This window comes from Watersipora subatra, chromosome 11 (assembly GCF_963576615.1).
Source record: "Watersipora subatra chromosome 11, tzWatSuba1.1, whole genome shotgun sequence".
Taxonomy (NCBI): Eukaryota; Metazoa; Bryozoa; class Gymnolaemata; order Cheilostomatida; family Watersiporidae; genus Watersipora; species Watersipora subatra.
This window is the reverse complement of record NC_088718.1, coordinates 3,839,830-3,911,918: the sequence shown is the minus strand read 5'-3', so window position 1 is coordinate 3,911,918 and position 72,089 is coordinate 3,839,830. Positions and strand designations below refer to the sequence as shown.

General features: G+C 35.4%; 1 protein-coding gene across 1 annotated transcript; it reads right to left on the bottom strand.

The window, feature by feature from the left end:
- Positions 1 to 25,892: 25,892 nt before the first annotated feature.
- On the bottom strand, positions 25,893 to 46,384 carry LOC137408720 (pentraxin fusion protein-like). The gene is made up of 6 exons (XM_068095300.1): positions 46,303 to 46,384; positions 38,075 to 38,245; positions 30,274 to 30,431; positions 29,487 to 29,604; positions 28,175 to 28,360; positions 25,893 to 26,194 (listed from the first exon to the last, which is right to left on the bottom strand). Exons 1-6 carry the CDS (start codon positions 46,382 to 46,384, stop codon positions 25,893 to 25,895), a joined length of 1,017 nt encoding a protein of 338 aa, XP_067951401.1.
- Between the last annotated feature and the right edge of the window lie 25,705 nt (positions 46,385 to 72,089).

Here is a 72,089-nt window from a genome sequence, read left to right as displayed (position 1 = left end):
TCAAAGTTTCTGGTATAAAGCATGTGGCATGTAAGCCTTTGCTTGTACTTTGTAAGTGTATGAGTTAGATGACTCCAACATTCATTTAAATGAATTGGACAAGTACTGAACATTCATACCAATCTAAACATGAAAACATGAGTGTATGTTTGTCTGTCTGTCATTCGTATGTCCAGTTTATACCATACTACAGCAAACATGTATTGGCTAATATACATCTGCTTGGACTACTTGAAACAAACTACTAAGAAAAAAATTAAATTACCAGAAGCAAAATGACATGCCATGAAAGATCATTACGCGTAGTATTATAAGCATATAAAAACTAAAACTATCCTACTTTGTGGCAAGGGTTTAGTATTAGTGTGCATGGCTTAACAATGATGAAACTGATTTTATGGTTTCAATACCCATGAGAGACAGTTTTTCCCTTAACACTAAAATAGAAGGATGGACAAGCCTCTTATTATAGGAAAGACTTAGGCTACCTCAATTTTTTAAAGTCATTGGGTAAAAAAAATTAGCTGATGGCAACTGCATATTCTTTTCCACTGTTAGTAAACTGTTTTAAATCTTAAACAGTGTGTAGCACAAGAAGTAAGAATTTTTTTATTGCTTTGTTTTAGCTATGCCATGGGCTTACAAATATTTGAACTGCGCATTAGTCAGATAACACTGAAATAAAAAACACTTTTATTTAAAAGTTAGAATAATAAATGTTGTATATACTGATTAAAAATAAATTTCTGTGCAGAATCTTTTTACTACCTGTGCAAGGCCAGACAATTATTAGTAGTAAATATATAAGAATAACAAAAACATTAAAATAGCAGACTAGCAGAAGTCTGCAGGAATTTCTATGCAAATGTGGTGTTTTTATTAGCAGAAGTCTGCAAGAGCAGCTATACACACACGGTGTTTTTTTCTAGCAAAAGCCTGCAGAAGCAACTGCGCACATCAGGTGATTATACTAACATACGTTGGCAGGCGCCGTTATACATACAGTATGTGATGCGCCTGCCAAAACTGTATTTGACATATTTAAGCTGCAAAAAAACTTTCAATGAATTACAATCTTACACTAACTTACAATTGAAGGCCATAGTAGGTTACATTCCATAACCGGTTATAAGAATATTACTTTTGTGGTACTGCGTGTTTAAGATAGATCAGAGTGTACTCGTTTGAAAAGGGTACATATATATACTGACACTAGACATAGTTTCATAGTGTAAATACATTTTTAGATTAAGTAACTTTCTTACACGTTTTCTTAACTTAGAAATAATATAGCTTTTAGTTGAGTGACCCGATTGCAAAAGAGAATGACCCTGAATCCCTACACTTGTGTAACAAGCATTTTACAACGTGACCTCACGCTGCTCAAATAATTGCATGATGTAAAGTTTATTTGAAGTTGTTTACACTTGTTTATGTTATGTATTCATAGTTTTTACGCAATAAGCAAGTTTTCCTAGTTTGCAAAACTAATTGAAATTTATCTAAAATACACACTTTGTTACATCTTTCTCCTTTTACATTATGTTACTTAAATATATTCAGCAAGCAAACATATTTTACATTTATCGGATACCTGTTGGTCTCATGAGGCAGGAGAAGCAACTAAGAGTATATATATGTGAATATGTGAGGCTTCATGCTTACCAGTTCTCTCTTGTTTTATTTATTCTGAGCTCTATACAGGTACTGAGTATCTAAGTGCTTGCCTATGTTAAAATCGAGTTACAGCCAGCAGAGGATATTTATAATTTATAGCCTTTAATCATTTTATTGATTACACCTCATTTTCAAACTGCATTCACTGCTATGTTTGGTTTACCACTTGTTAGCTCCTTTTTAGAATCTAGAAATTCAAACAAATAAGTACGCTTTTGCTAGCAATAATTTATCATAGCTTGGTAGAAATGCTGTAGGAGTGTGAGCCATAGATTTCTTCATATTCAACTGAAGTCAGACATTTCAGTCATTAAAACACACCAAGCAAATTCACTCCTGACCATTTTTAAATTGTCTTCCCAGCGCCTTTCAGAATAGACATTTATGGTGAGTGCTGTCCTGCAAAAGCTGTGACTTCGGTGATAGCGTCAGATTGCTCACACAAGCAAATGTTTACATGTCCACTACAAAGATGGTGTATACGGCATGTATATGTTCCATTTAAAGCAAAATTGTAGCTAATAGACACAGAATCATAAGTTTGTTCAAAAGAAAAATCAATTGCTTTCAGCCTCAGAAAATGCATACTTTTTATCATCTTAGCCATGAAGACCAACCGCAAGCCCAGCATCAGCAAATATTGAGATGAAATGATTGTTAATTTTATTATCATTTGTTTGTCAGTGGTTTGCTCCTACCAACGTGAATGCTATAAAGCCTGATTTCATGTGTCAAGTATTTTTGGAGCGGGAACACAGCAACTGAATTGGTATTCTTCCTATTTGAGAATCTACTGATAGAGGCATATTTTTAAGAGGTTTTTAAAATGCTTGTTTTTGCTATTTTATCTCAATGATACTAGCGCTCTCTGAGTCGTTGACACAAGCATTTACACAGACAACCTAAAATATATTGACATCAAGATCATAAATAATATATGGCGTAATTATTTAGGAACAATTTCAAATGTTTTTTTCATAGCCTTTACAAATATGATTTATCTATGTTTAATGAATTACAGATGTAGCAAAAACTGTAGATTGCAAACTGCTAAAAACTGGATAAGAGTCTGTATGTGAAGAGCAGTTACAACAAGCAGTTGGAAAATACAATTGTAGTGGCAGAAGTTCTGCTTTCAGAAATTAATGGTTCAATTTAAATAGAACTTAAAAAACTTAGAGAACTTAAAACTTTAAAATATGTTACTTGAAGCTTTTTGATTAAAAGTTGAAACTAAACTCTATATTAGAATCAATTATTGAATTCCATTGCCCAATTTTTTACTCAACACATTATATAAATCTGCTCGAATTTACAAACTCCACTTCCCCATCACCACTACTGTTGTAGAAATATAAATAGCACTAAAGTCTAATAACTATTTAGTCCAAGGCGTTGATTTGTAACATAAGAGTGCAAATTGAGTATTGAAACAATAGTAAATATAATTTCAGACATAAGTTGAACAAGAGAAACCCTTTGCACAGAACCCATGCTATTGGTCAGTTGAATATCCTAAGTTCCTATCTCACACTTTGTGGTTATTGGTAACATTAGCCGGCTTCATCTTTTTGCATAGATGCTGGGTCCCTCAAGCTTCCTGTCTACACTCAGGGGTCCACAATTGAAGAGTTTCTGTATCAGCAAAACCTGCCAGATATGTCTCAGAACACTTTCTGTTTTCGGATAAATCTCGACGCTAACAATGATGGATTGATTGAGGATCACCTTTTTAGTATCAGCACAGCGAGTAAGTGATATTATGTACATGCTTTCAATGACTATTGAACTTATTTTTAAAGGTTTTACATTTTTGCAGTTTATTAAAAATACTCATAGTCGCGATATAATCTATAAAACAAACAGGAGCTTACAGATTGTAAAAATAAGGCTAAGGCAGTGTGCACCTCTATCGGAGGTGTCACACAAGATCTCAAACTTAATACAGTAAACTCGCGAGTTACGATGTCTTTCTTATGCAGGTTTTAGCCTTACAATGTAGAACACGATGTTTTTTTGTTCCACAATATGGTATTTTTTATTCATATGAAATATGACATTTTGTTTTTATGGTGACTATTAAGCTAACTTTGACAAGACATTAAAATGAAGCCAAAATAATAAACTACTAGTAGATAGTTTTACATCTAGATAAATGAATAGTTGGTTACATAGCTACAATCACATAATCCATGTTTGGTATTCAATTTGCTTTTTAATGGGCCACAGGCTAACAATTACGGACTTATAAAAAACCCTTTATCTGTAACAGTTTAAAAAATCTGTGCAGACTTTCCGATGTCATTCCTTTTTTAATAGACTCTGGCATGTGAGTAGGCAATTCTATTATAAATGCTGGCTATTAAGCTAACTTTGACAAGACATTAAAAAAGCCAAAATAGTAGATTACTCATAGAATGTTTTACATCTAAATAAATGAATAATTGGTTACATAGCTACAATCACATAATCCATGTTTGGTATTCAATTTGCTTTTTAATGGGCCACAGGCTAACAATTACGGACTTATAAAAAACCCTTTATCTGTAACAGTTTAAAAAATCTGTGCAGACTTTCCGATGTCATTCCTTTTTTAATAGACTCTGGCATGTGAGTAGGCAATTCTATTATAAATGCTGGCTATTAAGTTAACTTTGACAAGACATTAAAAATGACGCCAAAATAGTAGATTACTCATAGAATGTTTTACATCTAAATAAATGAATAATTGGTTACATAGCTACAATCACATAATCTATGTTTGGTATTCAATTGGCTTTTTAATGGGCCACAGGCTAACAATTACGGACTTATAAAAAACCCTTTATCTGTAACAGTTTAAAAAATCTGTGCAGACTTTCCGATGTCATTCCTTTTTAATAGACTCTGGCATGTAAGTAGGCAATTCTATTATAAATGCTGGCTATTAAGTTAACTTTGACAAGACATTAAAAATGACGCCAAAATAGTAGATTACTCATAGAATGTTTTACATCTAGATAAATGAATAGCTGGTTACATAACTACAATGACATAATCCATGTTTGTTATTAAATTTGGTTCTTTATGGGACACAGGCTAACAATTATGAACTCATAAATAAATCACTTTATCTGTAACAATTTTAAAAAACTTTGTAGACTTTTCTACGTAATTGATCTTTTAATAGACTCAGTTATGTAACTAGGCAATTCTATTAGATGCCTTGCGTGTTTCAGTTAACTTGTTATAAGTGCTTAGCTGTTCTAACATTGATAAAACCTCCTGCCTTGTGTTACGTAAGTCATTGACTTGTACTGACCTGCTGCTGCATGTCATGATTACTGTAAAACCTCTATTCAAGCACCATGGTGTTCTATTTTTTAACCTGTGTTCCATAATGGCACTGTATTAGAGGTGACGTTGAAACATAAGGTAGCATTGTATTTTTTTAATAGCTTGTCAGTATTCTGGGAAGCTTAATCTAACCATTTTAAAGGCGAAGCCAAGGTTGCTTATGTTTTGAATTATCCTTTGAGCAGAGAGACATTAAAGATGTGATTGCGTCAAATTTTAGTTGATTTTACAAGAAAGTATGTTTCTTTTGTCTATCAGCTGAGATGCTGTTGGTTGTGTTAGGCGACCTCATAGTCAAAATATTTGAAGACTAAAATTGACAACAATTGATTGCTGTAAAAATGCTCAGGAAAAGAAGACATGCCCAGACTTGCCCAAAATGATGTAACACGTGATACAACCTGTCTCTATCTCTTGTATTCACATAGGCTTATGCGATAAAAGTCTAGTCCTGCTCGGCTCTATTGGCATATATTTTATTTTTTGTTTGCTCATGTTGGCTAGAATAGAATTTTAAATCCAGCTACAGACACATTATTATAAATGAAACAAACGCCTCAAAAAAAGGAAATTAAAAACTTGTCATATTAGCGTCTTCTAAATGCTGTGTAAACATCTGAGTACCAACTACCCATTCTACCAGTCTATGGTAACTATGTCAAGCAAACTAAGTAGAATAAGGTCTTTATATCGGCGCAGTTCTGTCGCTACCCACATCGGAAACTAGTTACTAAGTAAAATAAGCAAACTGCGTCTTTGATAAGAACATGTTTGAATATATGACAAAACCAACTGTATTCCTAAAAAGTTATGTATAATCAGCGTTATCGAGTCATTATTGGTATCATTTTGTAGAAAAAAAACTCACTGGTCACATTTGATTAGTTGATTCAGGTACTAAAAAAATGGTTGAGCTATGCAAAAGTGCCTGTCAATACAACTCTGATTGATGAATACACCTCTGATGATACAGCTCTGGGAAATATTATAATCTGAATGTAAACACAACAGTATATCTATAGGAGACTCCAAATAAAAGATGAATTTACCCTCATTTTCTTATCTTCCTCTGCAGCATAACACTGTTGAAACCTGTCAGCTCTAACTATAAGCTTTCTGCACCAAACTCTAACCACTTGTTGCTCAGAAATCAGAACACTCAAAAACTGATACTCACACCGGATTACAAAAATTTTTATCCCTTTAAATTTAACTTTCAATCTTCATAAAACACTGTTTTAGCAACCAGTTTATAAAAAACTATCAGAATTATTTTAGTTTTAGCAATTGAAATTGTAATAATTGTGTTTGAAAACCATATGTATCTGTTTTTTCCAGAAAACTTGGCTGTTGTATTATTCACACTGAAATCCAACCTGTTGTAGCCAGGTCAAGCACTACTGCCAATCAGATCATATTTGTTCATTACACGTGTATGCTACTAAGCCACGTATCATAACTTAAACTAAATATTTAAAATAATGTTCTCTTGATATTATAGCCAAAGACAATGCCTATATAATGGGGTTTAACCAAGGCGTTTACATTGACTATGGAAACACTAGACATATTGCTGCCTCTAATCTGGCAGATGTTATCCATCTTTTCATTGGTTGGCACAGGCATTGCCTTACCTGGATAAGTGGTGATTCTCTGAAGGTATGTGTCAACAACTTTTACTACTTGATTTTAGCCTCAAACTTCTACTTGATCTGAGTATTAAATATTTACAACAATGAACCATGAATAAAATATTCATTACGTAATTAATTGTTCTACGACCAAACACAAGCGAAGCTATTGGTTGGGAGATTTATGATAAATGCATTTGTGCACACAACTCTCAAAAAATTATCCGTTAACGGCGTTACCAAACCTTTGTACCGCAATTTGTTCAACAAATTTAACCATTTTTGTGTAGAGTCTTTCAAGTATAATAATGATACAAAACACACATAAACCTATTAAAATATGTTACCAAGTCTTTGAAAGGTTACCGCAAAATCCTAAAACTAACCCATCTGATCCGATGATACATAAATAGACAGATTAATTCGGCCTAAAATCAAAATAGGAACTTGATAAGCTTTTTTTAATCAAAATTAGGATCGGCCAACAAAACGCCAATAAAGTCGTGCAACAGATAGTATAACTATTAGGTCATCCAAATTTCACAAGAAAAACGTGCACATTTCACCAGTCTATAGAATTGTTCAATTGCCGAAGGTTTCTGTAACTAACTTAGAAGTACTGAAAAGTGATTGTTTCTTTTTTGCAGATTTTATTATTTAAATTAATTATTTGATTTTATAAAAAAATTATTATAATATTCAATTATAAGAATAATCATTAGAATTTACAACATTGAAGTATATAATGATTGCACTGTCTAATTGCCGAAGGTTTCTTTAATTAACGTAGACTGTTTGAAGTGTAGACCGATTTACAGGTACGAAAATGTGGTACACAGTGTATCAGCCTATGTTTGTTGTCCAATTACTGAAGGTTTCATTAATTTATCTAGAACATTAGCCATATTTCTTTACATCTTATCTACAAGCTAGGGCCAATCTGCAATGCCCTTTTGTGACAAGAATATTTCTTTATTTTACTCCGGTTTGCAGAAAATGTACAAACTCGTTAATGCTAATGCTTGCTTTCTGTTACATACTGCTGTCAAAACCATTCTACATTCAACACAACCAACTTTCAACTTTCCAACGCAACTTTCAAACTGTGTATATTACACGGCAGCTTGCCATTTTACTTTTAATATTGCATTTCAGAGATATAATAAACATATTTCATTATTGATGTTGTTACTCAAATTACGTACAGTAGGTTAAGCCTAGAGCTTAAATTAATATTTATTTTATTGTTGTAAAACATAGGTTTGAGATAGTAGTAGTTCAGGTCTGAATTTTATACAACCTTTTGTTTTGCATAATCGACCTTTTGAATTTTATATCAAAACAACTTGACAACTACCATGGACATACAACCTCCCAGAACACCACGTCGTCGCACTGGCCAACCACGTGTCTCCCAATTATTACAGAGGAGAAATAAAAGGTCCTCACAGCAACCATCAACATCAAATGTTAATGTTCAACAACACGCTACCCAAAATAAAAACAACAACTTATCTGATTCAGAGAACTCTTTAGTAGATGTTGTAGGCTTCGCTTACAACAGCTGACTAAATAATTCTACTTTTGTAGAATTCTGACCTTTTGTAACTACATTTTCAACAAAAAGCAGTACCCTTTTTTCCATTATCACTTTGGTTGTGGGCTGTATGACAGGGGAATTTCTAGTTTATAAACTATTCTGATGACAAATTAGTTGATATTTCTGTTTACGTTATGTAAGGATTTAGAGCCCTTTTTAACTCTTGCACTAGTAGAACCGTTTGCTCCTCTACATGTCATGCTAGGCTTCTAGAATTCAAATGGTGAGCAGCATGTGCACCTGTACTAAAGTTTATCTATAACAGCAATTAAATATGCTACAGTTGCAACTGATTATTATATTTATGTAAAACAGATTAATTATATAGCTGAAAGAATATTTGACACTAGTGCAAAATATTTTTCATCAAAACCTTTTCTTGTTTCTTTCTATGTCAAGAATAATAATGTAGCTTTTGCATGTATTAAGTTTGACTTTAGGCATGATAGAAAAACGCTTTTATCAAAAATTGGAAGATAATTATCATCATTCAGCTAGTAATAATGCAAAGCGAACTTATTAGTACCTCTTCACTATTAAAATGAATTGTTACAAACTCAGGTATATAAACTAACAATGGATGATAACTCTAATATATTTTAGTGGTATGCAGAAATAAACACGCCTGGTGACTTTGAAGTGCTAGCGACTATCAACATTTCTTCATACATTCTACCTTCAGGAGGGGCTTTGATACTCATGCAGGAACAAGATGGACTCTGTAAGGATATGTTTTGCTGCCATTTGACATATCAATCAGACACTTTGTCTCTCCGTTCTAGAATGTTCCATGAGTTATGGAGACATTTAAGATGAGAATAACAATGAAATAGACCTAGTAGACATATTTTACCGTTACATCTACATCTAGTTGTAATACTACTGCTATGGTACCTTTGGTAGGAATGTAGTATATCAATAAGACTTTTTGGCTCTCCATTCTAGAATGTTCCATGAGTTATGGAGACATTTAAGATGAGAATAACAATGAAATAGATCTAGTAGACATATTGTACTGTTATATCTACATAAATTTACTAATAATGACATGTAGTTGTAATATTACTGCTATGGTACTACTAGTAAGAACGTGATAAATCAATCAGACACTTTGAAGCTCTATTCAATGTTGGGTCAAGCTATTTTTTGGGGCTTCAAAACTTTCATATGCTGTCCATTATATGTTTTTGGTATCTAAGAATTCCCTTAAAACATAATCATATAAAATTTAATTCCTTTCTCTGCTGCAACTCCTTTCTTGTTACATATATCGACATTCTCGACTAACGGCTTTAAAATACATTTTTGTGCAGTCGGCTATCTGGGAATGGACCAATTTGCAGTAGGAAAAATTGCTTGGGTCAACATGTGGGAATATGCCATGAGTCATGAGGAGATCAAGATGTTGAGATGTAGAGATCAAGGAAATGTTGTCAACTGGAACACTTTGTCGCAACAAGGTGCCTCTCACATCCATTATGAGACCTTCGAGTGCCAAGGTAAAGTGTGAAAAGTGTAAAGTTTGTAAAATATGTCGAGGTCAAAACAGTTTTAATTGGGTATGAATGCAACGTAATGTTCTTAAAAAGAAGATATTTTAAAGCGAATTGGCTACAGCGCCAAAGTGAATAAAAGCCAATATACATTTAACATAATCAACGGCTAAAACTTGTTATGACGAATAGCTGCTGATTTGCACAAGTAGAACTCATAGAAATGTGAATTGAACTCACTCAAAAAAGTAGACTGTAAATCAAGGTCTATTACTGTTATAGTAAACATGTACTAGATTTTGTGTATTAACTTTTTGGTTAAATAATTTATGAGCGATTCAAGTCTCTAAATTTTTGATTGGATCATTTAAAGGAGAGATGGCATCTTGAAATTAAACCTTGTCACTAACATTAGACAGGAAATGACTCTGTGTAAGATCTCAGGAGCATCACTGAATGTAGCCATGAATATCAACTCGGAGACAGTAAACACTCCTACTAGATGTGTCCTCCTTTTGTACCAAATCTGACAGTGTTTTTCTGCCATTTTGCTTTTTAATAATTAAAGTATCTAGAGTTTTGATTGGATAATTTACAGGAGAGATGGAGATCTTGAAGACTAAGTATGTTACTACCAACAAACAGGAAATGACTCTGTGTAAGATCTCAGGAGCATCACTGAATGGAGCCATGAACATCAACTCTGAGACCGTAGACACTCCTACTAGATGTGTTCTTCTTTGTACCAGATCTGATAGTTGTTTGTCTGCTAACTACCAACTCTCTTCTGGCATGTGTATACTGAATGATGATATAGATCAGGGTAATGAAGGGGACTTTGTTACCAACCTTGGTTCTGATTATGTGCATTTCACAGCAAGGGAATGTGTAGATGCTTGAAGCCTTTGAACAAGAAAGCACATTTGGTATTTTGTTGGTTGTCATGATAAAGATTGTGCAAACATCATGTAGTTACATATAAACACTTGGTGTAGTTTTTTGATGCTTTACATGCAAAGTGTGATGAGACTTTTGTGATTTTATGGTTTTATGTAAGCTTTCCCTAAGCTACTTGCAGCTAAATTTTACGCCTGTAGTTTGTTCTGTTATATTTACTGAATACTTGTTTCTTCTTGATTGCGTCTTTAAATAAACGTGTAGCTAACTATAAACTCAACCTAGCCTGAGACCTAAATATAAACGCTAAGGGGGAGCGCAAAAAAGTGATAATAAACTAGACAAAAAGTAACAGTAAACATTAAGTAGAAATGCACAGGTTACATGCCTAAAACTAGGCTTCAAAACCCAAACACTAAACATGTAGATACAAATAAAACATACAAACAAGTCGAAATTGGATGTTAAAATGTATAAAGCTATGAAGGTCGTGAAGTGATAAATAGGTATGATAGCTCTATTTGCTCTGACTTTAAGATGTTGTAAAGGTGTGATATCGTGTCCAGTGTATCAATGTGCATCAATATGTCCAATACATATCAAAGTTACCTATTTTGTTTGTTGTTGGGACAGTTCAGGACTTCATGATCATTATAACCATCATAAGACTCTGAAAGTTGGCCATAAGTATATTAATACAACCTGAAAGTGCTGGTGTACTGTATATAAAATAGAGCAGAATTATCTAGTATAACGAGTAGTTGTCAAATAGTTAAAATCAGTTGTCAGCACATGCATATCTTAGCTTATCTACTCTGAAGGATTACTCGCTTTCAATATAAAGGTTTCATTGCAAATCAAAATCAAAATACTTGCAAACTTTAACTCCTTTAGATGTTGTTTTAATAGTTTGCTCTTTTGCGTGATAAAATTTATTAATGGTTTATAACTGATTAACAGTCAATTAACTTTGCTATCCCTCTGACAGAGGAGTTACCTTACTTTTCAATTTGTCTGAAAAACTTTTCTTTGACTCACAAGCCAATAAACTCTTTCTACCTCTCTGAAAGACTAGCCAATTAACTCTTCTACCTCTCTGATAGACACACCCTTTTATCCTCCTGAAAGACCAGCCGTTTAACTCTTCTATACTTCTTATGAACCAGCCACCTAACTATTCTAACACTCTGACAGACTGACCAACTATCTCTTTTATCTTTCTGAAGACGAGTCAATTAACTGTCTTTATTTCGCTGACAGCACAACCAATTAACTTTTTATAATCCTCTGACAAATCCTTTCTGACAGACCATTTAAAAAACTAATTTATTCCCTTCTTACATCAAAGCCAAATAACGTTTCATCTCTCTAATATACTAATCAATTAAATTTTCAATTCTGTTGATTGATTAACTCATTAACTCTATGGATTTCTCTGACAGACTCTCTCTGACAGACAAGCTCACTATCTTTTTTTACCCTTCTGACCTACCATTTAACTATCCTATTTATCTGACAGATTAATTTAATTTATCCTATTTAATGACAGATTTAATTTTAATTTAAGCCAATTTAATAATTTATTTAAAAACTTAAAGTACATTTTTACTGACCTGAAAGTTGTTGTGCAGTAGAAGTCTCAGAAAGGCTTTACATACCTTGTTTTTTTTAAAATAAAATTTTGAGCCAGAACTGTGTTAAAATGTAGGTTCTGTTGGCTTATCATCGTTTATTTTCATATCTTACAGTTTTTGCATCCAGGCCTTCAGCTATGTTAAAGGTTGACTTGCAACAAAATTCACATTACAGTTATTTGGTATCAAAAGATTCACCATGTCTTACTCTGTTGTGTTGTAGGTGCCAAGTATGTGCAAATGTGACTACAAGCTCTTAAAAGCTCAAAAACAAAAAGCCGCCGTAGATTGGAATCTGTTTATTTATCCGACTTAGTCATTACAGTTTGGTTATTGTTTTGTCACGTGATGTTCTCACGTGAATTGAAAGGCCAATAAAAAGCTCAATATAAACTTATCGTAGCAATAGTTTATGACAAACACTTCGGGTTATACTGAATACCCTGTATCAAATATAGATGCTCGCTACTTTACAGTTTTGTTTCGGCTTGATCAAATCGTCAAGTCGTAATCTGATCATGTGACCCAATACTTCACAAATATTTGTGCAGCACTTTTCGATTATCACAGGTGACCAACAGGTTTTTCATGATTATCAGACAATGATATGTACTCCTTCGAAGTAAGGTTAAAAAATTAAATGAATTTTTACTGTATATTATAAGATATCACTGCTAAAAGTGACAGCATTACAATGACGATAAAATAGGCGCGTAAGAACAATATACATGGTTTTATTAAATGTGTGAAGTATATTTATGAAAATATTTCGACGAATAATGTTGCATGAAAGTGCAAACAGAAACCATCTACCACAGCTTTGTCACATTTAAGCCGTTTTGGAAAGAGAATCCAAACTACGACGGTCGCGTGTGGCTGCGATTAACTGTTCGTTTTTTAGCTTTTAAAAGCTTGTAATCACATTCCCACATTTTTTGCACCTACAACACAACAGAGTAAGACATGGTGAATCTTTTGATATTAAATAACTGTAATGTGAATTTTGTTGCAAGTCAACCTTTAAGTTTTTATTCCATGACACATTTATTTACGATCACAATCAAGAAAGAGCAAGTTTTCAAAAAATAACCAAATCTATAGCAAGAGTAAAACCTGAGTACAATTAGTTTTAAAAAACCTACATAAATTCGTAAAAGTACAAAATTCCATAACACCTGTCATCATAAAAGTACACATTTTGTGTTTTATACAAAACCTAATTCTGTTTGCACAAATTTTACCAGAACAACCAGCAATCTATCAAGCTTGCCTTTATGTTCAAAAAACTCATATATATATATATATATATATATATATATATATATAATCCGAGGCAAAGTTAGTAACAAAGTTCTTTTCAATACCTTGGTCTATATCATCATTCAGTGTACACACGCCAGAGGAATGTTGGTAGGTATAGCTGACAAACAATAAGATCTGGTACAAAGTAAGACACATTCATTAGGAGTGTCTATTGCCTCAAAGATGATGTTCATGGTTCCATTGAGGCGATACAGAGAGGCATTTTCTGTTTGTTGTTAGTGACATACTTAGTCTTTATGATCTCCATCTCTTCCAAGACACCTTTGTGGAGGTCATGTTAAGGATGCTTGGAAGAATAGACTGTACAGTTTATTAATTTATATAGTTTCATATAGCTCAGCTAGTTATAAATTCTCTTAAAAAGATTTTATAAAAATATGAGATCTCAGCATGTTTTAAATTGTAACCTTCAATCTTACTGCTACTTGTGAGAAGAAATCAGAAAAGTAGTACAACCCTAAAGCCAATTTGTAAAATAATATGCCGATGCCAGTTATGCACCAACTTTATTTATCATAATAGAAAACAACTTGTTCAGCATAACCAGCATGAGAGGGCACCTGTGCACAGTCATTTAATTTAGTAATTAAGTAATTTAGTGCATATTTTAATATGCATCACTTTTATGAAGGAGAAACTTATTCAATGCTTCAGTATTTTTGGTATGTCTATTATTAATGTGCTTTTCCTGTACCTAATCTATGAATAAACCTAATGCAGTGCTTATTCATGGTTTTTGCGTTTTTTCAATGCGCAGTCATGTGCAAAATTATTGAGTCACCTACAATAATTTAAGATTTCTGAAATATAACCTATTTCAATTTGTTTTATAAAAAGACAAAAGTACCTTTGGGTATAAAAAAGTTCTTTGAGTATAAAAATGTGTCGCTACAGCAGCTTTTAAATTCTTTAAACAGCTTGGAAAGCTGAGTATTCAAATTATCAATGCTGGTGAAATCAAGCTAAAATCTGTTTAGATTTTTAAGTTCAGTGGAAGTTTTTAAATATAAATACAGAAATCTAGATAAAAATCACAACTTTTGGTGTTCATGGCTCCATTCAGTGATGTTCCTGAGATCTTACACAGAGTGATTTCCTGTTTGTTGTTAGTAACATACTCAGTGTTTAAGATATCCATCACTCCTGTAAAACATCCAACCAAAACTCAAGTTACTTTAATTATTGATATATGTTTCAATCAAAATGTTAAGACACAGTTCCTAGTGCATATTTACTATAACAGTCATAGGCAATGATTTAAAGTCTGTATGTTGGTTTGAGTTCGAGTTACATTTCGATTATTTGTAGTTGTGCAGACCTGCCTTTAATTCTCATAACAAGTGTTAACCATTTATTATGGTATATTTTATGAACTAAATTTCGATTGTCTTTTATTCATTTTGACAGCATTGCTCATTCACACTAAAATATCTTCTTGCTTAAGAACATTGTGTTGCAATCATTCCTAAAGAAAGATTAATTAGACCTTGTCATAATTTATAAAGTTAATACTTTTCACAGTTTACCTTGGCACTCAAATGTCTCATAATGAATGTGAGATGCACCTTGTGTCGACAAAGTGTTCGAATTGACAACATTTCCTTGATCTCTACATCTCAACATCTTGATCTCCTCGTCACTCATAGCATAGTCCCACATGTTGATCCAAGCAATCTTTCCTACCACAAGTTGGTTTATGTCCAGAGAGCTGACTGCTCCTAAATATATTGTAAGGCTGTTAGTAGAGAATGTCCATTTATGTAACAAAAAGGAAATTGCAGCACAGAAAAAAATTAAATTTTATATGAAAATGTTTCAACGAAACTAGTAAAAAGTGAAAAACTTGTAACATATAATGCATAGCACATGAGAGTCTTGAAGCCCAAAAAATGACCCCAACATAACTTTGATGGGCAGTGTTCCAATTATTTTTGTTAATGACTTTACAGTCTTGCCCTAAAGCAGTAACTAAAAGGTTACTACTGTGGTTTAGCTCTAGCAATTTAAAAGCTGGTAAACAACATCAGTTCCAGCTGTTTATGAGTAAAACTATTTAAATTCAGCAGAAAAATCAAAAAGTTTGAACATGGCAGAAATATTACAATTAGATGTAACAGTAAAATATGTCTATCAGACCTATTTTATTGTAATTCTCATCTTAAATGTTTTCATAACTCATGGAACATTCTACAATGGAGAGCTAAAGTGTCTTATTGGTATGTCAAATGGCAACAAAACATATCCTTACAGTGTCTACCTTGTTCCTGCAAGAGTATTAAAGCCCCTCCTGAAGGTAGAATGTATGAAGAAATGTTGATAGTAGCTAGCACTTCAAAGTCACCAGGCGTGTTTATTTCTGCATACCACTAAAATATATTGTAGTTATCACCCATTGCTAGTTTATATACGTGCATTTATAACAATGCACTTTGATAGTGAAGAATGACCTACATCTGCTCATCATCTTAGATTAAAGTTAACAGCACTTAACTGTTTAATTCCTAGCCTCCAGTAAAACAGCTCTTACGGTGCCGATTACTGCGCATATGCTCTGTGAAAATAACTTATTGATTTTTTCAAAAATGTGGTCTATACTCGTGTCTCACTACATATTTTCTTTATATGTATTGGTGATTGTTTCCTATATGCTTAAACTATAGCGTTTGATATACTATCTGTGTTGGCAAGCTATCAATGTCTGGTGCTCTTATGACTGTTTACCACCTCAAGGCTTTTATGGTTTTACACAATTATAATTTCCTTATGCTTTCAGTATGAGTATTATTTCTATGAGTTGTCACTATCACCAACTTTGAAAATAAGGTGTATGTCAACATGTCCAGCTAATCTGAATAACCTAGTAAAGAAATAACCTAGCCAAGAGTTATACCAACTAACCTCTCAAGGTCCTCATGATTTTACAAACTTAGAACACTCTTGTGCTTCTAGCACATTTATCCCTCCCATCTCTGACTATGAAAATATGGCATGTGTCAACAGGTGCAGCAAAATTGAAAAGACTAAACTAGCCAAGAGGTTCACCAAATAATTTGTTCTGAATAAAACCTAAATTGATTTGACTAAGTGTAAAATCACACCAAATAAGAAATGGAGAGGATAGTGCATTTCTATTAAAACTTGTAAACGAGAATGGCAGAAACCAAAATAGTAACATTAAGAAAGTGGGAAGAGCTTTCCTACTAATGAGATGCCTTTGGAGTCTTTAGGTAAGTGTCAAACACATTTGTTAAGGAACAGGATGACGACCTATATAGTTTGCTTTTTAATGTTCTTGAGTTTCTTGTCAAATTAATCCCACCACCAAACACGAGCGAAGCGATTGTTTGGGAGCTTTATGATAAATGCATATGCGCACACAACTCCTTAAAAATTATCTGGCATCGGCTGTTACCAAACCCTTGTATCGAAATCTCATCAAAAAATTTAACCATTTTTGTGTAGAGTCGTTTAAGTATAATAATGATACAAAACACATATAAACATATTTAAATATGTTACCAAGTCTTTGAAAAGTTGATGCCGTATTCTAAAACTAACCCATCTGATTGCATTATACATAAATAGACACATTAATTTAACCTAAAATCGCAATAAAAACTTGACAAGCCTTTTATCCAAAATAAAGATCGGCCAACAAAACGCCGATATGGCCGTGCGACAGAGAGTAGAACCATTAAGTCATGCGCATTTCACGAGCGAAACAGGTACATTTCACCAGTCTATGGCATTGTCCAATTGCCAAAGGTTTCTGTAATTAAGAAGTACTGAAAAGTAATTATTTCTTTTTTGCGGAGCCGATTCTACAAGACTCTGAAATTTTGGACACTTATTACTAAAAATTTCCTTGTTATGCAGCACACGACCAAAGTGATAATGGAAAAAGAAAAGGTACTGCTGGTTGAGAAATGCAATATTAGCAGTCAAATGGCACTGCAATGCAATAGGAGAACTGCAATGGTAACTGCAATGGTAGCTGTAATGTACTTGGTGTTATTATGTACAACAAACAACAATAATGAAAGGAAAATAATATATGTTTATATCTCTCTCTGCAATAGGAGAAATGCAATATCAGAAGTTAAAAGGCAAGCTGCTGTTTAATATACATAAACACACATTTATATATATATATATATATTATATATATATATATATCTATATATATATAAATATATAAATACAAAGATGGAAAAAAATTTAGCAATAGTTTTATATATACAGCAAAAATACAGGTAACTCTTCATTTTGGTGTTCTTAGTGTATTCTTGGTTCAGTGTTTGTGTCATGCAAATTTTTATATGATGAATGGTGTAAATTTATTATTCTTTTGCATCATGAAACTTTAAGTAATAACCTTTTCCAAAAAAGTTTCCATCTTTGTATTTATACAGGCTCGGTGAACAACTTTAAGCACTATATCAGTGAAGTCTCAACTATTATCTTTATATATATATATATATATATATATATATATATATATATATATATATATATATATATATATATATATATATATATATACATATATAGATATATATACATATATATATGTATATATATATATATTAACTTATATAATATATAAATATATTATATTTATATATATATAAACTTGTTTCCTCATCCCGAATACACCGTATGGGTGGTAAATTCTGCTCTAACTCGGGTCTCCTACCAGAGACCTGGGAGTTTGAGCACTCGCCTCAAGATCTTAGCTCTTCCCGATAGCGCACTTTTCTGCAACTCACCTGAGTTGATTGCTGTTGGTATTTGGGCAAGCCACATTTTATGCGCTGGTGTTATTGCGCCCAGTGCCCCAATGACTACTGGGATTACAGTTGTTCTTACATTCCAGCATTTTTAAATTTCTTCTCCAAGAGAGAGATATTTCTCTACCTTTTCTTTTTCTTTGCTGGCTATATTGTAGTCATTGGGTACTGCTATATCTATTATAGAAGCCCTCTTGTTTTCCTTGTCTACCACCACTATATCTGGTTGGTTTGCTAGGACATGCTTGTCAGTTCGGATGTAGAAGTCCCAGAGGATCTTAGCGCGGTCATTTTCATTGACCTTACCAGGAGCTTCCCACCAGTGTAGTGGTTTATTAAGGCCATACTCATCACATAGACTTCTATACACAACACCTGCGACATGATTATGCCGCTCAGTGTATGCGTTTCCTGCTAGCTGTTTGCATCCACTGATGATGTGTTGGATGGTCTCAGGTGCATCTTTGCACAGTCGGCATCTAGAATCGTCTCTAGTGTGATAGATTTTTGTTTGGAGTTGCCTTGTTGGGAGCACTTGCTCCTGGGCTGCCATGATTAGCGACTCTGTATTGGCCATTAGGTTTCCTTTGTTCAGCCACATATATGTCTGGTGAAGATCGCCAACCTTAGATATTTGTTGGTGGTAAGCACCATGAAGAGGTTTCGTGCGCCAGTCAATTTCCTCATCATCAGGGCGTAGGTCCGTTGTAAGAGCAGCCGATTGAAATTCAGCTAGCAACTTATTTGAAGTGGCCATGGAGTCTGCATATGCTTTGATGCTTTGCTCCTCCTCTTTCACTGTCTGCTGCACACTTTTGAGTCCCCTACCACCATCTTTCCTATCGAGATACAATTTAGTAGTATCAGATTTTGGGTGGCGTGCTCCATGCATGGTCAGCAGTTTACGAGTTGCTATATCTGTCTCTTTCATGGCTTCCTCAGTCCACTTTATTATGCCTGCTGGATATCTTATTACTGGCAGTGCGTAGGTATTTATTGCCATGACTTGGTTCCTGGCATTGAGCTGGCTCCGTAAGACCTGCCGAAGGCGTTTCCTGTATTCAGTAATGGCTTTGTGATGTACCTCGGCTTCGTGGTTGATGTTGCTTTGCGTAATCCCCAAGTACTTGTACCCTTCTTCTATATCTTTGATGGTACCATTTGGCATTCTTAGGCCATCTGTGAGCATAGAATGGCCTTTCTTAAGAATTAGCCTTCCACATTTCTCAATACCGAAGGTAATTCCGATGTCCTTGCTGTATACCTGAGTGAGGTGTATTAGCGAATCACTGTCCCTGTCTTTGTTAGCGTACAGCTTGATGTCATCCATGTAGAAGAGGTGGTTTATCTTGGTGCCACTCCTAAACTGGTACCCATATTGAGTCTCCTCTAGCATGTTGCTTAGAGGGTTTAGGCATATGCAGAAGAGCAGCGGTGATAAGGAGTCACCTTGATAGATGCCTCGCTTGATTTCTACACTCGCCAGCTTTTTGCCATTAGCCTCCAGTTCCGTCTTCCATTTGGTCATTGACATTTTGATGAATGCCACAAGAGCAGGGTGAACATTGTACATACTGAGGCACTCAAGTATCCAACTATGGGGAATTGAGTCATAGGCCTTTTTGTAGTCAATCCAAGCCATGGCAAGATTGGTTTGCCTTCTCCTGCTGTCTTGACAGACCGTCCGATCCACCAGTAACTGATGTTTGGCTTCTCGGGTGTTGCGCCCAATTCCTTTCTGAGCACTGGTCATATAGTGACTCATGTGCTCTTCCAGTTTGTCTGCGACTATTCCTGAGAGCAGTTTCTAGGTGGTGGGCAAGCACGTTATTGGTCGATAGTTATTGGGAATCGGCCCCTGCTTTCGATCTTTTATCAGAAGTACAGTTTGTCCTTTGGTCAGCCATTCCGGATGGTCACCTTGTTCTATTAGGCATTCCATCTGCTTAGCCGTTCTAGTGTGAAGTGATGTCAATTTCTTTAACCAGAAGGTTTGAATCATGTCATGGCCAGGTGCTGCCCAGTTCTTCATACGCTGCACTCTGCACTTGATGTCTTCTTCGCTGATGGTGAGTCCTTGCTGAGCCACAGTGTGTTGATGGCTCTCTTTAAGCCTCTTCAGCCAATTTGCAGTGGTGTTATGAGTAGTCTCTTTCTTATATATATATATATATATATATATATATATATATATATATATATATATATATATATATATATATATATATACTCATGCTACAGACAGTACTGTTTCGGCTATTGAAGCCTCATCAGTGCAGCTCAGAGCTTTGGCAAGGAACACAAATCCCATTACCACTGAGAGTTGACTTCCTGCCATGAAGCAACTAGGTTGCTTCACAGACTTTAAGAAAGTCAATTTGCTGGCACCAGAGTGCTCAAATCACAAAAGTGATTTGAGATGGTATATATTGATTGGTGGTATATATATATATTTTATATATATATAAATATATATATATATATATATATATATATATATATATATATATATATTGAAATGTATCCTACTTGGAACTAAAATCAGTGTGTTTAGCATAGGATGGAGCAGTATAAATTGGAAAATTAAATAGTTTACTTATCTTTCAGCTACTGTCAGTTTCCTGCTGGCGCATTCTTCAGGCTGTAAGCTTCAACTGTGGCAAGATGGTGACTTTTCAAACATCCCTTTCTTTTACGTGATTAGTGGGTTTTGTCGCGCTCTGATTAACTTATTACTAAAATTGCAGAGAAGATAACTCTTAGAATGAAGGCAGGATGAGACAATTTCTTTTCTTTTATTAAGTGTTGACATGTCAGGTTTTTTAATAACGTAATACTTTTCAGAAATACATAAATTGCACCTTTTCCTTATGTTGCTGTAAGATTTGGCGTGTTTTAGTATAGTCCACTCAAGTTTGAAATTAATGTCTTTGGTCTTTTAGTGCCCATATGTGTTTGCTCAGTTCTGTAGCATTTCTTTTTGCGCTATTATTTATACTGCTTTTATGGTTGCTGTACCTAGTCTTAAAGTTCATTTCACAAAGTCCGACGTAGGTCTCAGCAGTGTTGCTGTCTAGTCTTGTCACTTGTGCTTGGTAGACTATGCTCTTCTGAAGGCAGTTTTGGTTAAGCGGACAGTCTGATTTTGTTCTACAGTTGCATTTTTTGGTTTCGGTAGTTGGCGGATTTGAAAGGAGCCTGTTGTTATGGTGTTCTATTTTGTTTTTGATGTTAGGCATAGTTGAGTAGCTCAATTTCAAGGTATTTTTGTTAAATATTTTGTGTAGAGGGTTTGTCTTTCGGAAGCATTTGTTGATCAAAGTCAGGAATCTTTTTCCTATGTTAGTTTTTACACTTGAATTAAATGGTGGGTTATACCAGGTTATGGTTCGTTGTCTAGTTTGTCTTTTTCTTTTGTTAGTGAAGTTTGTATTTTCATAAGTAAGTATATGGTTGTATCCACTGTTTGTCTGAGCTGTCTGGTATGGTTGTATCGCCTTGTCAAAAATATGTTTGCTAGAGGAAAGTCTGTTCAGTCTTTTATTAATGTTAAGTGGTAAGTTTTTAATTATGCAAGGGGGGTGGTTGCTCAATCTACGTATGTACATATAAAATGGTGTTGTTAGGTTTGGTGTATGGGACGTATGAGCTTTTGGTTAAGTCAAGGGTTACATCTAAAAAGTTGATGGTTTTCATGTTAGCTTCGATTGTTATTTTCAAATTGTTTGCTTTAAATATATTGCAAATCGCCTTTTTCATGCTTTTGGCATATTTAGGTGTGTCGTTGCATATTGCCAGTCCGTCATCACGGTAGAGTCCAGTATTACTTTTTAGTTTATCTGGTAGTAGAGATAATCTGTAAGTTCCCACGAGTTCACAAGTCTCGGCTCCGTCAAAACTACCCATCGTCACATCGAACATGTTGGCAGAGTCATTTTTAATCCAAGTGGCATCGTTATGGCTGAGATAAGAATTTTTTGTGTGCATTATTATATGTCGTTCATCATCGCTGATTTTGGCGTATTTTGAGGCAAAAGTTAGTGCTTTTTTTCAGAGTTCTGGTGTTATAGATGGGTAGAAGTCACAAACGTCAAAAGTAATGAAAGAGTGCTTGTGTTTATTTTTAATGTCTTTAAACCAGCTGGTAACTTCTGTCGTGTTTCGCCATAAAATTGCTTTTGTTTTAGATCGCACAGAAAGGGTTATATTAGCTAGTATTTGTTTACTTATTTTCCCAATTTCTGTCTTCGTTGGGTTTATGAGTCTGTAAGTGGAGTTGTTGGGAAAATTGGGTTTGTGGTTTTTCAATGTTATAAAAGCCTCTTTTGTTGCAGTCTGTTCAATTCTGTCATCAAGGTGTAGTTTGCATGCAATTTGTTGGTCAGTCAGTCCTATTGAATCAATTTTGTCAGTTGTAGTTTTTTTGTAATTTTTGGTAACGTTATTTAGTACAGTTTTTTTGTAAAAGTCAGGTGTTAGTTTGAAGTAATTAGTGGTTTTGTCAGCTTTGACAAGTATGTTGTTGTATATTTTTATTGCTTTTACATCATTCTTCAGTTTCTCCTGAAAGTTATTTGTAGTGCTTTGAAATTCGATATTTTATATAACTTTAATAAGTTCTAACTCAAACTGTGTCAATTCTTTCACGGTTGGTGGCGTCTTACGTGATTTAAATCCGAAACTTCCACAAGAGTTTGGTTTTATATTGGAATTTAAGAAAAAGTATGCTCTCCACTTCATTCTTTTTATTAACTTCTCAGTCATTTCAATCAGTCTAGTCAAATATTCGATGTTATTGGCAATTGGAATGTTTTTAGTTGAATAAAGTAAGTTGAAACTATCCATGACTCAGTCCAGCAAAAAGTGCTCAACATGCAAGTGAAATTAAATAAATAAAATTACTTATATGGAGCAATAAGTATTGAAATGTATCCTACTTAAAACTAAAATCAGAGTGCTCAACATAGGATGGAGCAGTATAAATAAATATATATACAGTATATATATATATATATACAGTATATATATATATATATATATGTATATATATACATATATATACTGTATATATATATTTATACTGCCCCATCCTATGTTGAGCACTCTGATTTCAAATTCAGCATAATCTTTTAGATATAAATACAGAAATCTAGATAAATATCACATTTTCTTGATATTGGTTGCTATGACCAAAGATATACAGCCTCCTTCAGCTATATATATATATATATATATATATATATATATATATATATATATATATATATATATATATATATATATATAGCTGAAGGGGCTGTATATCTTTGGTCATAGCAACCAATATCAAGAAAATGTGATATTTATCTAGATTTCTGTATTTATATCTAAAAGATTATGCTGAATTTAAAAATCTAAACAGATTTTAGCTGGTTGTCATAACAATAGATGTATAGCTATTAGAAAATGTAGGCGTATTACTTAATTCTGCATATATTAAAATGGCTGGGCATTACCGCGATATTGGGCACAGCCGTAGTACCATCAACAAAATCTTTAGAAAAATAATAACCGTAACATATTGCACACCATCGGTCACTATATACTTCGATCTTGTAAATTCGAATGATTATTCTTTTAACTAAAGCTTATAAAAGTGAATAATTATTTTTACAATTAAATATTGTAATAATCTTATAAGAATTATTAGAAAAATATCATCATCATTTCCTTTACTTTCACTGCTTTGGACATCAGTTGGAATACCAAAGTACTCATTATAAGTGTCCAAAGTGTCAAAGTCCGGTAGAATCAGTAAAAAAAAACGATTACTTTACAGTACTTCTACGTTAATTATATATTGTAATAATCTTATAAGAATCATTAGAAAAATATCATCGTCATTTCCTTTACTTTCACTGCTTTGCACATCAGTTAGAATACCAAAATACTCATTATCAGTGTCCAAAATGTCAGAGTCTGGTAGAATCGGCAAAAAAGAAACGATTACTTTCCGGTACTTCTATGTTAATTACAGAAACCTTCGGCGATTGTACAATGCCATAGACTGGTAAAATGCGCATGTTTTTTCTCGTGAAATGCGCACGACTTAAGGGTTCTACTCTCTGTCACACGGCCTTATCGGGGTTTTGTTGGCCGGTTTTAATTCTGATTGAAAGAGGTTTGTCAAGTTTTAATAGCGATTTTAGGCAAAATTAATCTGTTTATTTATGTATACTCTGATCAGATGGGTAAGGTTTAGGATATGTTCGACAAATTTCTAAGACTTGGTAACATATTTAAAGAGGTTTATATGTGTTTTGTATCGCTATTATACTTAAACGACTCCATTGAGAGATAATTAAGTTTTTTGATGAGATTTCGGTACAAGGGTTTGCGACGGTGTTGATGAATAATTGTCGTGAGTTGTGCGCACATATGCATATATCATAAAGCTCCCAAACAATCGCTTCGCTCGTGTTTGGTTGTGGGATGAGTACTTTGGTATTCTAACTGATGTCCATATAAGCAAAAGTAAAGGAAATGATGATGATATTTTTTTAATGATTCTTATAAGATTATTACAAGATATAATTGTAAGAATAATTACTCGATTTGATAAGATTTAGTTATAAGAATAATCATTTGAATTTACAAGATCGAAGTATATAGTGACCGATAGTATGCAATATGTTACTGTTATTATTTTTCTAAAGACTTTGTTGATGATACTGCGACTGTGCCCAATATCGCGGTACTGCGAAGCCGTTTTTAATATCTGCAAAATTAAGTAATAAGTCTACATTTTCTTATAGATATACATCTATTTCTATGACAACCAGCTAAAACCTGTTTAGACTTTTAAGTTCAGTGTAAGTTTTTAGATATAAATACAGAAATCTAGATAAATATCACAACTTCTTGATATTGGCTGCTATGACTAATGATATGCAGCCCCCAGCCTGTGTATATTACACAGCAGCTTGCCATTTTACTTCTAGTATTGCATTTATCCTATTTCAGGGGAGAGATATAAACATATAATATTTTCCTTTCATTATTGCTTTTTGTTGTACATAATAACACTCAGTACATTACTGCTACCATTGCAGTTTTCCTACTGCACTGCAATGCTATTTAACTGCTAATATTGCAATGCTCAACCGGAAGTACCCTTTCTTTTTCTATTATCACTTTCATCAGGGACTGTATGACAGAGGAATTACCAGTATAAAATATTACTGTTATAAAAATTCTGACAGGCTTTCCTATATATTTATTTGTTTATTCAACTATATAAATAGATACAGCCAATATATCACACATAGATTCACAAAACTTGAAACAAACCAAACAAGCAATGTTATACAACACTTACATAAAACAAATTACTTGGAATAAACAGCGTTATTAGTTGTTCTCAAATGTAAGATTTCTCAATCACAAAAAAACCTTTATTCAAAAAATCAACTTGTTTACGCAACACGTCTAGACATTATTAAAATAGGTTCAGAAATATGTATATTGTAGTCTCAAGCATCTACACATTCCCTGGAAGTGAAATGAACATAATCAGGGCCAAGGTTAGTAACAAAGTCCCCTTCATTACCCTGATCAATATCATCGTTCAGTGTACACATGCCAGAAGAATATTGGTAGTTAGCTGACAAACAACTATCAGATCTGGTACAAAGAAGGACACATCTATTAGGAGTGTCTGCTGTCTCCGAGTTGACGTTCATTGCTCCATTCAGAGATGCTCCTGAGATCTTACACAGAGTCATTTCCTGTTTGTTGTTAGTAACATACTTTGTCTTCAAGATATCCATCTCTCCTGTAAATTATCCAATCAAAACTTTATATGCTGGAATTATTGGTAGTTATAGCTTTTGTCGGAGTATTTTACTACCTTTTAATACGCAGTTTTCATAAACTACATGAAAAAGAGCAATATGTTTTTTGTAACAACTTAGTAATCAAGCTTCTTTGGGAACACCATTAAATGTGTTATAAAGGTCGAAAGCACATAACCTTCAATTTTATTCAAAAAAACTAGAATAGCCTGTGTCCTAAAAAACACTCAAATTTCATCAGCTCAGAAATAACCTGAAAAGTAATTCTAATACTTTAAAATTCTCAACAACCTTTAGAAGCTGCTATGGATTACTTTAACAACTCTCTAATCGTTTTCAAAAGGTTTTATGACAAAAGTAAACTACCATTATTTTATAAACAAAGATAATACAGACACACCTCAACATACGTGTGCCCCAACATACAAGAATTTAGAGATACCAGCAATATTTTGACCAAGTTTTTGCTTTCAGATTTGAGACAAATTTGAAATACGAGGATACAAGACAGTTCTTGATGCGACTGCGAGGTGGCCAGTGGTTCTAAGGGCTGCTTTTAAAAACAGCATCACTCAGTCTTCATTTTCAAATCAGTTTTAAAAAGACAAACTAAAATACTGTAGATAGTGAAAGCAAAACAAAAAGCATCAAGTCAAGCCATCAAGTCTCCCACAAACAGTCATTAGCCACTACAACTGTCTCGATGGTAGAGCTGCACGATAAACCTATATCATTCGATGTGACGATATATTTCAGTGGATGATTTTATATTTTGTCAGTTTTCAAGTTGATATGAATATCGAAGCCGATATTTTATCAAAATACCGGCATAGTCTATTTTGCAAAACTGGAGTTGTCTAATCTCCTTATTGTAAAGAGGAGACAATTCCTGTTTTTAACCGGGTATTGACCAATATCCTTTCATATCGTTCATGTTAAAGCCTAACGCTATATATCGATAGAAAACAACTCCAATGTTTGATATTTTTCGATATTCGATATATCTAGAGACCAAATAATCAAATGTACATGCAAAGATATCGTGCAGCACTACTCGAAGGTGAGAACTCCATATAGTAATGCACATAGTAATGTTAAACTGTTTTGCGGATCACAACCACTAGATAAGTATTTGTTACTTTGTGAGTGTATGTGGCTAATTAGAAGAAATAAAAACATGTTTTCTGTTTTAATCTATTGTTTTAGGTATGCTTTTTGACAGAATAAAAAATAGCTGATTTGTTTTTAGGGATTTTATTTCGGAAATATTGCTTGGATTTACGAGAAAATCACCATATGACCTTATTTCGGGGAGGCATCAGGCACGTATGTTGAGGTTTGACTTTACAATTGAATGATTTGAACTAATGCTTGTTGAGAACGCTCTGTCCCAGTTCTAAACTGTGCTTAATAGTACCTAGGTCAGCTTCAGTTGCTTCAGAAGGGGAATTATTCAATTCAACAACACGGCCATTATCAGTCATTGTTAGTAAACTCATGCCAGGTTTGGAGATATCAGACATTGGTTGATATGGCATTGTTAAGTTGCTGAGCATTTTTAACTGAAGTACATTACAACTACGTGTTGATGGGAAGAGCTTATTAGCATGCATCACGCCTCTTAATGGGTAAAACTAGTTAAAATAAGGTTCATTTCACTTTGTTAGAGAGTATGATAAAAATAATATGGATGATACCAATATAAATTAGAAGATAATGAAGAATGAGTCAGAAGTTAATCTACAACTGTAAAAGTCAGTACTAAGGAATCACTATACTCTCAATCTTTATATAAGGACTACAAAATAAATAATTAAAATGCACTTAAAATTTTCTGTTATAATTATATTCCTCTGATTCAGCAATCTGCCTGAGCTAAAATATGTTATTATCCACATGAGTTGTGCTCTCTTGCATGTAGTTCATATCAACATTCACACATATCGATTAAAATAATTCACCTTGGCACTCAAAGGTCTCATAATGGATGGTAGCGGAACCTTGTTGAGACAAAGTGTTCCAGTTGACAACATTTCCTTGATCTCTACATCTCAACATTTTGATCTCTTCATCACTCATAGCATAGTCCCACATGTTGAACCAAGCAATCTTTCCTACCGCAAGTTGATCCAAGTCCAGATCTCTGACTGCACCAAAATATATTTTGTTATATTAGTATATTAGTATATTATAAGACTGTTAGTAGAGAATGTCTATATATATAACAAGAATAGGAGCTGCAGCACATGAAGAGTTGATGAACCAGAAATATCTTTTACCCAACAGATTAGAGGAGCAATAATTATTGCTATTATTATATTTATAGTATCACACTGTGCTACATAAATATAGACTCTCATGCGCGCTCTACTGTTTCAGCATACACTCGGTTTTGTTAGAACATAATCTCATTCCTATTCATATTTACATGTATATACAGTATACATTTCTCAAAGTATGTTGTATATATGTCGGAAATTCAGCTATAGATCTTAAAATCTTGGAATAACTATTCTGTACGGAAGAGGGTTTGATCTCGGACCCAGATGTTCACTAGTCTCACACCTAGCCCACTGGACTACGAATGTCAAATTGCAACACTGCTAAAATAAGTCAGTGTATCAGAGCAATACCTAACTGTTTTACGTATGACGCTGGTAATAGCATAACGTCACGAGAAGCTGTTCGCTCACATTATCAATCTACCTAATAGCAAAACTCTCACAACTTCTCATTTTTTATAAGACAAAACACTTCACTCATGATAGTCTATACCACAGAGTTATCTCCCCCTAGAGATTTTCTCATGATATGTAGTTTGAAAGTTAGAATGGCAAATGTTGTTATATGTTAAATACAAATCAGTTTTCTATCCAAAACTTTTATATTACCCGGGCAACGCCGGGTGGCACAGCTAGTATGAACATAAAATCAACAACAATATTAAAGTTATTAATTATTATTTAAATATAAAATTATTACCAGTTAGGAATATTAGTTATATTATAGTTATTACCATTATCACTTTAGTCGATAACATGTAAATACTTGCATTAATGCTTTATAGCTAAGAAGAAAGCTAGCAATTTTTATAATATTGTTAACATAGAACTAATAGTACTATAGCAAAAATGTAAGGGCTAAATGTAACTGTACAGCCAATCAAATAGTTTATATAATGCATATTCCTATCTCAACAGTCTCAAAAATTGAACAGAAAGTTGAAATATATATTGGGTTGACATATTACGTGCCAACATAACAAACCCTCACAGTGTCCATCTTGTTCCTGCATGAGTATCAAGGCTCCTCCTGAGGGAAGAGTGTATGATGAGAAGGAAACATTAGCAAGCAATTCAAGGCCACTAAGCGTGTTTTTTTCAGCATACCACTAAAATACACGTAAATTAGAGTTACACGTATGTACATCTTCCTCCTAGTAAGTGCTCCAATATTTTAACACATTGAAAACAGAAGTTTAAGAGAAAATGGGTTAATTGTACGGAACTCAAATTTAAAAACCGTAACGATTTAAAAAAAAAACTTCAAGGAGATTCTATTAGGCAAAGGGTAATATACATGGAATTAGATATGGTTATGAATAAGGCACAGCTAAAATTACTTCCATTCAAAATCAGTTTTTAGAACAAAGAAGCATCCAAATCTAGAGTTTTTTTTATTTTAAGGTACAATAAAAACTGCCGATATTTTTTCACTTTAAAAGTTGCAAAATATTTCTCCTAATATTTAAAAGCTACAGTTGTTTTATGTTACGATTCGCATGATGGACATAAAGTTTTTTGTGTGACTAATTCCTTGATGAATTCACAAAACTGTGGATGAGCAGATGTTTCAGTTGACCTTTTATGAATATATTGAATTGAGTGCAATACAAACATTTATTCTATATTTATATTAGTTTGCATAATAATCTGGGTAAAATGTTATTTAAATAAGTGCAACAATCTATAGAGACTAAAATCTAGAAAAAAAGCACAAAATTTTATCTATTTTAAAACGTCAATGTAACCAACAATCAATAAGAGTTGTTCACACCTACCTTTAGAAATCCACCGCCTATAAAAGTAAGGCAATGCTTGTGCCAACCAATGAAAAGATGGATAACATCTGCTAGGCTTGGAGCAGTTACATAAACTACACCATCATAATATATATAAACCCCTTCGTCGAATCCCATATTGTAAGCATTGTCTGACGCTACAAGAATAAGATAATAAAAAGTATACTAATGAATCTTTAGACAAAAGTAGAAATGATAAATGAGCAAACATATTTTTAAAACAGAGGGCAATACAAAGCGTTTGGTATTTCACTTTGGTCAGGCCCAAAAACATTTCTAAATTCAAATTGTTGCTATAATGGTTAATTACCCAAATATTAACTGTATTGTATTGCATCTTAAACAAGGACTCAAGAAAGCTATTTACCTTATGAAAGCTCTAATGGTTTTTTTCTAACTGACCGTACAGAAGTAACGATCTATGAACTACTTGACAAGGTTATGTAATAGGTAGTAATTGCACTCGCGGTAAAAACCTTTATTTGAGCACCGTGGTGCTCTATTTTTTAAGCCTTCCCCATAATAGCTCGTCAGTGTTTGAGAAAACAAATTAAACCATTTAACGAGCTAAACAAATGTTGCCTATATTTTGCACTCTATTTTAGGTGGAGCAACATTAACCCTTCTAAATGTAAAAAATCTGCTATAGCTTACCTCCAACTTGTCATAGATCTGTCAATAAAGATGCATAGAGAAGCTGAGAAATATCCCTACCAGTTAATGTATATTTCTCGCACATGTTAACCTATGATGATCCTATAGCCTGCTTTGTAACTTGTTAGAGCTTTTTTATTTCTTTACCCTTACGCTTAAGGTACATGTATAATTTTATTTTAAAACTATATTTAAAAATGTTGCATAAAGGCTCATTGCACTCATTATGATGTTTGCTACAGTTTGTAGCCAAAACTAGCATTTTAGGTGCAATAGAATATAAGATAAGAGTGTCAAACTATTAAAAGGTGAGTTTAAATAACAGCAAGTATGCTATCAAATAATATGCTCTAAATCCTCAAATTAATAAGTTACATAGTAATAATTTATCAAAACTATAAATAAATATTCAAGAACCATTGACGTAAACAAATCGAAATAATACATGCAGAAACTAAAATTATTGCTTTCGATGTTGTTTATAAAATTTAAATTTTATGTCTGATGACAGAAAATTTATAAGCTACAATTCTTTTGGCAGTTGAAAAAAGAAAGCTTTATGTTAAAAAGCTATGGGTACCAACCAACAACAAGCTTTCAAAACGCACAACGTGAAGGCACTATTACAACCATAAAACTGCTATTATTGCTATTCTCCCACTCAGTTACATGGTTGTACCAACAACCAGTTTGAGTAACACAAAATTACAATGATCGTAATCACCAAGAAACAAAAAATAATAATAAAATAGTTTTTGTGTTTACTATAATTAATCTTTACTGACCAGACCATTAACTAGCTCAAATCCGACATATTTCGAAGTTTGACAAATTGATCACGTAGCAAGGGCTTGAGGAATATGTCAGCAATATTATCATTTGTCGAACAAAACTTGGTGCAGGCGCCACCAGCCTCAGTTGCCTAATGAACGTAGTTGTAGCTTACATTGGTGTGTTCTGTACGCTTGCTTGTTTTCTGGCTGTTTGCGATCTCTGCAGCTGGTTGAATGTTTACAAAGATAGTTGTAGAATTAAGCTGTGCAGTTCCAGTATCCGAGAATAGATGACATAACTACATACATGCATTTAGCAACACAATCAAATAAAACAATATGCTCTGACTTCGTAGTAGAAAAGGCAACGACTGACTAACGCTGATTGGACAACCAGCATTAATAAAGACTGCACCCGATTTCAAGCGCCGGTCAGTGCCGCTTGCATAATCTATATCTGTGTATCCAGCCATTGGTTTACCTTGTTTTCTAAAAAACAGGCATCAATCTTTCGAGACCTTCAATTACTGTATTACTCAGTTGGCTGCAATCAAGCGAGTCTGGATGGAGCAAGTGTTAAACTTGGCTAAGACTCCCACTGCTTCAGCAATATCTGAACGAGTACATACGACAGTATATAGTAGACTTCCTACCATCAATTGATAAAAATTGGAATCTGCTAATTTGCTTCAATACTTGTGACCCAGCTTTACATTATGCACAGCCCGTGTTGCGACAGGCTTACAATTTTCCATGTTAAACTTCTGAATTACTTGTTGAATGTAATGCTTATGACTTAGACGCATAGAATTGTCTCCTTTCTCAATAAATAATCTCAGACAATGATGAAGTGGTCCGAAATCCGTCATTTTAAACCGAGGCGGGAAAGCTGATTTTAATCTGGTCATCTGAGCACCAGTGTCTGACATCATACACAGACCATCTACGTAGACACCACTCATCATTTTCTTATCGTTTTTCTAGTGAATATACGCTCAGTTGTCAGCAAAGGGCTGCTTGAAGTCTAATGATTTGAGTAATACATGCAATACCATGTTCCAACATTTAGGCGACTGTTTAAGTCCAAACAGCTGCGAGCAATTTAGTTTGCACACTAAACTTTCTTTAGCTGGCCCGACAAAACCCTCTGGCTGTTTCATATACACTTGTAAAGTTTCTGACAGTTTTCTATTCAGAAACACCATTTGTACATCCATTTGGTGTATCATCATATCTCTTGCAACAGCATCTCATAAGAGTACATGCAGAGATGTTCTGCGAATCACAAAGCATATATTTGATGATAATCTACCCCAGCTTCTTGTGCATATCTCTTTGCCACAGGTTGAGTCTTAAATCTACTTATAGATCCATCAAAAGAGTGTTTAGCTTTGAAAACCCACTTAGAGCCAACCATTTTGCGATCTAGCGGAAGATCAACTAATTTTTATGTACTATTGTTAATCAGTTATTGATACTCATTATTGATGGCTTTGATCCAGGCATCACGCTTTCTACTAGTCTGATTCTTGCAACAAATTTAGAGGCTCCACAATGTTGATTGCTAGGTGAGCAGAGTGATCAAAGTTTGTGAAGCCATCAATACCAAACTGAACAAATGGTTGAGTCAAACGTGTTGATCGCTTTTGCGTAATCGTCGGTGTTGAAGGAGCCTTTTCATTTTCTTGATAGATCAATATTCACCGCTTCAGAGTTGGCTACACTTGTCTTTGTCAACTGATTTGGTAAACCAAGTTTGGTTTCATCAACGATGACATCACGTCTTACCTCTATTCTTTTAGTGATAAGATCATAGAGTCTGTATGCTTTAGACTTAAGACTATACCCCACAAACACCATTGATTCTGCTTTGTCATCGAGTCTACGTCTCTGCTGATCAGGTATGTGGGCATAGGTTAGACATCCAAAAAATTTCCTTTGCCCAAGATCATGTTCTCTGTTGTTCCAGTTTTCATAGGGAGTTGTATTTCATCAAGTGCTCGTATAGGGAGGCAATTCTGAATGTACATTGCGGTCGATGTTACATCTGCCCAAAATGACTTTGGATGATGAGATTCAGAAATTAACAAGTGAGCAGCCTCACAAACAGTATGATTAAATGTCTTGGCGCAGTAGTTTTGTTGTGGAGAATAACGAGTGGTGACTTGATGATGTATACCTCGGGCTGACAGGTAATTTTCAAACTCATTAGATGTATATTCTCCACCACCATCGCTTCTAAGTGTACCTACAGTCTGTCCAGTTTAATTTGTCACTAATGATTCATAAATTCTAAATGCTTAGAACACGCTATGTTTGTCACAAAAAATATACAAACACATGCCTACTAAAATCATAGATACATGAAACGAAATATTTGCTAACACTGAAAAGTTTATTCTGCATAGGGCCACACACATCTGTCTTTATCAATTTAATAATCATATTTGATTTAATGCCACGGTCAATTTGAAATGGCCGTCGAGACTGTTTACGCTTCACAGTCACCTATTTCGCCGGTAACATTACAACCAGTTTCACACCAATGATCTATGTTTTTTGAGGCTAGTTGCCTTTACGTAAGCAAGACATTAATGCCACATATGGGAGGAGATCATGGCAGCATTATCAGTATGAATAGCGGATTCACTATCAAGATAGTATAGCCGATTTACTACAGATCCGGATGCTATTAACATCTTTCCTTGATTTTTAATCTAGCACCGCGAATGCCTAAACTCTATTATATATTTTCTTTGTGCTGCTGCTTTCACAGAAAATAGATTTTCATGTAGGTCAGGTATGTGTAGTACATTGTAAAGTGCAGCACGTCTAGTTTTACTTCTTTGTATTTTTATTTGCAGCTGTACAATCCCTTTCCCGGCTACTTGATCTTATGATCAATGGGCAAAAACAATGTACTCAGGTGCATCTACATTGTAGCTTAAAATAACCATCAAAAACAGCTTCGATCAGCCAAGTGAGAATTAACATCTGTCTTTGCTGTAATCCTCATTTGTAGATATTTTGGTTTAATATGGACTTGAGTTACTGTTGAAATATTCATGACCTCAGTCTCAGCTGTGACGCAATCTATGACTCTGACTATAGTTGTTTTCAGAACAACTATTTCGAAAATGTTCCAAAGAAGCACAGATATAGCAGCCTTTAGAATGTTGCTGACTATGTTTAAAGCGGGTACTTGGTGACAGCAGAGCAATGTCAGAAGTCGCTTTCGACTTGACACTATCAGAATTGCTGGCAGGAGCCAGTGCTATTTGCTCCCTTTTTTGTACTTCATTAAGTAAGGTTTGTGTGGCAAACTGTAAAGTTATATTGTCACCGAGAGCCTCAATTGCAGCCACTGTCGTCGGATAGCTTTCCGGGAGGGTTCCAACTAGAGTCATCAGCTGGTCTTCCTCACTAACTTTACCACTAACAGCTGCAAGTTTATCAGTGATAGCTTATGTGACGTGGGGCGTCTTCAATTTATGAACTTTTGTTCATAACTATCTTAAAGTACAGTTTCTTGAGAAATAATTTATTCGCCAGTGTATTACGTTTAAAGTGAGCTCTCAGCTTGTTCCACGCAACTCCTGGGTTTTCACCTTCACTGATGAGATAAATAAGACTATCACTGACAGAAAACACTACATGGTAAAAAGCTTTGCTTGACTTCTTTTTGTACTGGTTATGTAATGGTTCCATTCGTATATCCAAATAAGTTCTTAGCTATGAGTAGGTGTTTGAGATTAAACTTCCATGTGGCATAGTTTTCAGTGTTTAGCTTATCCATAGTTCAGCCGCTCTCAGTTGACAGTTGGGAACAAAAAAGAAGGCTTTATAGGAAAAAGCTATGTGGACCAATAAGCAACAAGCTTTTAAAAAGCACAATGACAAAGCACTTTTAAAATAATGAAACTGCTATTGGTTCCAATATTCGAATAGAAAATGTTTGCATCATTAGCTTAAGCAGTTGCATTTGGATTGCTGTTTTCATTGCAACCCAACTTTCTTTTTTCTGGCTGTTAAACATCATCAAAAGTGTCATCTGTCTACGACTCTTTTTCTGAGCTGCGGACCTAGTCGATATTAGTGTCCAAAGAGTTTTTTAGCAGAGCAAAGCTTTTTTTGCATTGCCACTTATAATATTTTTGAGCAAAAAAAAGAAACTTTATCCAAGTAACATGGCTTGCATGCTAAGCGTGCTAAGCAGAAGTTTTCACCTCAAAATGGTAGTACAGATTTTATCGTAGTTTCTAAACCGTTTTCATCTACGGTGTAGCATCAAAACCAAATTAAAAAATGAACGCTTCTTAGCCTGATGCAGTTATGGATTTGCTTGAAAAATAGACTTCCATACGAATAACAACTACAAAAGAATTACATTTTTTATTGATGCAACTGCGTCATTAATAATACCATTTTCTGGAAACTTTTCTATTGATCATTTGCTTTTATGGTTTCATAATGATCTAAAAATGTAAAAGTGGCGTCTACATAAAGCCAGCATTTATTTAGAGGCTAGCACTCTAATTTTCTACTTTTCTTGTATAGTGACGGCCAAATATAGGTAAAATTTTAAGAACAGTGGCAATAAGTTAGAGGTTTTACAGTAACAATAGCATTTGGCAGCATTTCAGTGCAAATTAATAATAAATGGCCCATTTAACATTAGACTGAAAGTTTAATCATATAAATCGTTTTACCCTTGGCCATTTTTTGTCAATGTGCGTAAACATCCCTCGGCAGCATATCCAATGTTGGGAAACTTTGAAACTAATGTATTATTAAACATATTCAAGTATGCTCATAATTCAACGATACTTGGTACAACAGAAAGTTGGTTAGAAAATCTAGCAATACCCGACAAATGTCACCAAATGGAAAAAAATGTTTCTACTGCTTTTTGTCTAAAACCAGATTTTAAAATTTTAAAAAAGCTTGAAAGATTTTTACAGCAGCATCATATCCATCAAGCATGTGATCATCATCAGTTTATGAGTCAAAGAATCTGAAAAATTGCACTTTGTGTCATACCACTCTTCATTCGCATCTCAATGATCAATGAAATATCAGCAAATGAGTCATATCAGTTTTTTTCATGATATATTTCCAATAAAAACGGTTATTATAGCAAAGGAAAGACATAAAGATATTTGAAATTATTTAAAGATGGAAATAGAATTTCTGGCATAACACTCTGTGCAAGAATTAATAGGATGGGTTTACGCTGTTGCTTGGAAAAAGCAATCATAAACAGAGCCATGGGGATGCCGGTGTTCCGGCCGTTAGGGTTTCTGACACACCTTACGCAATGTCGGAATACCAGCTGTCAGAGTTCAAAGGGTTCAGAACAGCTAAACACTCAAACTAAGCTCATTTAGGTCATCTAGGCATTCAATAAAATTTTCGTTCTAACAGAGTGTATTAAAAATGAATTAAATGCAAAAGTCGTCCTGGTTTTGTTAAAATTGTTACGGAGCGAAATAATGTTTTTACGAAATAGTTATTGATTTTTGTTAGCCTATGAACCATGATGAAGCCAGGTTAATAACAAACATAAATTATGTCATTGTAGCTATGTAACCAGCTAATCATTCATCTAGATGTAAAACCTTCTATGAGTAATCTATCATTTTGACTTCATTTTTAATGCCATGTCAAAGTTAGCTTAATAGTCACCATTTAAAAGTTAATTCAACAATTCACTTGATAGTCAACAATATTTGCTGTCAACATAACTGACAATGTGTTGTTATTGAAAGCTATTTCTTAGGGATACACTTTAATAATTTTTACGCCTGTTTAGCACAGCTATCTATCGTTAGAAGCATTATACCACTGTTGTAACATTTTAAACCATCAGCAAAGTCTATTGTTAATCGATTTAATAAAAAATTTCTTTGAACCTCATTTAAGTATTACAAAACCAACAGATAGAAATTTCAAGTATTAAACAAACTAGAAATATGTAAACAGCCCCTTTATAGCCATATACATTTGTATAAAATACTGCAAAAGCTACTGCAGTCAACAGCTAAAATATGTACTTGGCAATTTTGAATATGTGAATGAGAAAGACAAATCTACAGACAAAGCAAAGTATGGAAAATGTGTCACCGTTTTAAGTGGAAGACCCAGTGTAAAAAATTTAATAGAGGTGCACACTGCCTTAGCCTTATTTCTATAAGAGGTGCACACTGTCCTAGCCTTATTTTTGTAATCCATAATCTCTTGATTGTTTAATAGCTTCTATCACGACTATGAGTATTTTTAATAAACTGAAAAAGCGAAGAACTTTCAAAAATGAAATCAATAGTTCTATAATTCATGTACGTAATATCACTTACTCGCTGTGCTGATACTAAAAAGGTGATCACCACTCAATTTATCATCATCAGCTGCAAGGTTTATCCAGAAACATAAAGTGCTCTCAGACATCTCAGGTAGGTTCCGCTGATAGAGAAACTCAGCATTAGTGTAGTCCTGAGTGTAGACAGGAAGCTCGAGTGACCCAGCATCTGGGCAATTAGATAAAACAGGCAGATATCACCAATGAACACAAACTGTATCCCTCACACTGACAATCTCACCTGTGTAATAAAGTTATTGGATGTTTCAGTTTTTCATCATCAGTTTAGAAGGTTTAAATGACCAATAGCATGGATTCCATGCAAATGGTCTCTCTCATTCATCCTTTGTTTGACTTAATATTAAAATGACATCTACATCTGCTTGAGTCTTAAGTTACAAACGTGTAAAAGTCCTTGATCCGTATTTACGATTAAAATGTTTCACTTCGATTAACTTTTTGCATTTCTATCACTTACACCCTTCCTCTGAGATCATATAGAGTGATAGCGAAACCATATTCATTTGTTTATAATTCTGGTTTATGAAATTGATGCTAAAATGCAGGTAAACCAAAAAGAAAAGTAAATGCAGGTTAAAAAACATGTGTAATCAATAAAATGAATAAAGCTTTTGAAATAGAAACCTGTCCAACCAGCTGTAACAATATTTAGACATGAGAGAGCACTTTGATCTCACATCCACTTCTATATAATCTTATTACTGTCTGCCGCCTTAGGAAACTAGCTGGTGACAAAAAGCATCAGATATTTGCTTGCTGAATATATTTATGCTACAGGATTCAACAAGAAACAAGTATAACACAGTGCATAATTTAGATCTATTTTAATTGGCTGTGAATACTGGGAAGGCTTGCTTACTGTATAGAAGCCATGAATTAATAAAAGAAGCGAGTACAAACAACTTTTAATGACTTTACACCATGAAAGTCTTTGGAGCAATGTGGGGTCATTATGTAAAATCCTTGTTACACAAGAGTAAAGATTTGGCTGCATTTGCATTTGCAATCTGGTCACTTAAGTAAAAGGTACATTATTTCTAACTAATGAAAATGTGCAACAAAGTTATCTCATCTCCAAAATATATGAACAACATAAAACCGGTGTCTATTGTCAGCAGAGTCAGTTGTGACAAACTATGTTTACTGTCAGTATATAGGTCTCCCTCTTCAAATATATAGTCTCTGGTTCATCCTAAATATGCAATATCATAAAGCTCAGAATCTCAAAACTGTTACGAAACATAACCCAACGTGGCCTTCAGATGCTGTCAGCAAATAAGATTTTGATTGAGATAGTACTTCATTGAAGGTTTTTCAGCTGAAATATGTCAATTGTAGTTTGGACGAAAACTTTCTTAAAACGCACAACATATGCACAGCTACTCCTGTAGACTTCTGCTAGTGTAAACAACACATATGCACAGTTACTCCTGTAGACTTCTGCTAGTATAAACACTACATATGTACAGTTGCTCTTGCAGACTTCTGCTAGTATAGACATCGCATATGCACATCTGTTTCTGCAGATTTCTGCTAGTGTATTTTTACAGCATTTGTGCAATTCAAATTAATTAAACTTTGATTAATAGACAAGAGACTAGTTTATTGTTTTTGTTATTCTTGTGTAGTTACTATTATTATAAGTAATCAGTTTTTGTTTCTTTTTCAAAGAATTTTAGAGCCATTCAAGTCATATACTTACAAACTAAAATCAAGGAATTACAAGCCCAGTATTTTTTACAAAAAGGTAGGAGTCAAAATTTATGTTCAGAATTTCTATTTGTTTGTGATATGCATATGATATATGCATACGGCATGCTCATTCCAAAAGTATACAACTAACAATTTTAGACAAATCGCAGAAGGTTTATAATGAATTGGGTACATGACAATATGTGAGCATCAACTCAAAGACCATATTTACAGTTGCTATGATTATGCCTTTAGAATATGTTGATAAAAATTCTTAAAATTTCTGTAGTATTAATTTTAGGATACGGCTGGTAGGAACAGCTTTATAGAGTTTGCAATTAAAATTGTCTGCAAACATTTAAGACTGTTTCCAAAAATGCACCATATTTTATTTATGATCTTGTAGCACTTAATATGTTCTGCATTGTCCATATAAATGTTGATGTCTTCAACTCAGAAGTTGCTAATATAACTGTGGTTTAATAGCAAAAACAAGCATTTTAGGAATCACTTGAAAGTATGAACTCATCACTACAATCACAAATACGAATATTTATCAACTTCATTCAAAACACTAAATTACAAACACTGTGGTTTTTCACCAATGGTCAGACACTTTAGCCTTAACAGCTTGTTTACTAAATATGTGCTTGTTATCCAGGTCTAATTCTTCATAGCAATTCAGTTGTTGTGTTAGTGTATTTAAATTTTTCAACACAACAATTTTTTTGTAATTGCAAATGTTTTCATGAAAAAATTATCACAAACAACAAATTTACAAAATGTAATCAACAAACAAATAAAACAAATAACCTGCGAGAATGAATGTCGCCAGGAAAACTGTTAGCTTAAGAAACTCTCTTTTCATCTTCATGCTAGAAGCAAACGAACAATGTCCAGCGCTGACGAGGATAAACTCAAACAGTGCTAGTTATGATTTATTACACGTTTTGCAAAAAAAGAGTTTATTGATTTTTGAATGTCGGATGAAAGTAAGGCCCTTGGCTTATCTCTGGTCAATAAAACACAGTCATATTAATGCCATAGCGAGGTAACACAATTTATAACTAGTGTCAATTAAATTACGCACCTAAGGTCTGTTACACATTTTACTACATATGTTATACTAATTATACCAATTTTGGGTTCAAGTCCCAAAACAGGCCACCATAGTGACCGGAATGACATCTAACCTAAAACTGCTGCCTGAAACTAGTCATGTCTCTGATCACTGAGACTCCCTTGACACTAGGCTGGAAATTACTAGCCAAGATCCCAAAGCCATTGTTTGCACAGCTCTTACAGCACATACAGCACACACAGCCTTTGTTTGCAGCAAGTTAATCAGACGTTATACTCAAACATCAAGGGATTGTCTACACCCACTATTAGTGACACCTTGTTAAATATGCGATCAATAGAGCCAAGCTATAAACAGATTACCAATTAGTGCTATTACAGATGATAAACAACTAAGACAATCAATTAAAGGTTAGAAATCATTATAATTTCAACGGTTTATAACAACTAAACTCATAATAGAGGTACCAGTGTGTCTAAACCTGAGAATACAAACACTGAAATCAATAGTGTAAACCTTTATCAACGAGATATCATAAGCGACCGAAAACACTTTGATCTAACAATAGAATATTTCAACACTCCGGTAATTATTACAATCCTGGTTACTGATCTATTGAGAATTGTTAACTGTTCACCGGTATTAATGCTTTGATTTAAACCGGCAGCAGATATTGGACATCGAGTCTTGAGAAGCGCAAAGCCTTTGATTCTAAGCATATGTCAGGGCGGCCTGAGCAGCATAACTCTGATTATAAAGAAAGCAAATGATGCTGACTAACTAAAGGGTTGTTTTAAAGTAATATAATATATATTGTCAGAATAATAAAATATATATTTTGTAACTTTGTGGTTTAAAACATTTAAAATTTGTCGGAATATAAAAAATGAAATTAGGCAAATTTAAGAAAGAGAATATACATGTATATACAAAATTACGTACAAAAACTAAATAAACAAAACTATGGTGCACACAAGTAAAAACGTTTTTATCTAAATATACTGCTAATGTGGTAATAAACCTGAGATGCTTCAACTGATATAATTATTGCTGTTAGATTATGTGAACAGAAAATGACAACCAAACAGTATGGTTTACACAAGACAAGCAAATCCTACATATTAGATCTGTGTCAGTGGAAGCCACAGTTAGTCATCAGGGAGGGAGAGATTTTATTTAAGCTTTTGTTATTTACGGCTAACTAAACCACATGTTAGATATTAGCTTTTATCACTAATGTGGTATTTAGATCTGTTCATCAGATCAAGGAGAAACAAATTTGAATATAGGAGTTTACAAACTTCTCAAGCATCTGATGAAGAAAGTAAAATATTAAGTTTAAATATATTAACTTGATGTAGATGATGAGGTGGGTAGAACTTTTAGTTTGAAAAATATACATTCTTTGACACACAGACAAAGAAAAAGTTATATTTTTAGAGTTTAATTTTATATTTTTGTGACTCACTGTTTTAGTTTCGAACATCATAGAAATCAGTGGCAAATATTATACTAGTTTTTAGCGCCATATAACAGACATATCTTCTACCCAACTCTGCTAGCTTCGATAGGCTCAGTAAAGTTGCATTTGTAAAAATATTAGTGAGCCAATTTCTCTACTTTGTGCCTCATTTCCTATCAAGTTAATATATTAACTGTTTTGGAGTTTCTCCTGCTCTTCATACCATTATTGTTGATTATTTAGTTAAAATAGATAAGTCTATGCTTGCGACAAACCAAACTGTTTAAAATTCATAGTATTTATTTTTGAAAATGGCCGTATGAATCACAATGTATGGTTTATTAGTTTTTCAGCATATCTCTTTCAAAGTATGGGTGGGTTTGCAGACACAGATCTAATAAAAAGTTTTGGTTAGCCCAAGTAAGGAACCATGATATCTAGCTTATAGTACTAGTATAGTAGTGAGAGCAGTGATACAGCAACCATGTGTGTATTAGTAACAATCTACTCTCATTCATTAAACATTGTAAGTTCTCTATTTATGTCTGGCAAGAGAATTTAGTGAAATATTTGTAAAACGCACTGAACAAGTTTATCACAGCCTTAAAGCAATAAAATATTTATAAAGATCTCAGGCCATGCTTTTTCCATGCACGCTCTTATTCTATATCAATGTACCTGATTTGGTTGTTGTCTACCCTTGTATATTCCTGTTAAGACAAAAACTACTAGTATTCTGAAATTATGAGTAGTACTAGAATGTAAACAGAATGCCTATTGTGTACATCAAACACATAACCCCACATTCAGAGAATCTGAAAACAAAAGAAGACCATATTATTTCTAAACTGGATACAAAAGTACAGCTTTTTGGCAATTAAGCATTTCTAACAATTGTTTGATCAATGAAAAATATTTGACTTACAATAAATTGGTCCTTACTAACTTTAGTATCTTTTTTGTCAGTTCAAAAGCAGCTGTCCCAAAAAAATACCGTAAAATGATCAGTTTCTTCATATAATTGTTTATGCTCTCAAAGTAAATTAACAAATTTAAAAACCAATAAAAAACAAATTGTGACCAATAAACAATAACAAACTGAGTCCTGAACCGCCTTTACTAAATCAAAACTTAAATATCAGTGTCCAGTTATTTGAAAACAGCAATCTATAAGCATGGCAAACTAACAAAGCAAAGGTGCAAGCATATACATAACATGCAACAAGAGACTGCATAACAAAAAAGATGCTACTGCTATCACAAGCAAGAGGATAGAAGAGAATAAAGTTAAACATGCCTATTGGTTTCCTCAAACCAGTTTACCAGACAAAGTGTCAATAATGACTTATTTTCACCAAGGCTCAACATGAACTGGGCAACAATCCGATGGCTGCTTATAAAAGATGTTGCGACGCAATTAATAGTGTACTTTAACCAGCGGGTCAAGTGCGCTATAGTATGTGTATATATATATATATATATATATATATATATATATATATATATATATATATATATATATATATATATATCTATATATATATATATATATCTATATATATATATATCTATATATATCTATATATTTATATATAAATATATATATTTATATATATATAAATATATATATATATATAAACATATATATATATATATTTATATATATATAGAGCGCTATAGTCTATATATATAAATATATATATATATTTATATATATATAGACTATAGCGCACATGATATAACTTTATTATTATAGTATATATATATACATGTATGTATGTATATATATATAAATATATATTTATACTAGCTGTGCTACCCAGTGCTGCTACCCTTTTTGGTTACCCGGCGTTGCCAGGGTAATGAAAAAGTTTGCACAAAAAATTGATATGTATATAACATGTAACATTTGTCATTCTAACTTTCAAACTACATGTACATATCATGAGGAAAGATTTTTGTGTGATTGGCATAAATTAAGAGAGAAAATAAAAACAACTGGAAATGTTTTCAAACTTTTTCAAACAACTGTACTTTTCAAACTTGATATCATGATCAAAATGTTTTGTGCAGGTCAAATAAATCAAGAAACAAAATTAAGCAAACATAAAAGTGTTGAAATGAAAATGTGAATTAATTACCAAGTGATAGCTAAATTAAGTCTGTTTTGCTACAATTAAAATAAAAGATGATTTGGAAATGATACAATTAATGCAAACTGAGAAAACAAAATGAAAATCCCAATTAGGTTGAATTTATAATAACACTTTGTTGCATAGAAGCATGTGTGCACATACAAAAAAGTTACTGTTCCATCGGAAGATATTCATCAAAACTTGGAATAGGATGATACTGGTACCTTTCGATAATGGTAAAAATGTAAAAACGAGATATCAGACTGTTTCTATCTTTGTCTGACCGAATGGAAAGAGAATGTAGAGGCTATTCCTACCCAAATTAATACCTACCCTATTTTTCAATTGAAACTTACCAAAACAAGAGTTGGAAGTTCACGAAAAGCCAAAAAACATTGTGTTTAGTAGAATTAATAGAGTTCATGGAGTTTCAATTAATAACTATGAAATTCTATCATGTTTAAGTTTGTCATCATCACCTTAGGAGGTTTAAATGACCAATAGCATGGATTCCATGCAAATGGTCTCTCTCATTCATCCTTTGTTTGAATTACTATTAAAATGACATTTACATCTGCTTCGTGACTCAACTTGAGTCTTAAGTTACGAAGGTGTAAAAGTGCTTGATCTGTATTTACAATTAAAATGTTTCACTTCGATTAACTTTTTGCATTTCTATCGCTTACACCTTTCCTCTGAGATCATTGAGTGATAGCAAAACCATACTTATTTGTTTATAATTTTGGTTTCTGAAATTAGTGCTAACATGCGGTAAACCAAAAAGAAAAGTAAATGCAGGTTAAAAAACATGTGTAATCAATAAAATGAATAAAGCTTTTGAAATATAAACCTGTCCAACCAGCTGTAACAATATTTAAACATGAGAGAGCACTTTGATCTCACATCCACTTCTATATAATCTTATTACTATCTGCTGCCTCAGGAAACTAGCTGGCAACAGAAAAATATCAGATGTTTGCTTGCTGAATATATTTATGCTATAGGATTCAACAAGAAACAAGTATAACACAGTGTGTATTTTAGATCTATTTTAATTGGCTTTGATTACTGGGAAGGCTTGCTTACTGCATAGAAGCCATAAATAAATAAAAGAAGCAAGTACAAACAACTTCTAATGACTTTACACCATGAAAGCAGCGTGGGGTCATGATGTAAAATGCTTGTTACACAAAAGTAAAGATTTGGCTGCATTTGCATTTTCAATCTGGTCACTTAAGTAAAAGGTACATTATTTCTGATTAATGAAAATGTGCAACAAAGTTATTTCATCTCCAAAATATATGAGCAACATAAAATCGGTGTCTATTGTAAGCCGAGTCAGTTGTGACAAACTGTGTTTACTGTCAGTATATATGTCTCCCTCTTCAAATATATAGTCTCTGGTTCATCCTAAACATGCAATATCATAAAGCTCAGAATCTCAAAACTGTTACAAAACGTAACCCAACATGGCCTTCAGATTCTGTCAGCAAAAAAGAGTTTGATTGAGATCGTACTTCATTGAAGGTTTTTCAGCTGAAATATGTCAATTGTAGTTTTGATGGAAACATTCTTAAAACGCATAACATATGCACAGCTACTCCTGTAGACTTCTGCTAGTATAAACACTACATATACACAGCTGCTCATGTAGACTTCTGCTAGTATAAACACTACATATGTACAGTTGCTCTTGCAGACTTCTGCTAGTATAGACATCGCATATGCACATCTGGGCCAGAGCCTCATGTTTGCAGGCTCCATAGCGGAGGCACTCTATCTCCTCCAATACTAGCTGGCGTTCCCGGCATAACTTCATTCAGTAACTCCTCTACCCTGTCTTCTGTCATAGTGGCATCCAGCAGCACCTCTGCTCCCTCCTCCGTAATTTCCAACACGGCAGAATCTGGCCGTCATGCCTCGTCCCTCTCCGTGTTACTTCTTTTGTAGGCCACCACATTTGCCGGTGTTGGCCTACCTACTCCTTCTCCAGTTTCTTTCAAACTCATTGTGACCGAAGTCAGTAAACCCTGTAGAGATGTGTTGCCTTCGCTCTTCATCTTTTCCAGCGCTCTGATGTCGCTCAGAAGAAACGAGTGCTTCCTTCCCGCGCTACCTCCAGACCGTTTCCCGTTAATTCCATCGAGTAGCAGATACCATCTCCGTATGGTTCCGGCCTCCTGGTTGTCCGGCCGGCCTCGGATTGTGCCAGACCGAAGTTGATTGGATTGCGGGGCTGATGGGATCTGGTGTTGCGGTCTCTTTGGTCTCTACCGGGTTTGATTCCGGTTCTCCTGGAACTTTATTCCGTGTGGCCGAATTGATTTCTTTGGAACTAGGAGGGCGTCCTTGACTTCCTTCTTTCTCCGGTACGGCTAGATTTTCTTTGGGAGTTACCTCCTCCCCTCGATTTTTTGCAGCCTCTAATAGCAACTTTTCCTAGCTGGGGGTGGCATTATTTGTACAGGATCTATCCTGCCTTTCTCTTGCCTTCTCTCCGACATGCTGGGTCGAGCACCCTTCATGTTTGGACCCCTCCTTGGCTCCAGAGTGGCTGGGGCCTGCCCCAACCTCTCTGGGCAAGCGTGATAAGGCTTCAGTCTTCCCTCGCTCTGGATGGAAAACTGTCCCTGCCATTCCACCAGATACATGTGGTTTCCCCAGGCCTTCATGACCTGGTATGGTCCCACGAACTTTGCCTGTAGCTTGAGATTTTCTCCTCGTCTTCGGCGTTTGTTCATGAGCCATACCCAGTTGCCTGGGGCATACAGCAGTGGTTCTTCCTTATCCTTTTGTCGCACTTCCATCTGGCTTTGCCGGAGCGCTTTGTGCACTGTCTGCAGCCTCCGCTGCACTTCAAAAGCGTGCTCGTGGGAAGGAAAAAACTAGGTTGGGCAGTGACTTTCCAGCTGGTCTGGCAACCTCAGCTCCCGTCCCAACATTAGCATGATGGCCATCTCTCTAGTCGCAGAGTGGGGGGTGCCTCTGTATGCCCTCATCAGCTGGGGAAGCAGTAGGTCCCACTCGTCCTGTCCTCGAGTCAAGAGCAGCGCCCTCAAAGAATCCCCGAGTCCCCAGTTATTCCGTTCAACGACTCCATTCGCATGTGGGTGATACGGAGTCGTGTGGGTCTTTTCTATGTTCCAGAGTTGGCACAGTTTGGCCATCAGTTGGCTTTCAAACTGTGTCCTCTGGTCCGTGTAGATCTGCTTGGGCAATCCCAGGTAGCAGAAGATCCACTCATCCAGTGCGTTTGCGACCACCGGGGCCGTGGCGTCAGGTAGTGCCAATGCGTCCTGCTACCGGATGAAGTGATTGGTAAGAACCAGTACCCACTTGTTCCCCCTTGGTGTGACAGGAAATGGCCCAACCAGCTCCACGGCCACCTTCTGCCAGGGTCGTCCTGCGTAGAGCCTCCTTTTTCCTCCGGCTGCCTTTGTCCCTTCATGCTTTGCGGCCTGGCACACCTCGCAACTCTTGACGAGCCGCCTGACTGTGGACGTCAGCCCGAGCCAGTACCACGTCAGTTGGAGGCGACCTATCGTCCTTCTCACCCCAGAGTGAGCCAGGGCGTGCGTGTGCCACACCGTGGTTTTTCGCATGGTCGGGAGGGCAGATGGGGCACCATCTAGCATGGCACTGCGGGGCAACGCGTGCTTCCAGCACGCCATCCTGTCATATGCGCAGAGAGCCCCGCAAGTGATGCAGGATGTCCAGCTCTCTGCTCCCGATCTCCAAGTGTTCTGCTGGCACCTCCACCCGGATGGCGATGGCACGGTACATGATGGCCACTGGTCCCTGACTGGTAGCCTGTGTCCTTGCTAGTTCGCCCTTTGGTCCTGTCACTCCTGGCGGGGCTGATAGCCCCTCGGGGAGCCCCTGGCACCCAGGTTCAATCCCGCCACTGTTGGAGCGGGAGTCCCATGCGGGTTTCCGGCGGCCCCCCAGGGTATGCGACGTTGCCCAGGGTCGATCCCGCCCTATCGAGAGCAGAAGACCCATCCAGGCAACTGGTCGGTACCTACGTGGCTAACGCTTCTTGTTTCTTTGCTAGCTTCTTCCGTGAGGGGCCCCTGTCCCTCTGTTCAATGCTCGCGCATTGCCGGCAGTCCTCGCAGGTCTGCCTGCTCAATCTATCCGCATTGTCGTGGCGGGTCCCTGACCGGTGCTCCAGGATGTAGCGGAATTCCACCAAGATCTCAAGCCACCGGGCTATTTGGTTTAAGGGTTCCCTCCTCCGACATAGCCACCGGAGTGACGCGTGGTTCGTCCGCAGGAGGAACTCCTGGCCATACAGATACAGCTGGAAGTGCTTGACCACCTTCACTACCGCAAGTAGCTCTCATCGAGTGACGCAGTAATTGCGTTCCGAGAGGGTGAGGGTCTTCCTGTAGTAGGCAATGACCTTCTCGCAGCCCTCCTGTACTTGAGACAGCATGACCCCTACTCCACATCCGCTGGCATTCGTGTCCAGGATATACTGTCTCCGAGGATCCGGATAGCTCAAGATCGGGGCGGTACTGATGCTTTCCTTCAGCCCGTCAAAGGCAGCCTGCTCTCCTTCCATCCATGTCTAAGGCTCTCCCTTTGCAGTCAGTCGGTGCAAGGGGTGTGCTATAGTTGCGAATTCCGGAATGTATTGTCGGTAATAACCAACCATGTCGAGGAATCCTTGGAGTTCCCATGCTCCGCGCGGACTCGACCACTTCGCTACTGCCTCCACTTTGCCGGGGTCTGTAGAGACTCTGTTCTGGCTTACTATGTGCCCCAGGTAGTGAACCTGAGGTTGTAGTAGCTCGCACTTGGAGGGCTTCAGCTTTAGTTCGGCCTTGTGGAGTCTCTGGAAGACCTCCTCCAGCCGATGTAGATGCGTATCGAAATCCGGGACGATGACGATAATATCATCTAGATATAGCAGCAGTGTTCTCCAATGAAGGCCATGTAGGACGCGTTCCATGAGTCTTTGAAAGGTGGCGAGGGCGGACGTCAGTTCGAAGGGCAACACTTTCCATTTCCACAGCCCGGACCGTGTCGAGAAGGCTGATTTCTCCTGCGCCTCTGCATCCAGAGGCACCTGCCAGTACCCGCTCACCAGATCGAGCATGCTAAAATAGCGACTGCCGGACAGGGCATCCAGGCTGTCGTCGATCCTGGGTAGTGGGTAGGCATCCTGCTTCGTGATGGCATTGAGACGCCGGTAATCAATACAGAAGCGCCATTTCCCATCCTTCTTCCGGACCAACGCTACGGGGGAGCTCCAAGCTAACCCGGGCCGGCTCGATGAGTCCTCGTTTGAGCAGGTCCTGGACCTGCCTCTCAGCCTCTGTCTCCTTTTCTGGTCTGAGTGTGTGAGGGGGTTGTCAGATTGGTCGAGCACCTTCCTTAAGTGGAATAGAATATTCTACCTCCGAGGTCTTTCCTACGTCGTCATCACCCGTACTAAATACGGCGGCATACCGACGCAGCAAGGTTGCCAACCTAGACGTTTGTCTTCTGTCCTCACAGTTCAGCCAGGCCGACTGGAACAATTCCTCAAAGTGAGCCGGCACTCTATTGATTGAAGTCGAATCGGCATCAAACAGTAAGGGATCGTCCTCTTCGACCTGCGAGACCTCCACTCCCGTGTACGTGCCGATAGTGGCTCCGAACCGAAAAGTCAGCGGCCGCTCTGTAGTATTCATACAGCGGGTGATGACTTGTCTCTTGGGTCCCGGCTGGTTCAAGCTACTGGCCACAGGAGATTCGTCGGGAAATCCCTCGATTAGTCCCATGGGGCAATAGTTCCGCGCGGTGATGCGACAGTGTATCGCCATCTCAGTCCGGGCGGGAACCATTATCCCCTTATCACCTGAATTTTGCTCTGGAGCAACCACTCATGCCAGTCCGTGCAGACCAGCTGTCTGCCATCCACCTGAACCACCGGTTGCTCAAACTCAAGAGCACATTGATGAGCCATGAAGAACAGCATTCTGAGGATGGCATCCTCGCTCAGTCAGCTCACTACAAAAACCTCCTCCGTCTTCACGTCCCTCAAGCGGATAGTTAGATGGATTATTCCGTAGAAGGAAAGCCGTGTTCCGTCAGCCAATAGTCCGTGGCTGTCACTCTCCTCGAGTCGGTCCCGCACGGCTCCTGGCAATCGATCAAATACCTGCTTATTGATCAGATTGGTGGTGCATCCGTTGTCCAGTAGGAACTGGATGGGCCGCCCCTCCACTTTTCCTGGGAAGAAATAGCTGGTGGAGTGCGGTCGGCTGAAGGCTTGCGCCCTAGGGGTGTCCTCCAAGACATCCTCCATGAGGCCTGGAAGGCTTTCTTTCCGTGGTGGGGCGAGGTCAGCACTTTGGGCCGTACCACACCCGGAGCAGTTCTGCTGCTCCCGTGATTGCCACTCCCAAGGCGGAGATGGGGCCGGCCCTGCCGCTTTTAAGGTAGGCTTCCGACTGTCCGGTCCAGTGGGAATGGTTCTCAGTGTCTGGGGCGGAAGGGATTTGGGAGTCACCCTCCTACGCTTCGGGCTACGTCCCTGCCATTCGCACGGAGAGGCGTGAGCAATATCCGGGACAAGGGGGCTGTTCAAACTAATCTCACCCAAGGACTGGTAATAATTCTGTGTCACCACAGGTCTGTTCTGTACACAAACTTTCCTTGACCTAGTCCTTGCTGGTTGAGACCAGCCATCAGCCGTCGTCGAGTCCCGCAAAATCCTAGTATATTTCCGTGTTTGCTTGGCCTTGGCACAGCCAGTAGTCGGAGCTACTGCTGTGGCTGTTTTCCGTTTCCCGAAGCCGGTTTGGTGTGGCGAGGGCAGTTCTTTCGTACATGGCCCGGTTGGCCACATCCCCAGCAAAAAGTAGCTGGCTGGCTCCTTTTCTCAACTGGGGTGTGCACCTGCTCCTGGAGCCGTTCCACTTTGTCCGTGAATATTTGGACCAGCTTGGCTAGTTGTCCTATGACATCGGTCATGGCCGAGTTCACCTGGTCAGAGGTTCCTCCCTCCAGGACTCGCACTGAAGATCCTGTGGGCCTACGCTCGCCTCTCGGGATTTGGAGATAGTCATTTTTGGCTCGTACAGCGTCTGCCAGCGTGGGTGTAGGTACAACCAACAGATTTCTCTGCAGGGCAGGGTCCCTCAGCGAGCTGCAGAAAGTTTCCATAGCCATGCTATTTTGGTGGCGATTCGGCAGGTCCTCGTACGCAATGCATACCAGCCTCTCCGCCTCCATAGCATGCTCCTGCAGCGTCGTTCTCTCCTCTCTCTTAAGGGCATTGAGTTGGCTCAGCCCCTGCCTAGCAGATAGTCTGAACCTGGCTTGGAGGGCATTGAAAATGGCCTCCTGGTCCTCGGCTCACCCACAGTCCTCAGCCTGCTCTCCCAACGCTTCTCGGAGATGCAATAGAGTTGCTCCTTCCGTCCACTGGTTGGCATCGGCTACTTCTGTGAAGCGAGCAATAAAATATTCCACATCTCCTTTCCCAGTATACTGTGGAGTCCTGAAGCCCGTTGCCGGTTCCTGAGCTCTCGGCATCAGCATCACCCGCTCTAGTGCCTCGACTAGTCAGTTGGGTTCTGGGTCAGCACTCCTGGCTCTCCTGTTAGCCATATCTGGCTCCTAGTAGGTTTCTACTCTTCTCCCAGAGAAGTGCCTCTACTGTGTCTGCGGTTGCTGGCTCCTTTCTGGGTTTCTACCAGTGAAAAGTTCTTCCAGTAGAAGCACACCGCTTCCTTAAGCAAGTCCTGTTGCATCTCTTAGTGGGTTTCTGCTTCTGGAGCAGTGCATCTACCGGTCCGATTGGCAGGCTTTCCGCAGCTCTTCCTGTGTTTCTTCCGGTAGGAAGTTCTTTTAGTAGAAGCCTGCTGCCTTCTCAGATAGGTCCTCTTAGTGGGTTTATGCTCCCGGAGCAGTGCATCTACTAATCCTGTAGGGCTTTCTACAACTCTCTCTGGGTTTCTTCTAGTAGGAAGTTCTTCCAGTAGGAGTGGTGTTGGGGTTTCCCGGCAGCCCAGTTTATCCAGAGTCTAGTGATCCAATGCAAGTCCTGTGGTGGAGTTCTTGGGATCATTACTAATCCTGCTGCTGCCACCATTGTAAAGGTTTTGTGCGACCTTCACTTTCCTCCACTAGTACAAGACTCGTGCATGAGTACAATACATACATGTATATTTCTGCTTAGTTCATCAAGGTGTACAAGAAATGAATTAAGTGACAAGCAATGAAAAGACCCAGAACAGCTCTGCTAGACAAATTTTCGGGCTTATGTAGCTGCTAAACTTCGCCCCTGTTCTGCTTGGTTAGACCCAGCACGGCTCGGCCCGGCTCGGCTCGGTCCAGCTCGGCTCGGTCTTCAGTCAGTACGGCTCTGGCTTGGCTATGCTTGACTCGGCTGTACATCGGTTTGGCTTGGCTAAATGTAAGGGGACACCATCCACCGCATACGGCATGCTCATTCCAAAAGTATACAATTAACAATTGTAGACAAATCACAGTAGTTTTATAATGAATTGGGTACATGACAATATGTGAGCGTCAACTCAAAGACCACATTTACAGTTTCTATGATTATGAATTTAGGATATATTGATAAAAATTCTTAAAATTTCTGTAGTATTAATTTTAGGATACGGCTGGTAGGAACAGCTTTATAGAGATTGCATTTAAAATTGGCTGCAAACCTTTAAAACTGTTTCCAAAAATACACCATATTTTATTTATGATCTTGTAGTACTTATTATCTTCTGTATTGTTTATATAAATGTTGGTATCTTCAACTCAGAAGTTGGTAATATCACTGTGGTTTAATAGCAAAAACAAGCATTTTAGGAATCCCTTGAAAGTATGACCTCATCACTACAATCACAAATACGGATATTTATCAACATGATTCAAAACACTAAATTACAAACACTGTGGTTTCTCACCAGTGTTCAGACACTTTAGCCTTTACTATTTGTTTACTAAATATGTGCTTGTTATCCAGGTCTAATTTTTAATAGCAATTCAGTTATTGTATTAGTGTATTTAAATTTTTCAACACAACAATTTTTTGTAAGTGCAAGTGTTTTCATGAAAAAATTTTCACAATACAAAAAGTTATCAACAAACAAATAAAAAAAATTACCTGCGAGAATGAATGTCGCCAAAAAAACCATTAGCTTTAGAAACTCTCTTTTCATCTTCATGCTAGAAGCAAACAAACAACATCCAGTGCTGACGATGATCAACTCAAACAGTACTAGCTATGATTTATTACCCATTTTGCAAAAAAGAGTTTATTGATTTTTGAATGCCGGATGAAAATAAGGCGCTTTGCTCATCTCTGGTCAATAAAACACAGTCGTATTAATGCCATAGCGAGGTAACACAGTTTCTAAATAGTGTCAATTAAATTACGCACCTAAGCTCTGTTACACATTTTACTACATATGTAATACTAATTATAGTTGTTAAACAAGTGATATCACATGCTGTCATTAATAACCAGACAAGCAGCTCAGAACACCTGACCTGCAATCAACAGTTTTGGGATCAAGTCCCAAAACAGGCCACCGCGCTGACAGAAATGGCATCCAACTTCTCCAAATATCTTGGCAATGAGATTGCCTAACACAACAAACAAAATATCAACTGATAGACAAAAAAAATGCTTTCTTTAAAGATCAACTCAAATTTGACGCAACCACATCTTTAAATTGCTGTCTGGAACTAGTCATGTCTCTTATCACTGAGATTCTCTTGACGCTAGGCTGAACATGACGAGCCAAGATCCCAAAACCATTGTATGCACAGCAATGCTCCTACAGCACATACAGCCTTTGTTTGCAGCAAGTTAATCAGACATCATACTCAAACATCAAGGGATTATCTACACCCACTGTTAGTGGCACCTTGTTAAATATGTGATCAATAGAGCCAAGCTATAAGCGCATTACCAATAAGGGCTATTATATATGACAAACAACTAAGACAATCAATTAATGGTTAGAAATCATTATAATTCCAACTGTTTATAAAAATTGAACACATAATAGAGGTCTCAGTGTGTCTAAGCCAGAGAATACAAACACTGAAATCAATAGTGTAAACCTTTATCAACATGACATCATAAGCGACCGAAAACTCTTTGATCTAACAATAGAATATTTCAACACTCTGGTAATTATTACAATCCAGGTTACAGATCTATTGAGAGTTGTTAACTGTTCACCGGTATTAATGCTTTGATTTAAACCGGCAGCAAATATTTGACATCAATTCTTGAGAAGCGCAAAGCAATTGATTCCAAGCAAATGTCAGAGCCCCTTACGCAGCGTAATTCTGATTATAAAGAAAGCAAACGTTGCTGACTAACTTAAGATTTGTCTTAAAGTAATATAATATATATTATCAGAATAATAAAATATATATTTCATGGCTTTTTGTTTTAAAATAATTAAAATGTGTCGAAATATAAAAATTGAAATTAGGTAAATTTAAAAAAGTAAATATACATGTACATACTAAATTATGTACAAAAACTAAATAAATGAACTATGGTGAACGCAATTAAAAACGATTTTATCTAATTTGTTATACTACCAATGGGGTAATAAACCTGAGTTGTTTCAACTGACATAATTATTTCTGTTAGACTAGAAGTTCTCATGTCATATAGCTTACGACCAAAGTGATAATGGACAAAAGGGTACTGCTGGTTGAGAAATGTAATATTAGCAGTTAAATGGCAGTGCAGTGCAATAGGAGAACTGCAATGGTAGCTGCAATGGTAGCTGCAATGGTAGCTGCAATGGTAGCTGCAATGGTAGCTGTAATGTACTGGGTGTTATTATGTACAACAAACAGCAATAATGAAAGAAAGAGATTATATGTTTATATCTCTGCCCTGCAACAGGAGAAATGCAATATTAGGAGTAAAATGGCAAGTTGCTGTGTAATATACACAGGCTATGGGGGCTGTATAACATTGGTCATAGCAACCAATATCAAGTAGTTGTGATATTTATCCAGATTTCTGTATTTATATCTAAAGAATTATGCTGAATTGAAAATCTAACAGATTTCAGCTGGTTGTCATAGAAATAGATGTATATCTATAAGAAAATGTAGGCCTATTACTTAATTTTACAGATATTAAAAACGGCTTGGCAGTACCGTGATATTGGGTACCGCGATATTGGGCACAGCCGCAGTATCATCAACAAAATCTTTAGACAAATAATAACATTAACATATTGCATTGTCACTATATACTTCAATCTTATAAATTTGAATGATTATTTTTACAACTAAATATTATAATAATCTCATAAAATCGAATAACTATTCTTACAATTAAATATTGTAATAATCGTATAAAAATTGTTCAAAAAATATCATCGTCATTTCCTTTACTTTCCCTGCTTTGGACATCAGTTGGAATACCAAAGTACTCATTATAAGTGTCCAAAATGTCAGAGTCTGGTAGAATCGGCAAAAAGAAATAATTCTTTTTAAAATAAAACAATACTTTTCAGTACTTTTACGTTAATTACATAAAACCTTCGGCAATTGGACAATATCATAGACTGGTGAAATGTGCACGTTTTTTTCTTGTGAAATGCGCACAACTTAATGGTTCTACTCTCTATCACACAGCCTTAGCGGCGTTTCGTTGGCCGGTCTTAATTTTGAATAAAATAGGCTTGTCAAGTTTTTATTTTGATTTTAGGCCTAATTAATCTGTCTATTTATGTATAATCCGATCAGATGGGGTAGTTTTAGGATATTGCAAAAACTTTTCAAAGACTTAATAAAATATTTAAATAGGTTTGTATGTGTTTTGTATCATTATTATACTTAAACGACTCTACACCAAAATGGTTAAGTTTGTTGATGAGATTTCGGTACAAGGGTTTGGTCACAGCCGTTGATGGATAATTATTCGGGAGTTGTGTGCACATATGTATTTATCATAAATCCCCAAACAATTGCTTCATTCGTGTTTGGTCGTGGAATTATGTGAACAGAAAATGACAACCAAACAGTATGGTTTACACAAGGCAAGCAAAACCTACATATTAGATCTGTGTCAGTGGAAGCCACAGTTAGCCATCAGGGAGGGAGAGATTTTATTTAAGCTTTTGTTATTTACAGCTAACTAAACCACATGTGAGATAGTAGTTTTTTTTCATTTATGTGTTATTTAGATCTGTTCATCAGATCAGGGAGAGACAAATGTGAATATATGAATTTACACACTTCTCAAACATCTGATGAGGAAAGTAAAATTTTAATTTTGAATATATCACGCAACTTGATGTAGATGATGAGGTGGGTAAAATTTTTAGTTTGAAAATATACACCTTTTGACACACGGACAAAGAAAAAATTATATTTTTAAAATTTAACTATATATTTTTGTGATTCACCGTTTTAGTTTCGAATATCATAGACATCAGTGGCAAATATTATATTAGTTTTAGTGCCATATAGCATATACATACGTCTTCTACACAGCGCAGCCAGCTTCGATAGGCTCAATAAAGTTGCATTTGTAAAAATATTAGTGAGCCAATTTCTTTACTTTGTGCCTCATTTCCTGTCAAATTAATATTTCCAGTTAACCAATTGCTTACTAGGAATATGAGGCACAGTTTCTCAACATTGTGCCTCACTTTCTATCATATGAATATATTAACTGTTGTTAAGTTTCTCCTGCTTTTCATACTATTATTGTTGATTATTTAGTTAAAATAGATAAGTCTATGCTTGCGACAAACCAAACTGTTTAAAATTTATTGTATTTATAATTGAAGATGGCTGTATGAATCACAATGTATGGTTTATTAGTTTTTCAGCATTTCTCTGTTAAAGTATGGGTGGATTTGCAGACACAGATTTATTAAAGAAGTTTTGTTTGCCCAATTAAGGAACAATGTTATTTGGCTCATAGTACTAGTATAGTAGTGAGAGCAGTGATACAGCAACAATGTGTGTATTAGTAACAATCTACTCTCATTCATTCATTCATTAAACACCGTAAGTTCTCTATTTATGTCTGGCAAGAGAATTCAATGAAACAATTGTAAAACACACTGAAAAAGTTAATCACAGCCCTAAAGCAATAAAATATTTATAAAGATCTCGTGCCTCACCTTTTCATATGCACGCTCTTATTCACTATTAATATACCTGATTTAGTCGTTGTCTACCCTCGTATATTCCTATTAAGACAAAAACTACTAGTCTTCTGAAATTATGAGTAGTATTATAATTTAATCAGAATGCCTATTGTGTACAACAAACACATAACCCCATAAATTCAAAAAGTCTGAAAGCAAAAGAAGACCGTGTTATCTCTAAACTAGCAGCAACAGTACGCAGCTAAATTAGATTATAAAGTCATTTAGCGGTTAGGCATTTTTAACATCGGTTTATCAATGAGAAATCTTTGACTTACTATAAGTTGATCACTGCTAACACTCATGGCTTTCATGTCGGTACAAAAGCAGCTGTCCTGCAAAAATACCAGGGAAAAATCAATTTTCTTTTACAGTGCACTCTCAAAATACGATTACCCTGGTATACAATTTTTTCACTTCACAAAATGGAACATGATCATTTTTTTACCAACCATATAAACACATAACCCCACATTCAAAAACCTGAAAAAAGCACCATATTATTTCTAAACTGGATACAAAAGTACAGCTTTTTGGCAGTTGAGCATTTCTAACAATTGTTTTATCAATAAAAAGCTTTTTACCCCCAATAAGTTGGTTCCTACTCACTTTAGTACCTTTCTTCTCAGTAAAAAAGCAGCTGTCCCGCAAATATACCATAAAATGATCAGTTTCCTCATATAATTTTTTTATATTGTTTTACATAAAATGCAACAAGAGATACTGCTAACATGGAAAGATACTACTGCTATCAAAAGCAAAAGGATAAAAGAGAATAATGTTAAACATGCCTATTAGTTTCTTCAAACCAGTTTACTAGATAAAGTGTCAGTAATAACTTATCTCCACCAAGGCTCAACATAAACTGGGCAACAATTCGGTGGCTGCTTATAAAAGATGTTGCGTCGCAATTAATAGTGTACTTTAATCAGCGGGTCAAGTGCGCTATAGTATATATATATATATATATATATATCTATATATATATAGCTCATCACTTTTGTGATTTGAGCACTCTGGTACCAGAACATTGACTTTCTTAAAGTCTGCGAGGCAACTTAGTTGTTTCGTGGCAGGAAGTCAACTCTCATTGGTAATGGGATTTGTGTCCCTTGCCTAAGTTCTGAGCTGCACTGATGAGGCTTCAATAGCCAAAACAGTACTGTCTGTAGCATGAGTATATATATATATATATATATATATATATATATATATATATATATATATATATATATATATATATATACATGAGAAATGACATTCGGTATTGAGAAATGTGGAAGGCTAATTCTTAAGAAAGGCCATTCTATGCTCACAGATGGCCTAAGAATGCCAAATGGTACCATCAAAGATATAGAAGAAGGGTACAAGTACTTGGGGATTATGCAAAGCAACATCAACCACGAAGCCGAGGTACGTCACAAAGCCATTACCGAATACAAGAAACGCATTCGGCAGGTCTTACGGAGCCAGCTCAATGCCAAGAACCAAGTCATGGCAATAAATACCTACGCACTGCCAGCAATAAGATATCCAGCAGGCATAATAAAGTGGACTGAGGAAGCCATCAAAGAAACAGATATAGCAATTCGTAAACTTCTGACCATGCATGGAGCACTCCACCCAAAATCTGATACTACTAGATTGTATCTTGACAGGAAAGATGGCGGTAGGGGACTCAAAAGTGTACAGCAGACAGTGAAAGAAGAGGAGCAAAGCATCAAAGCATATGCAGCCTCCATGGCCATCTCAGATAAGTTGCTAGCTGAATTTCAATCGGCTGCTCTTACAACGGACCTACGCCCTGATGAGGAGGAAATTGACTGGCACACGAAACCTCTTTATGGGGCTTACCACCAACAAATATCTAAGGTTGGCGATCTTCACCAGACATATATGTGGCTGAACAAAGGAAACCTAACGGCCAATACAGAGTCGCTAATCATGGCAGCCCAGGAACAAGTGCTCCCAACAAGGCAACTCCAAACAAAAATCTATCACACTAGAGATGATCCTAGATGCAGACTGTGCAAAGATGCACCTGAGACCATCCAACACATCATCAGTGGATGCAAGCAGCTAGCAGGGAATGCATACACTGAGCGGCATAATCATGTCGCAGGTGTTGTGTATAGAAGTCTATGTGATGAGTATGGCCTTAATAAACCACAACACTGGTGGGAAGCTCCTGGTAAGGTAAATGAAAATGACCGGGCTAAGATTCTCTGGGACTTCTACATCCAAACTGACAAGCATGTCCTAACAAACCAACCAGATATAGTGGTGGTGGACAAGGAGAACAAGAGGGCCACTATAATAGATATAGCAGTACCCAATGACTACAATATAGCCAGCAAAGAAAAAGAAAAGGTAAAGAAATATCTCCCTCTTGGAGAAGAAATTGAAAAATGCTGGGATGTAAGAACAACTGTAATCCCAGTAGTCATTGGGGCACTGGGCGCAATAACACCGGCGCATAAAATGTGGCTTGCCCAAATACCAGCAGCAATCAACTCAGGTGAGTTGCAGAAAAGTGCGCTATTGGGAACAGCTAAGATCTTGAGGCGAGTGCTCAAACTCCCAGGTCTCTGGTAGGAGACCCGAGTTAGAGCAGAATTTACCACCCATACGGGGTATGCGGGGTGAGGAAACAATTTTTTTATGTATATATCTATATATATAAAACTATGTGTACTAAAAAACTGCAAGTTTTGTTAAAACATTTTATTACTTAAATTTTCGTGCGTTAGGATTGCACTCTTCAGATAAAATTTTATCTGAAGAGTGCAAGCCTAACGCACGAAACTTTAAGTAATAGAATGTTTTAACAAAACTTGTAGTTTTTTAGTACACATAGTTTTATATCAGCCCTGTTTTTACTCAAAACATTGAGCACTCTTTTTACTAATGTGTATAAATATAACTTTTATATATATATATACAAATACATATATATACGAATATATCTATATATATACAAATATATATATGCAAATATATATATACGATTATATATAGGAATATATATATATATATATATATACATATGCGTATGTATGTGACTGCGCATTGATTATACTATTGATATTCATGTATCTCAGTGTCTGTTTATTTTTTTGTTAGTCTTTTTGTTTTCATCTTTGTGACAAATTTTATCAATTAGATTCTACGTGTAGCATTGAAAATTTGTAATGTATTGCATTTAATCTTGGAACCTCCGAATTTAGGAACGACCAGCTTTACTAGTATGAGTGGCGGATCAGCTAAGTTACTCAAATTCATTGTGTTATTATTTTATCACCCAAGCAATTTGACTAGTTAATAGAAAATTTCATCTGCTTTAGATCCACTATAGATGTGGATTAAATATTTTACGGTAAATGTTGTTAAGTTTTCGTTTAAGTTGAGTTTTTTTGTTAAGTGTTCTATCTTACAGAGAATGGTTGACTTACAGTGCCTTGTAGTATCAACAAGTTATGAAGCTTCTGCAAATCGGATCATGGTGCCTTGAAACAATATAATGATGTTTTGTAGCTTCTGCTAATTTGTAATAATTTTTTAGTTCATTTACTAAGTGTCGTCGGTACTAAAGATTGAACCAATTAAGTTACTTCTATTTTCGTTCTGTTTGTAAACTCGAACAAATTATTTCCAGCATAGCTTTGAATGGATATCATTTCTACTTTAGAAACGTGCCTCATAGCAAAAGTTACTAGTTAAACATTAGATGTTCAGAGAGGAAAATCAATAAAGGCAAAGTCACTTTATCACACAGAAGCCTGCAATGGCAGCCAGATGTATACCTTGTGGGAACTCGGTATCTCAGTTTGTACATGTAGGTACATCAAACCTTCCAACTTGACAAAAAAGCAGTATAAATTTATAAACATTCATAAGATAACTTAGCATACTTTGGTGAGAGTTTTTTATTCTTACAAAATAAGTAGTGACATTTAAGTGACTGATTAAGATTTTTAACTTTAATTTAGATTAGCAAAAAGCTGTTGTGAGCTAAAAATACCTGTTAAGTTTAATGTACAAGTAAACAGTAGAACTATTAGAAACCCTCCTTTGATCATCATCTTAGACTAAAGTTAGCAGCACTTCATATGTCTAGTTCTTAGGTTCAAGTAAAACAGGTCTTACAGTGCCGATTACTGCTTACATGTATAAGTTTGGTGAAAATAACTTATAAATTTTTTTCAATGATGTCATGTGTACTCGTGTCTAACTACATGTTTTTTATGTGTATTAATCACTGTTTCCTATATGCTTAAATCATAGTTTATGGTGAACAATCTGTGTTTTTAAGCCTTCTTTATGTCTAGTGCTCTATAACTGTTTGCTACCTCAAGGCCTTTATGGTTTTACACACTTAAAATACACTTTTGCTTGCAGCATGTGTATTACTTTTATGAGTTGTCTCTATCATTGACTATGAAAATATGGCATGTGTCAACAGGTGCAGCAAAACTGAAAAAACTAAACTAACCAAGAATTTTATCAACTAATCAGCGCTGAATAGAACCTAAACTTATTTGACTAATGGCAAAGTCACAGCCAATAGGACATGGAGACGGAACATTTGTACATTTCTATTGAAATCTGCAAACAAGAATGGTAGAAATAAGTAATAATAGCAATAAAAAAGTGAGAACAGCTTTCCAACTAATGAGATGCCATGTGAGTCTTTTTGTTAGGTGTCAATGATCAACACATTTGTTCAGGAACAATATGATGACCTACATAGTTTACTTTTTCAATGTTCTAGTTTTTTGTCATATTAGTAGCAATTATTACAGTGTTAAATATTCTGACAAGTCTTCATAATTATTAACCAGCGGCAGGTGTTGAAACAATTTCCTTGTTTATTTGGCAATAAAAATAGAGGCAGTCATTATATAACACAAAGATTCACAAAGCTTGAAACAAACCAAACAAGCAATGTTATACAACACCTACATAAAAAGGTTATTTAGAGTAAACAATGTTTTAGTTATTCTTAAATGCCACACTGCTCAATCTCAAAAAACATTCACTCAAAAAATCAATCAGTTCACGCAACCCGTCTAGACATTGAAATAATTCCAGAAATATGTATGTTGTAGTCTCAAACATCTACACATTCCCTTGAAGTAAAATGCACATAATCAGAACCAAGGTTAGTAACAAAGTCCACTTCATTACCCTGATCTATATCATCATTCAGTGTACACATGCCAGAAGAATGTTGGTAGTTAACAGACAAACAGCTGTCAGATCTGGTACAAAGAAGGGCGCATCTAGCAGGAGTGTCTACTGTCTCCGAGTTGATATTCATGGCTCCATTCAGAGATGCTCCTGAGATCTTACACATAGTTATTTCCTGTTTTTTGTTAGTAACATACTTAGTCTTCAAGATCTCCATCTCTCCTGTGAATTATCTAGTCAAAACTTGAGAACTTGGAATTGTTGGTAATTATAGCTTTTGTAGCAGTATGTTACTAGCTTCTAGTAAACAGTTTTAACAAACTTCATAAAAAGCAATATCCTTTTCTGTAACTGCTTAGTAATCAAACTTCTTTGAGAACATTTTTAAACGTGTTATAAAATTCGATAGCAGGTAACCCTCAACTTTATTCAAAAAAACTAGAATAGTCTGTGTCCTAGAAAAAGACACTTAAATTTCATCAGCTCAAAATAACCTAAAAAGTAATTCTAATACTTTAAAACTCTCAACAACCTCTAGAAGCTTCTATGGATTACTTTACCTGCTCTCTAATTGTTTTCAAAAGGTTGTATGATAAAATTAAACTGCCATTATTTCATAAACAAAGATAATACAGTCATACTTCAACATACGCGTGCCTCAACATACAAGAAATTTGAGACAACAGCAAAATGTTGACCAAGTTCTTGCTTTGAGATTGGAGACAAATTTGAAATACGAAGATACAAGACGGTTCCTGACACGACTGCAAAGTGGCCGAGCTTGCTAGAGGCTGCTTTTAAGGACAGCATCGCTCAGTCTCTGTTGTCAGTTCAGTTTTAAAAATTTTTAAAAAGACAAATTAAAATACTGCAGATAGTGAAAGCAAAACAAAAAACATCAAGTCGAGCCATCAAGTCTCTCACAGACCGCCATTAGCTACTTCAACAGTCTCAAAGGTAAGAACTTTATACGGTACTGTACATTGTAATGTTAAATTGTATTGCAGATCACAACCACTAGATAAGTATTTGTTACTTTGTGAATGTATGTAACAAGTTGCAACAAATAAAAACATGTTTTCCATTGTAATCTACTGGTTTTAAGTAAGATTTTTGAAAGAATAAGAATGGACTGATTTGTATTTAGTTATTTTATATAGGAAATTATGCTTAGAGTTACAAGAAAATTACCATATGAGCTTATTTCGGGAAAGCATTAAGTTTGTATGTTGAGGTGTGACTTTACCATTGAATGAGTTAAACTAATAAACAACCAGATATCAGTTGATATCACAATGTTAAGTTGCTGAGAATTTTTTATTAAAGTGTATTTACAACTACATGTTGATGGGGTGAACTTATCAGCATGCATCGCACCTCTCCATGTATAAAACTAGTTGAAATGTTTATTTCCCTTTGTTAGAGAGTATGATAAAAAGAATATAGATGATAACAATATGAATTAGAAGAGAATAAAGAATGAGTCAGAAGTTAACTTAACCATGTAAAAGTGAGTACTAAGCAATAACTATATTCTCAATCTTTATATAAGAACTACAAAATAAATAATGAAAATGCACATAAAAGTGTCTGTTATATATTCTTTTGATTCAGTAATCTGCTTAAGCTAAAATGTACTGTTCTTCACAAGAGTTGTGCTCTCTTGCATGTAGCTTATTTCACTGTTCTCACATATCGAGTAAAATAATTCACCTTGGCATTTAAATGTCTCATAATGGATGGGAGAGGAACCTTGTTGAGACAAAGTGTTCCAGTTGACAACATTTCCTTCATCTCTACATCTCAACATATTGATCTCCTCGTCACACATAGCATAGTCCCACATGTTGACCCAAGCAATCTTTCCTACCGCAAGTTGGTTTATGTCCAGAGAAGTGACTGCACCAAAACATATTTCAAGGCCGTTAGTAGAGAATGTCCATATATGTAATAAGAATAGGAGCTGCAGTACAAGAAAAGTTGATGGAACCAGGAATATTTTCTATCCAACAGACTAGAGAGGCAATGACTACTGTTATTATGGTCGTTTTATAGTAACTCAATATGATACTTAAATATACACTCTCATGCTCTCGCTACTGCTTTAGCATACACTCAGTTTTTTTAAAACTCAATCTCATTGCCTTTTATATATGAACATGAAGCAGATAAAATCATTAAAATAATTAATCATCACTTGAATATGAAATTATTACCACTTGGGATTAAAATTATTATTTTCATCAACAACTTGTAAATACTTGTAATAATGTTTTATAATTATGAAAAGTATAGCGATGTTTATAATACTGTTAACATAGAACTAGCAGGTTCATAGCAAAAATATTAGGACTAAATTTAACTGTACAGCTAATCTACCAGTTTATATAATTAATATTCGCATCTCAATGGTCTCAAAAATAAATTGAACAAAGAATCAAAATGTTTGATTGATATATTACATGTCAACGCAACAAACTCTTACAGTGTCCATCTTGTTCTTGCATAAGTATCAAGGCTCCTCCTGAGGGAAGATTGTATGATGAAATGGAAACATTACCAAGCAGTTCAAGGTCACCAGGTGTGTTTGTTTCAACATACCACTAAAATACACGTACATTAGATTTACATGTACTGGGTGTATTACTCCCACCTATTTTGTGCTGCAATGTTTTTAATGCATTGAAAAATAGAAGAAAAGCAAAAGGAAATGGGTTCATTGTATGGTACCTAAATTTAAAAGCTGTATTAATTCTAGAAAATACTTCAAGAAGGTTCTATTAAATAAGGGGTTATATACATAGAGGTAAATGTTGCTATGAATAAGCCACAGCTAAAAATACTTCCATCCGAAATCAGTTTTTAAAAATGATAAACTTCCAAATCTAGAGTTTTTCCTTTTTGAAGATATGATAAAAACTGCTGTTTTGTTTTTTCTATAAAAACTGCAGAATGTTTTCACAAATACTTAAAAAGTACAGTTGTTTTCTGCAACGATTCACCTGATGGACATGAATTTTGTGTGTGACTAATTCCATGATGAATTCACAAAACTTTGAATGAGCAAATGTTTCAGTTAACCTTTAATGAATAAATTTATTTGAGTTAATTGAACGCAAACACTTATTCTATATTTATTTCAGCTTGCATAATAAGCTGAGTGAAAATTTTATTTAAATAAATACAAAAATTTATAGAGACTAAAATCTAATAATAACCACAAAAACTTTATCAATTTTAAAACGTCAATATAACAGTCAATCAATAAGAGTTGTCCACACCTACCTTTAGAAATTCTCCGCTAATAAAAGTAAAGCAATGCTTGTGCCAACCGGTGAAAAGATGGATAACATCTGCTAGGCTTGAAGCAATTACATAAAATGCATCCCCATAAGATATAAAAACACCTTCGTCGAATCCCATAATGTAGGCATTATATGTTGCTAAAACCGAAAGATAATATAAGGTTTACTAATGTACCTTTAGAATAAAGTAGAACTGATAAAGGAGCAAATATATTTTTTTTAACTTACTGCAATACAAAGTTTTTAGTATTTCAATGTCGGCAGGCCCAAAATACATTGCTAAATTCAAATTGTCGTTATACTTAGTAATTACAAAAATATCAACTGTATTGTACTATATGTTAAACAAGAAGTCAAGAAAGCTATTTACCTTATGAAAGTGTTCCAATGTTTTTCTAAGTGACTGTACAGATGTAGAATAAGGAAGCGGTAATGCTTAAGTTGATGAATATTGAGTGAAACACTGTTAGTTGTGTCTACTCCCTCAACTACCACAACCATGAAATGTTAGTAAATATTATCATTATAAATGCTGATCAATGGACGGTAAGCAACAAGGTTATGTGATAGGTAGCAATTCCATTTATCATAAAACCTCTATTTGAGTGCCATGGTGCTCTATTTTTTCAGACCTTCCCCATAATAACTCGTCAGAATTTTGAGAAGACAAATTAAACCCTATAACGAGCTAAGTGAGCGTTGCCTATATTTTGCACTCTCTTTTAGCTGGGACAACATTAACCCTTCTAAATGTGAAAATTCTGCTATAACTAACCTCGTAGAACTCATATAACTTATCATAGAACTCTGAATAAATATACATTGGGAAGTTAAGAAATATCTCTACCAGTTGATATCTATTGCTTGCACAAATTAACCTATGGTAATCCTATAGCCCACTTTGTAATTTTTTAGATCTTTCAATGTTCTATTTTTTATTTAGTTCAAGGTGTATTTTATTTCATAACTATGTTTAACAACATTACATAAAGGCTCATTGCACTCATTTTTATGTTCTTTACAGTTTGCAGCCAAAACTAACCTTTTGTGTGCAATAGAAAATACGATATAAGTGTCGAGTCATCGAAAGGTGTTTAGATAATGGCAAATATGTTATTAAATAATATGCTGTAAAACTTCAAATTATTAAGCTTAATTGTTGCTTTCATTGCGACTCAATTCTTTTTCTTCTAGCTGTTCAACACCATCCATATTTTTTCTGACTACGACTCTTTTTCTGAACTGCTGTGCTAGTCGATATTACCGTCAAACAAATTTTTTATCTGAGCAAAACTTTTTTTGCATTGCTATTTAGAACATTTTTTGAACAAGTAAAGAGAAAATCTTTAGCCAAGTAACATGGCCCGCATGCTAAATGCGCTAAGCACAAGTTTTCATCTCAAAATGGTAGTACAGATTCTATCGTAATTGCTAAACCGTTTTTCATATACTGCCAAGTATCAATACTGCATCAACCAAAGAACTACTATTAACCTGATACAGTTATAGAGTTGCTTTCTAAGCTTAAAAAACCTGTAAAGCTTTTGACTTGAAAAACAGACTGTAATACGAACAGCAACTGCAAAAGAATTAATTGTTACTAAAGCAACTGTGTCATTATTAGTACCATTTTGTGAAAACTTTTCTACTGATTATTTGCTCTTATAGTTCCATGACGATCTAAGAATGTTAAAGAAGCGTTTAATCGAAGGAATGCACTCTATTTTTCAATCCTTCCTATGTAATGTATGTATAGTTGCGGTCAGGGATCATCTTCATTTTATGACTCAAAATGACCTGCAAAATGTTGGTTAGTGTCATACAATTCTCCATTTGCTACCCGATGATCTATGGCATACCAACAAACAAGTCATATCAATTTTTTCACGTGATACAATTTAAAAAACAGCTATTATAATAAAGGAAGTGCATAAATGTATTTGCAAACTATTAAAAGTGGAAGTAAAATGTCAGGCAAAACACTCTGTGCAAGAAGTAGTTGGATGGGTTGATGCTGTCGCTTAGAAACCGCATTTATAAACAGAGCTGTATAGATGCCAATATTCCAGTCGTTAGGGTGTCTGACACATCGTAAGCAATGCCGAAAAACCGGTCGTCAGAATTCAAAGGGTTCAGAACAGCTAGACACTCAAACTAAGCTCACTTAAACCATCAAAAAAATTCAAAAATGGCATTCAAAAAAGTTGTTGTTTTCATAAAGTGTATTAAAAGAGGAGTGAAATGAAAAAGTCGACATTGTTTTGTTTAAATCTTTTTGGACAGAATGATGTTTGGAACATTTTAAAACTCAGCAAAGTTTTCTGTTAATGGATTTTAAATTTTGTTTCTGCAAACCGTAAATATTACAAAAGCAACACATTGAAATATCAAATATCAAACGAACTAGAAATATGTAAAAAGCCTATTTATAACATTATACACTCGTGTGAAATACTGCAATATATTGCAGTCAACAGTTAAAATATGTACTTGGCAATTCGGAATGCAATATCAGGTGAATGGAAAGTACAAATCTACAGACAAACCAAAATATGGGAACGGTATTATCATTTTAAGTTTGAGATCTAGGGTGTGATTTTTAATAAAAGTGCACACTGTTTGAGCTTTATTTTTGTAATCCATAACCTCCTGACTGTTTGATAGCTTCTATCACAACTACAAGTGTTTTTAATAAACTGCAACAGTGAAAAATTTTCACAAATGAAATCCATAGGTCCATAAATCATTTACGTAATACCACTTACTCGCTGTGCTTATAGTAAAGAGGTGATCCGCACTCAATCCATCATCATCAGCTCTGAGGTTTATCCAGAAACATAAAGTGTTCTGAGACATCTCTGGTAGGTTCTGCTGATAAAGGAACTCATCAGTTGTGTAGCCTTGAGTGTAGACAGGAAGCTCGAGTGATCCAGCATCTGTGCAATTATAAATAAAACAGACAGATCTCACCGATGATCACAAATTTTAATCATCGTTTACATTTACAACTTCACTCTGTAATAGAGTTATTACAGAGGTAAAGTTTCGGTTTGTCATCACCACCTTGAGAGGTTCAATTGACCAATAGCCTGGATTCTGCTCAACTGGTCTCTTTCATTCACCTTTCGTTTGGAATGATATTAAAATGGCAATTACTATTGCTTGAGTACCCAATTTGCACTCTTAAACTACAAAGCGACATCCTAGACTAAATTGATATTAGACCTTGGTACTATCTATATTTCTACAACAGTTACCATGAGGATGAAAATTGAGTGTAGATTCAAGCAGATTTCTATAATCAGGTGTTATATGTGAATAATTGAAAGTCCTATAACCAAAATGTATTAAAACAAAATCTGCTGAAACTACTTCAATAAACCTCAGTGATTAATATAAGGAAGGCAGAGTTAATAGTAATAACAATGATAATAAAATAATTAATATTTTAACTAAACTTTAAATGGCTCACCATAGACACGGAACTATGCATACTGTTATCTACAAGTTGCCAGGCAGAATCATTTAACCTTATCGCTTGACTCATTTATAATGCCGTATTTTGTTTATGATCTGGTAGTACCTAATATAGTTTGTATTGTCTATATAAATGTTTATGTCTACAACTAAGATGATGCTACTATCACTGAGGTGTAATAGCAAGACAAAACATTTGAAGATCCACTTCAAAGTATGACCTATCAATGAAGTCTCATGTAGGAAGATTTATTAACTTTATTCAAAACACTGAATTACAGCCATTGTTGTATTGTACTACTATTATTATTATGTATTATGTAGAATATTTGGCTTTAACTACTTGTTTGCTATGTTTTTGTTTTCCAGGTTCCTTTCTTATTAGCAATTTCATTGCTGTGTGAGTGTCTCAAAATCTCTTGATACAAGTAATCAGGCACTATAGCATTTGCGTTGGTAAAAGCAAAAAACTCAAACAAAAAAAATGAGTGACATCACTCATTGTAATTAGTTCTTTGTGATGCCGCTGTTGCAGTGTATCTTCATAGCTATGGAGATCACAAAGTACACATTTTTCCACATGCTAAAGGCAAGGACTATTTCCCATAGACAAAACAAGCTCAAACTCATAAATCAGTGTCATTCAACTACAGATTTGTTTAAAAATAAAAGTTCCCCATGCGCTATACACCATCTTGTGAGTTGGTATGTCAAAATCTGCTTGTGCAAGCAATCTTATGTCATCACAAAAGTCACAGCAAGAGTTATTTATGCTTGTTCTCAGAGGTACTGAAAAAACAATTTCAAAATAATTAGGTGTAAAAGTGCCTGATCTGATTTACAGCCAAAATGTTTTACTTGAGTTAAATTAGGATATTTCTATGACTTACACTCACCCTCAATCATGAAGGATGTTTCCATTACTCTAATATAGTGGTGAAAGCACTACACTTATATGTTTATAATTCTGGTTTCTGAAGTTGAAGCTAACATGCTGTAAACCGAAGAACAAAGTGAAGGCTTTTTAAAAAAACATGTGTTTTCAATCAAATGAATGAAGCTTTCAATATACAAACCTGTTCTATTAGCTGTAATATTATTTAAACATGGGAAAGCACTTTGATCTCAGATCCATTTCCATGTAATCTTGCTAGCTGTACTACCCGGCGTTGCTCGAGAAACGATATTTTTTTAAGATTTTTGTACATAAGTCATTTCCACACCACCCAGGAGGTAGACAAATAGCGCATTACCCATTTTTTAAGGTGGCAGGTTCCCCAGTAGGCATATAAACTACCAAGAATGTATACATTTTATGGTAGCTTTATGAATCTTCATACGCAGCACATAGATGTTGTCTCAGTGATTAGAAATCACTTTTTGCATATTTGAATTTTTATCTAACATGCTTCGGAGTCAACCTTGCTCATAATGTTCTTTTGTTGTATTAATCTTTTCCTTTCCCTATTACCGTTTTCCTTCACAATTAGAACTTTGTTTTATTTGTTTTTCAATCCGTTATAATAAAAAAGTGTTCACAAACAGAAAAGTGATAAAATTGGAGTTAAAATATGTTAAAACAAAGAGTTAAAAAAACATTAAAAAAATTTTTTAATATTCATACAAACAGAGAGAACTTCTTTAAATGGAAATGATTGAAGAAGTTATCTAAATTCAAAGAACTAACGTAAAAACCATGAATGAAATAAAAGTTTTGTAATATTTGTGGACACGTCATTTCTACACTACCCAAGAGGTAGATAAATGGCGCATTACCCATTTTTTTAAGGTGGTGGGTTTCCCAGTAGGCATATAGACCAGCGAACACGTATACAATGTTTAATATCTCCAGAGTTTTATTGTTGAAGTTTATTACATGACAATGGAAATATAAATTTTCCAAAACATTTCATGAGCAAGGCAGTTTGTGCCAATCCAAACAATTTACAGAAAAAATAAGACATCAGTAAAGGTGTTTAAACGTGAAATAATTAGCAAGCAATTGTTAAATGTAGTCTGTTCTACCACAATGATTGCAAAAAATATGAATTGATACAAACATGATATACAAAATGAAAAACCAAAATATCATGAATAATAACAATGAAAAGTTACTGTTGCTGAGGAAAATATACTTGAAAATTTTCCGAGCATACTGCTAGTGTATTGCTGAAGCGCTTCTGTTTGCGCTATGTTTGCACTTCTGCTCGCGCAATGTTCTTTGTTTGACCGAATGGCGAAAGAATGTATAGGCCATTTTACTGCCTACTCGAGATAGCGCAACAGACAACTGTCCATGAGAAAAGCAAGGTGTAAGGAGGTGAATGCCGACAGTTTTTAGTGTTCGACCTTGGGATTTGTTGATAGTCAAAGCAAATGACAGTCTAACAGGAAACTGAATATGTTTAAATTAAAACGGCCCATTTGTCGGAATTAGTGGTATTCTAAGGATAAAAACTTTTCACTTATCACAGCTCCGGTAAGCACAGT

Coding starts and splice junctions, on each gene's coding strand:
- LOC137408720 (XM_068095300.1), bottom strand. CDS start 46,384: ATGACGGCCAGATTCTGCCGTGTTGGAAATTACGGAGGAGGGAGCAGA. Junction 29,605..30,273: donor TAGGCGGTGGATTTCTAAAG/GTAGGTGTGAAC, acceptor CGTGTATTTTAG/TGGTATGCTGAAAAAAACAC. Junction 26,195..28,174: donor TGAGACCTTTGAGTGCCAAG/GTGAATTATTTT, acceptor GATAATTTACAG/GAGAGATGGATATCTTGAAG.